Below are 69,143 nucleotides of genomic sequence, written 5' to 3' on the forward strand. Positions count from 1 at the left end.
TTTTTTTAAATTTTGGCGCGCAATTAATGAAAGAACTCTTTTTGTCGGAAAGTAGTGAAAGTAGTGAACAAGAACGGAGTAAACAGAAATAAAAAATGTCCATAGTGGAAATTTAAATAAATAAAGCGATCGGTATTAAGGGTATCAAATTCTAAAGTTTACAGACTGTACAAATTTTTCCGTTAAGTCTACTTCTTTTTGTGGAAAATCTTTTATCTCTAATACCATATTTTTGTGTTAACAAAAAAATTACCTGTACAATTTTCCAAAGAAAACAATAAGCTCTCGTTTGTTTAAGGGTTAAACACACAATTCTATTCTTCAAAGTATTTTCTCCGCCATTTGCATTTTCTGTTGAGAAATGTCGGTAAACTATAAAGAGTTGATGACGTTTGTTCTAAACTATGATGAGGTGGTTGAACCTGGAATAAAAAGAAGGAGCAGTAAATATTTAAAATACTGAACATTCCTCCGTGTTTCCTTAAATATGCAACAGTTCGTTTACCCTCACTCCCACTCAACCAACCAACAGTTATCAGAGATTTTTAAACAGTCTTACCAGACATTTGACAAGTTTCTAAACAGTTTACCAGACAGTAGACAAGTTTCTAAACAGTTTACCAGATAAAGAGAAGTTTCTTAACAGTTTACCAGATAGAAGAGAAGTTTCTTAACAGTTAACCAGATAGAGGAAGAGTTTCTAAACAGTTTACCATATTATGAAGTACAGTTTCTAATCAGTTTACCAGATCTTGAAGTACAGTTTTTAAACAGTTTACCAGATCTAAAAATAGTTTTTAAATTGTTTTTCCAGATCTTTAAGTAGTTCCTAAAGATATTTCTCTGGGTTAAGTTATAGGTATTTAAATGCTATTCACAAGTTATAACTAGAATTAGATAGATAGATAGATAGATATTTGACTAAATATTTAATTAAAAACAATTTAAGTTTCACAATTTTTACATTTTAATTTAGCCAGGGCCTCTCTAACCATTGTTGGTTGTTTTGAATGAGAGGCCCTTCTGCAGCGATACATCCATGTTCAATTTAAATAAAACCAATTAAAACAAAAATAATTTAGAACAAAAGGAAAAGGAGGAAAATGAAAAGTAGTAGGAAGAAGAATGGATCGTAGGGGGGGGGGGGGGACAACCCAGCACACAAAGTTTATAATGTTTATGTTTTATTTGTTTTGTTATAATAACAGGGGAAAGGGGATAGAATCAAGATTTAGCAAGAAAAGCAATTTCGATTTATACAACGAAAAGTACTATATTCTTCAAGAAAACTTTTTTTAAGACTTGTTTTAAAACTTGCTAGGGTGCCTAATGATTTTATTTCCAATGGAATAGAGTTCCAGGTCATTGGAAGAAAAACCGTAGGAAAACTTTCTAGATATTTATTGTTAACTATTTCTAATTTATAACTTTTTGTCCTGTTTGGTACTGCTAACGCTAAAAACATTCCATTAAAAGATAATGGAAGTTTGCCATTCATATATTTAAACATAAAAACAGCAGAATTAAATTTGATTATGTCTTTTATTTTTAGAATTTCAGGTTTCAGAAAAAGTGGATCTGCGTTTGCAGCATAACCTTTATCTGCTAGAACTCGTAGAGCTTTATTTTGTTCCAAATTGTTCCAAAATAATAATATTTTGTTGAAATAAAAACCAATATTGTTTTGTTGTGAGTTTAAAAGATTAATCTTTATTCAATTTTATTTGCATTCTAGTAACTGAAATTATTTCCTAACAAACATATGGCTTGGTTAATAATTCAATGAAAACTCATCTCTCATCTTATCTCTGAGCAAAGCTAAAAATATTCTACCAAACTGAGATAAAATCATTGAAAAAATATTCACTTTAAGAAGATTCTTCTCCACATATTTTTTAAATTTTAAAATGTTAAATTACATTGGTCCTATTATATACCGTTTACCTTCCTTTAAGTAACTGCTTTCAGACAATAATATCCCTTTGATTTTTGCTTAGACAAAGGGTTCCGTTGTGCATCGAGCAGGTAACAAAATTTCTCTTTAAGAGTCAACTCTTAAAAAATAATTTTAAAGAGAATTTTATTAATATCAAGCCCGGCGCATGGGAACACAATTATAGATTTAAAGAAACGTTTAGTATGAATTCCATCATGTACTGTCTGATAAGTAACTATTTTAAGGTAACCCTGTCAATTTGCTTCGTCTCTGAAATACTTTATTTATGATTGAAATAAAGAAACTGAACTATGGATGTCAATGCCAAGTCATTGTATATAAAATGCATTTATTTTATACATATATATATATATTTATTAATACTTAAATATATCAGTTTTGGATACAACAATGCACTCCTAGAATGCATCTTCAATTAAAATATTGGCAAAATGCAGTTTAGGCTGAAGTGCCTTGTTTAGCTTTGATTGCTTCTATATCAGGCAGGATAAAGGTTCTCAGGGCTGAGTATGCATTTTCTAAGGAGTCGTTCACGATTATTGTGTCGAAGTTTCCTTTTGTTTCTCCATACTCCATCTCAGCAGCTGCTGCCCCCAACCTCTGTACATGAAATACATAAATATATGCTGATTTATGTACATTATACTAGATTGTGCTATTTACAGGGAATGTATGCGTAATTTCAAATGTTTGTAATTTTAAAAGCTGTTAATTTTAATTGTGGTTCATATACAAAAGTGAATTGCGCATTTCTACTGCAGGAAAACAATTAGAAATTTTCACATTTTCTATTCTGAACAAAAAACCCTTTAATCTTGAAAAGGCGACATCTTGTGTTCTATCTGTATTGCTATTAATCTATGGTTCTTATTTTTAGGGGTTTCTACGAAAAAATATCTGGAAAAAGAAGCACGTTAATCTAAAAACTTCAGTAAACAAATATTTTCCAAGAAGTCTCTTGATGATATGAAATATATTCACTAAAGACTGCAGTAAGATAAAAATGCAAAATAATTTCTTTTGGTGATTTGTTTTAATGGGCATTCTTAAGAATTTGCTAGAGCAAAAACTTACAGTTTCAATTAGCAGAATAGCCATGTCAGTAGAAAATAAATGGTTCTATTAAAATGATGAATATGAACAATGATTGAGATAAAAAAGTGGACATTCAGTTAGGAATGATTAAAATGTCAGAATGTAATTTTCTTTATTCAAAACTTTCATAAGATATTTCATCTTTTAGATGTATCGTTGAAATTTTATTATTTTTCAAATCAACTTATTTTTTTTCTACTATTTACCTTTGCTAAGACAATAACTTGTGTTCTTTATCTTTATTATTCTTTTTTCTTCTTTATAAATCCCTGGGGAGCCATTCCTTTTAATAAATTTGGGGAACACCCCCTTTATATATTATTCTGTTTAACCTTCGAAACTCCCGCCTTGTTATATCTTTCAGGAACTTTCTCTTGATATAAGTTTGTGAAACTCTCGCTTTAAACATCATCTGGAATACTTTCCCTTTTATTTAACTCAGGGGATCAGCCCCTTTAAACATCCTTGGGGAACTCTCCCTTTATAAAATCTATAACCTTAGATAATGATTCTTCTGTTTCTGTTCCTCTCGCCCTCAATCTCTCTTCAAGTACTTCAAGTGATGGAGGTTTTATAAAAACATACCTTGAAAATAAGATTATATAAAATACTAGCTGAAGGGCCCGGCGTTGCCCGTGGAATTAAAAAAATTGAAAAATTGAGATTTTTGAAAAAAATTCGCTTTTTGAAAATGCAAATTTTTGAATTTTTTAGCCTATGTTACCCATCCGTGGGTTTGGCTGGCTTTAGGGAACATCTATATATAAATTTGGCTTGTCTTGGTGTTTGTTTGTTTGTTTGTTTGTGTCCAATAAACGTCAAAACGGCTGAACCGATCGGGCCCAATTTTTTTGTGGGACATCACGTAAAAATAAAAAATAAATGTGTTTTAAAAGGTTGTTAATTTTGTAAAAAATTTGAATTCTTGAAAATCCGCGAATTTTTTTTAAAAAATCCGCAAAATTTTTTTCTTCTTTGTTTTAAAATGTAAACAAAAAGAACATGTTCACAATTTAAATAGAAGATGGGCGCGAAGCGCCCTTAAAGCCTAGAAAGAAGGGCGCGAAGCGCCTTGAATTTCTATTATATTTACAAATGTCTTGTTTTATTATATATATATAATTTTAGTGCAAGAACTTTTAAAACAAGTTATACAAATTAATTTCTAATTTTTAATCATATCATTTGTCTAATTTATGATTGATGTCAATTTGTAGACTTTTTGAATGAAGAAAAATAAAAAAATATTTACTTTGCATTTAAATTCGTTTTCTTGACAGCTTTCACACCTTGCACATCAATATCCAGGATACAAATCTTTCCTGAAAATCAGTTCAAAGTGTTTATGGAATGTTTATGAATCATTCGTGGAGTTCTTGGAGTTCATGGAGTTCATTGAGCTGCTACTTTGACTTCATGGAGTTCTTGAGATATAAGAGGAGTTTATGGAGCCACAGGGAATTCATGGAGTTCATGGAGTTCATGGAGCTTGGGGAATTCATGGAGTAAATGGAGTTCATGGAGTTCATCGAGCTACAGAAAATTCATGGAGTTTATGGAGCTTATGGATCTACAGGGAATTCGTGGAGTTTATGGAGTTCATGGATCTAGAGAGAATTCGTGGAGTTTATGGAGTTCATGGAGCTACAGGGAATTCATGGAGTTTATTAAGCTCATGAGCTATACTTGGAGTTCATGGAACCTTTTTAGTTTCTCTGAGTACATAAAGTACAGTATCTTTGCTATTTCCTAACCTCTACTAAGTACATGGAGTACAGTATCCTAACTGGTTCCTAACCTGTACTGAGTACATGGAGTACAGTATCCTAACTAGTTTCTCACCTGTACTGAGTACATGGAGTACAGTATAATAGTTAGTTCCTAACCTGTACTGAGTGCATGGAGTACAGTATCCTAACTGGTTCCTAAATTGTACTGAGTACATGGAGTACAGTATCCTAACTGGTTCCTAATCTGTACTGAGTACATGGAGTACAGTATACTAGCTAGTTTCTAACCTGTACTGAGTACATGGAGTACAGTATACTAGTTAGTTCCTAACCTGTACTGAGTACATGGAGTACAGTATCCTAACTGGTTCCTAACCTGTACTGAGTACAGCATACTAGTTAGTTCCTAACCTGTACTGAGTACATGGAGTACAGTATACTAGCTAGTTCCTAACCTGTACTGAGTACATGGAGTACAGTATCCTTACTGGTTCCTAAATTGTACTGCGTACATGGAGTACAGTATCCTAACTGGTTCCTAACCTGTACTGAGTAAATGTAGTACAGTATACTACTATAGTTCCTAACCTGTACTGAGTACATGGAGTATAGTATAACAGCTAGTTCCTAACCTGTACTGAGTACATGGAGTACAGAGTCTTTGCTAGTTCCATAATGGTTTCCTGAGAAACTAGCGTGCTCTAAAAAACCTCCTCCAGCAATCATCTCCTCCATTTTCTCCCTAAAAGTTACATGCAATTGATACCATGTGAATCATTAAAATCTGTGTTTAATTTATTTGTGTTTTGTATTCTCTGTTTTGATGAGTGTTTTCTGTTCTGTGTTCTGTTCTGTATTCTGTTCTGTGTTCTGTTCTGTATTCTGTTCTGTGTTCTGCTCTGTGTTCTGTTCTGTGTTCTGTTCTGTGTTCTGTTCTGTATTCTGTTCTGTGTTCTGTTCTGTGTTCTGTTCTGTGTTCTGTTCTGTGTTCTGTTCTGTATTCTGTTCTGTGTTCTGTTCTGTATTCTGTTCAGTGTTCTGCTCTGTGTTCTACTCTGTGTTCTGTTCTGTGTTCTGTTCTGTATTCTGTTCTGTGTTCTGTTCTGTATTCTATTCTGTGTTCTGTTCTATGTTCTGTTCTTTGTTCTGTTCTGTGTTCTGTTCTGTATTCAATTCTGTGTTCTGTTCTATGTTCTGTTCTGTGCTCTGTTCTGTGTGCTACATAATGTCTAGGTATATATTCTGCATATTGTTGATTTGTACCAAGAACAGGTTTTAAAAATGAATTAATGAGATGACTGATATTAAGAACTAGGAGAAGTATTCAGAATACAAATTAAATTATTCTCGGCTTCTTGTTCAGATTAGAAAATATCAACGCACGATAACAGTGTCAGGTCTGCGTAACCTACTAATTAATAGATTGATATCTTGATTTAATATTTCGTTTATTTGTTATTTAATTAATTTATTCAATGATTGATTGATTATAGTACCTGGAGATGAAATGATAATCCTTCCCGTCCTCTTCTCCAGGTCTTGGTTGACGAGTTGTGTGAGATACAGAGAAACCAAACATATCTCTAAACTCTTCCATCAACTGCAATTAAACTAATCATATTACCAAACTCTTCCATTAACTGCAATTAAACCAAACATATCTCTGATCTCTTCCATTAGCTGCAAATAAACTAAAAATATCTCCAAATTCTTCCATTAAGAGCAATTAATCCAAACATATCTTCAAACTCTTGCATTAACTGCAATTAAACCAAACATATCTTCAAACGCTTCCATTTAGAGCAATTAAACCAAGTATATCTCCAAACTCTTCCATTTAGAGCAATTAAACCAAACATATCTCCAAACGCTTCCATTTACTGTAATTAAGCCAGCGGAGTTGCTTGTTAGCTCAGAAGTAGCTGTTTAGCTGATTAGCTCCAGAAATAGCTATGTAGCTGATTAGCTCCGGGAGTAGCTGTGTAGCTGATTAGCTCCAGAAGTAGCTGTGTAGCTGGTTAGCTCCGGGAGTAGCTGTGTGGGTGATTAGCTTCAGAAGTAGCTGTGAAGCTGATTAGCTCCGGGAGTAGCTGTGTAGCAGATTAGCTCCAGAAGTAGCTGTGTAGCTGATTAGCTCCGGGAGTAGCTGTGTAACTGATTAGCTCCTGAAGTAGCTGTATAGTTGATTAGTTCTTGAAGTGGCTTTGTAGCTGATTAGCTGCGGGAGTAACTGTGTAACTGATAAGCTCTTGAAGTAGCTGAGGTTTAGTTTATTAGCTCCAAAAGTAGTTGAGGTTCAGCTTATTAGCTTCAAGAGTAGCTAAGGTTAAGCTTATTAGATCCAGGAGTAGCTCAGGTTCAGCTTATTAGCTCCAGGAGTAGCTGAGGTTTAGTTTATTAGCTCCAAAAGTAGTTGAGGTTCAGCTTATTAGCTTCAAGAGTAGCTAAGGTTAAGGTTATTAGCTCCAGGAGTAGCTGAGGTTTAGCTTATTAGTTGCAGGAGTAGCTGAGATTTAGCTTATTAGCTCCAAGTGTAGCTGAGGTTTAGCTTATTAGCTGCAAAAGTAGCTGAGGTTTAGCTTATTAGCTCCAGGTTTAGCTTATTAGCTTCAGGAGTAGCTGAGATTTAGCTTATTAGCTCCAGGAGTAGCTGAGGTTTAGCTTATTAGCTGCAAAAGTAGCTGAGGTTTAGCTTATTAGCTCCAGGTTTAGCTTATTAGCTTCAGGAGTAGCTGAGATTTAGCTTATTAGCTCCAGGAGTAGCTGAGATTTAGCTTATTAGCTCCAGGAGTAGCTGAGGTTTAGCTTATTAGCTGCAGGAGTAGCTGAGATGCTAATTATTAGCTCCAGGAGTAGCTGAGATTTAGCTTATTAGCTCCAGGAGTAGCTGAGGTTTAGCTTATTAGCTGCAGGTTTAGCTGAGATTTAGCTTATTAGCTCCAGGAGTAGCTGAGATTTAGCTTATTAGCTGCAGGAGTAGCTGAGATTTAGCTTATTAGCTCCAGGAGTAGCTGAGATTTAGCCTATTAGCTCCGGGAGTAGTTAAGGTTTACCTTAGTAGCTGCAGGAGTAGCTGAGATTTAGCTTATTAGCTCCAGGAGTAGCTGAGAATTAGCTTATTAGCTCCAGGAGTAGCTGAGGTTTAATTTATTATCTCCAGGAGTAGCTGAGATTTAGCTTATTAGCTCCAGGAGTAGCTGAGATTTAGCTTATAAGCTCCAAGTGTAACTGAGGTTTAGCTTATTAGAAGCAGGAGTAGCTGAGGTTTAGCTTATTAGCTCCAGAAGTAGCTGAAAATTAGCTTATTAGCTCCAGAGGCCACGATTTAAATTTGCGAAATTTATAATCCTCTTTCGGGGATTTCATCCTAGATACAGTATGGATAAATAATATGATAAATAAATGAAGAAAAAGATTGAAAAAAAGATTACATAAATGAATGAATGAATGAATAAATAAGATATTAATAAAGAGAATGAATTAAATGACAATTAACCTTCTTCATGACTGTAGATTTCCCTGATCCACTAGGACCACACAGGACAAGAGGGAAGGAACCTTAAACATATACAGTGCAGGGGGGGGGGGTAATCCGTCCCTCTTTTCTTGAAAATGGTTTAAAATTCAAAAATTAAAATTTAAAGATTAAAAGTTCAATACATTCAGTATAAATGCAAATAAAATACTGAAAGAGTTGTATGGACACAAGACACTTTGTGACAGATATCGAAGAAAAGGAGTCATGTAGGAGGGGGAGGCAGGGTGTAATTCAATATTTTTTTAGAAATACATGAAAAGGGGGGGGGAAATGTTGCCATATTTTGTACAATATTAGGGGGGGGGGGGGGGAGAGTTCCAAGAGTAGTTCTTCTGGATTTTATCAAAAATGTTTTATCTTTAAAAAAAAGTAAGCATAGTGACCCTCCGTGCAAAGATGGCAATACCCAATTTGCAACGGTACCCTCCTGTCTGTTTATTTTCATTTGCGGTTTCTCTGCAAAAGTGATTTGCGCATTTCTATATTTTTAAAAAGAAATTAGGAAATGATCAGAATTCAGCACTTTTCGAGTCAGAAAAACTACATTAACTTCTACAGTTTTGATAAGATGAAGGTTTCAAAGGTACGAAAATAAATCGAACATTGCAATCTTTGTATAGAGGCTCACTTGTAATTACGCTTACAGTCCCTTTCAGTTATCCTTAAGCTTTCAAAAAATATGACTAACCTGAATCTTCTTTAAATACACTTCCTTTCCCCAGATATGAATACATAGTTCGTCTTAAACTGAGCAGTTTCATCACAAAACCTTTAGATTTAACAGTCAGGAAATATATTTCAAGTGACAATATTTAGACCTAGCAGTCAGGAAATATATTTCTAGTGACAATATTTAGATCTAGCAGTCAGGAAATATATTTCTTCTGACAATAGTTAGATCTAGGAGTAAGGAAATATCTTTCTTGTAATTATATTTAGATCTAGCAGTCAGGAAATATATTTCTTCTGACAATAGTTAGATCTAGGAGTAAGGAAATATCTTTCTTGTAATTATATCAAGATCTAGCAGTCCCTAAGTATCTATTATACAAATATTTAGATCTGGCAGTCCCTAAATATCAATTTTGTCAATATTCAGATCTAGCAGTCACAAAATATTTAGATTTGGCAGAAAATATCTGTTATTGAATGAATGGTTATTTTTAACAGATATGCATAACCAATTTATTAAATTATGACAAAACCACTGAAAACCCGGTCAAACGAAAGAACCAAAGAATCAATTGAAGAAAATTACCAAACCAAAGAAAAATAACCAAACCAAAATCAAAAATGTCTGCTTGAATAAAAGTACATATCTATATCCTAGACAAGAGAAATCTAACAAACTGAATCTCTGAAAATCAATATTAGACTCTAACCTTCCATCAGTGTAATATATGTATAATGTAGATAGATAGAAGAAAGCCGGAAGGAAAGGGGTCAAAATTATGGCTTGTTTAATTCAAAATATTGCTTTAAATAATTAAAAAATAAATTTAAAAAAATATTATTTTAATATTCAATTGTTGTATTTCCTACAATTCCCTTTCTTCCAGAAGTTTGCTAAATAAACAATTTATGTTGCAGGGTTCTGCTCTGCAGAGGGTAACTTACTCCCAAGACTCAATTTAATAAATAAAAAGTAGCTGAACCGTGTAGACAAAGTTAAGCTACTTATCTCGTGCTCTGGTTCAAATTGAAGAGAAGGGGTTGAACTTCGTCTGTTCTACGGTAAATTAGAGGTCCTACTTAAAATTCACTTTTGAACCCGTTAAATGAAAATTGTTCGTATTTACTATATCATAATTTTTTGTTCGACTAACTATGTATTTATTTAAAATATCAAAGTATATATGTTACGCTGTTTTCAACGGAATTTGAATAAGAAATCAAAATGTGACAAAAATTAAGTTGATAGACACAGGATGTTTTTCGTTGTAGTTAGTTTTAAGTTGACTCAGATAAACTTTTTCTTGCCTTAATCTGGTTCAAGAGAGCTACTAAGTTTCTTACTTAATTTGATACTTTTTACATCTGCCGATAGAGGTAAAACTATGAGAACGTTTGAAGCAGAATAGGTTCATAAAATTAGAAGGTTAGAAAAATAAAGATTAAAGAACGAAAACAAAAAAACTAACTTGATTTGTACATATATCGTGAACCCGTATCGTACACCAAGATATAAACTTTACATAATATATAGTACCCGGTTTTATAGTGTACACCTAGATATAAAACTTGTCATTTTGATCTCTAAAATTAACGAAGAATCACGAAAATATTGGAAATCAACTCCGCCAAATATAAATCCTCTCTACCCTCCTCTCTTATGTAAACCCCTTTCCTCTCCCCTACTCCATCTCCACTACTACATTCCCCTACTCCTTAAAAAATAAATTTAAAAAAATATTATTTTAATATTCAATTGTTGTATTTCCTACAATTCCCTTTCTTCCAGAAGTTTGCTAAATAAACAATTTATGTTGCAGGGTTCTGCTCTGCAGAGGGTAACTTACTCCCAAGACTCAATTTAATAAATAAAAAGTAGCTGAACCGTGTAGACAAAGTTAAGCTACTTATCTCGTGCTCTGGTTCAAATTGAAGAGAAGGGGTTGAACTTCGTCTGTTCTACGGTAAATTAGAGGTCCTACTTAAAATTCACTTTTGAACCCGTTAAATGAAAATTGTTCGTATTTACTATATCATAATTTTTTGTTCGACTAACTATGTATTTATTTAAAATATCAAAGTATATATGTTACGCTGTTTTCAACGGAATTTGAATAAGAAATCAAAATGTGACAAAAATTAAGTTGATAGACACAGGATGTTTTTCGTTGTAGTTAGTTTTAAGTTGACTCAGATAAACTTTTTCTTGCCTTAATCTGGTTCAAGAGAGCTACTAAGTTTCTTACTTAATTTGATACTTTTTACATCTGCCGATAGAGGTAAAACTATGAGAACGTTTGAAGCAGAATAGGTTCATAAAATTAGAAGGTTAGAAAAATAAAGATTAAAGAACGAAAACAAAAAAACTAACTTGATTTGTACATATATCGTGAACCCGTATCGTACACCAAGATATAAACTTTACATAATATATAGTACCCGGTTTTATAGTGTACACCTAGATATAAAACTTGTCATTTTGATCTCTAAAATTAACGAAGAATCACGAAAATATTGGAAATCAACTCCGCCAAATATAAATCCTCTCTACCCTCCTCTCTTATAACGAAACCCCTTTCCTCTCCCCTACTCCATCTCCACTACTACATTCCCCTACTCCATCTCCACTACTACATTCCCCTACTCCATCTCCACTACTACATTCCCCTACTCCATTTCCGCTACTACATTCCCCTACTCCATCTCCACTACGACATTCCCCTACTCCATCTCCTCCACTACTACATTCCCCTACTCCATGTCCACTACTACATTCCCCTACTCCATCCCCACTACTACATTCCCCTACTCCCTCTCCACTACTACATTCCCCTTTTCCATCTCCACTACTACATTCCCCTACTCCATCTCCTCCACTACTGCATTCCCCTACTCCATCTCCACCACTACATTCCCCTACTCCATCTCCTCCACTACTACATTCCCCTACTCCATCTCCACTACTACATTCCCCTACTCCCTCTCCACTACTACATTCCCCTACTCCATCTCCTCCACTACTACATTTCCATACTTCATCTCCTCCACTACTACATTCCCTTACTCCATTTCCGCTACTACATTCCCCTACTCCATCTCCACTACTACATTCACCTACTCCATCTCCTCCACTACTACATTCCCCTACTCCATCTCCTCTACTACTTCCTACTCCATCTCCACTACTACATTTAATGATTGATGAATTTTAGTTATGCTTAATGCATTTGTTTCCTAAAAAATTCAGCCAATTTGGTTCATCCCTTTTTTCAGCCATTATAGCTAACATATATAACTAGCTGAAGGGCCCGGCGTTGCCCGTGGAAAAAATAAAAATAAATAAATAAATAAATAAAATGTTAGGCAAAAATAATTTGATTTTTTAGCCTATGAGACCCCCAGGCTACCCCTGAGTGCACAACAAATTTCGGTCCAGCTGTTTGGCCGGCCAGAGGGAACATATATATGAACGTCTTGCTTGATATATTATATAGATATATATAAGCTTTATTATAAAGATGATAGGTCAGCAAACTATGGAGAAACACTGAAAAATAACTTATTTCATGATTTTCTTTAAAACCGGCTTTACAATAAATTTCCAAATTAATGATCTAACTTTTTAATCAAAGTCCTTAAATCTTTTAGATTTTTAATGATATAACACATTCAAAATAAGATTTTTTTCAGGAAGAAATTTTTGAATAACCCGATTAAATATTGAATATTTTATCATTGGCCATGGAATGATGAGTTGCTTTTAATACATTTTCCAAATTCTTTAGATGTCTCCGCAGTATTGGGTTTCACGGTAGTTGATGTAACATGAGTTTAAGGTTTAAAATAAAAAAGGTCTACGACATCAAGTAGCAAAGATTTAGGGATTAGAAAATTATGGAGTTTGCAAAGACTTAATTTCTTTGGATATTTTTGAGAAGTACATTTTTAAAAGTTTTTTAAACAGTTTTAAAGATAGTTTGAATAGTAAATGAGGTTTATGCAGACAATAGTTAGGTTGTGGAGGGTTTTACCATTTTGTTTTGAATATATGATAGTAGTTGTTACGTTTAGTACAAAGTCAACAGAAAAGGCTTTGTGCTAAATTTATCATAATTTTGTTTATGTGTATTCTTTATACACGAATAGAGGGCATATAAAACATGTATTTATATTTTATGAATTGAACTACACAGACCCAAATTCAGTTTTAGAACTTAGTTCGTTATTTATTAATGTAATAAAAGCTTGGAGGAATAGGATGTTGGAAGGGGGGGGGGGGGGGGGGGGGAAAGGGTTTTGAAATAGGAAAGTGAATATAGCTCCAAGTTTTGAAAGATATGAAGAAAGAGATGAAAGTGATAAGCACTCAGAACTGGATATTAAGCGATGTAGAATTGCAAATTGGAAAATTGAGATGAAATAATTTATCTCTATGTAACCAATGGAGAGAAAGTGGTGAAAAGGGAAGGAAAGGGGAAAATTTAAAAGGAATAGGTGTGATAAAATGGTAAAAATGTGAAAGGGGGGAGAATAAAATGAAAGGGGCTAGGTGTGAGAAAGTGATTAAGATGTGAAAGGGAGGAGAATAAGATGAAAGGGGCTAGGTGTGAGAAAGTGATTAAGATGTGAAAGGGAGGAGAATAAGATGGAAATGAGCTAAGTGTGAGAAAGTGGTAAAGATGTAAAGGGAGGAGAATGAGATGAAAGGGGCTAGGTGTGAGAAAGTGATTAAGATGTGAAAGGGAGGAGAATAAGATGGAAATGAGCTAAGTGTGAGAAAGTGGTAAAGATGTGAAAGGGAGGAGAATAAGATGAAAGGGGATAGGTGTGAGAAAGTGATTCATATTTGAAAGGGAGGAGAATAAGATGAAAGGGGCTAGGTTTGTGAAAGTGATTAAGATGTGAAAGGGAGGAGAATAAGATGAAAAGGGCTAGGTGTGTGAAAGTGATTAAGATGTGAAAGGGAGGAGAAAAAGAAGAAAGGGGCTAGGTGTGAGAAAGTGATTAAGATGTGAAAGGGAGGACAATAAGATGAAAGGGGCTAGGTGTGAGAAAGTGATTAAGATATGAAAGGGAGTAGAATAAGATGATAGGGGCTAGGTGTTAGAAAGTGATTAAGATGTGAAAGGGAGTAGAATAAGATGATAGGGGCTAGGTGTTAGAAAGTGATTAAGATGTGAAAGGGAGTAGAATAAGATGAAAAGGGCTAGGTGTGAGAAAGTGGTAAAGATGTAAAAGGGAGGAGAATAAGATGAAAGGGGCTAAGTGTGAGAAAGTGATTAAGATGTGAAAGGGAGGAGAATAAGATGAAAGGGTCTAGGTGTGAGAAAGTGATTAAGATGTGAAAGGGAGTAGAATAAAATGAAAGGGGGTAGGTGTAAGAAAGTGATTAAGTTGTGAAAGGGAGTAGAATAAGATGAAAATGGCTAGGTGTGAGTAAGTGATTAAGATGTGAAAGGGAATAGAATAAGATGAAAGGGGCTAGGTGTGAGAAAGTGATTAAAATGTGAAAGGAAGTAGAATAAGATGAAAGGATGAAAGGGGCTAAGTGTGATAAAGTGATTAAGATATGAAAGGGAGTAGAATAAGATGAAAGGGGCTAGGTGTGAGAAAGTGATCAAGATATGAAAGGGAGTAGAATAAGATGAAAGGGGCTAGGTGTGAGAAAGGATAATAGAAAGAAGATGAACGAAGTAAAAGGACTAATGCAAGATTTTAGATGGTTTATGTGGGGAAGTCAAAAGAATGAGAGATCGAGGAACTAGAAAAGGTATTTAGTGAGGAAAATGAAAAGGTAAAGGTTACAAAAAATTGATGAAAGAGGATGGGGTAGGGAGAGGATGGGGGGGGGGGTAAAAAAAGTATGAAGTAGAAGAGGAGGGGGGTCAGTGAGTTTGCAGGCACACTGCACAGTGCACAGTGCTCACCGTATGTTTACATTTTCTTAATGGTCTGTAAATCATAGATTATTCTTGAAGCTGACATTTATGTGTTTTGTGTACAATATAGTGTCCACTAGACATAGCTTTTATTATTCATACCCTCCATACTAGGCTAGATAATAGTTATTCATATGATAGATAATGGATATTCATGTAGTAGGGATAGTGGATATTCATGCAGTAGGGATAATGTTTATTCATGCAGTAGGGACTGTGGATATTCATGTAGTAGGGATAATGGATTTTCATGCAGTAGGGATAATGGATATTCATGTAGTAGGGATAATGGATATTCATGTAGTAGGGATAACGGATATTTATGCAGTAGGGATAACGGATATTCATGCAGTAGGGATAATGGATATTCATGTAGTAGGGATAATGGATATTGATGCAGTAGGGATAATGTATATTCATGCAGTAGGGATAATGGATATTCATGTAGTAGGGATAATGGATATTCATGTAGAATTGATAATGGATATTCATATAGTAGGGATAATAGATATTCATGTAGTAGGGATATGGATTTTTGATCATGCTGTAGAGATAATGGATATTCATGTAGTAGGGATAATGGATATTCATGTAGTAAGGATAATGGATATTCATGTAGTAGGGATAATGGATATTCATGCAGTAGGGATAACGGATATTCATGCAGTAGGGATAATGGATATTCATATAGTAGGGATAATGGATATTCATGTAGTAGGGATAATGGATATTGATGCAGTAGGGATAATGGATATTCATTCAGTAGGGATAATGGATATTCATGTAGTAGGGATAATGGATATTCATATATGGTAGGGCTAATGAATATTTATGTAGTTGGGATAGTGGACATTCATGTAGTAGAAAGAATGAATATTCATGCAGTAGGGATAATGGATATTCCTGTAGAATTGATCATGGATATTCATTTAGTAGGGATAATAGATATTCATGTAGTAGGGATAGGGTTTTTTGATCATGCTGTAGGGATAATGGATATTCATGTAGTAGGGATAATGGATATTCATGTAGTAAGGATAATGGATATTCATGTAGTAAGGATAATGGATATTCATGCAGTAGGGATAATGGATATTCATGTAGTAAGAATAATGGATATTCATGCAGTTGGGATAATGAATATTCATGCAATAGGGATATTAAATATTCATGCAGTATATAATTGATATTTATGTAGTAATTAATAATAGATATTCAATAGTTAATTATGAATATTCATATATCTATATATTGATATTATGGATATCATTAGAGCATGTTATATCTACATATTTATATATTGAAAATCACGAAAATGTAAAAAAAATTAAACCCATCGTGACATTAATACAAATATTATTAAGACATTAAAAATAAGGAATTATGTAGAATTCGAATTTTAATATCTATTGAATTTAAAAGTACCTTGTAGTTCAACTCTATTTCACCAATCACTAAATCCAAAATGTCTCGCAGATGTTTTGTAGACTAAACTAATGAACAAATGGAAATTCGCCAAAAAACGTATAGCTTTCTATCTAACTGTCTAACAGTCTTAAGCTATCATTCACGCATATAGTAAGATTTACTAAGCATGAAGTGTTGTTAATTTTGAAGAAAGCTGACAGCATGTGTTTGAATATTTATATTCTCAAATTCCCAGTTCCTTCAGATCTTCCTGAGTCGTAGCTTCATACATTTAAAATTGCGAAGTTTCTCCATTTAAACTTTGAATATTTCCTTAAAAAGCGTTGACTTCTGATCTGTGTTTAGCTGAAGAACTTAAAAACGTGAAAACATTTGGAGAGAACTGAATAAACCTATTAGTTTTTTGTTCTGAACAGAAGAATACAAAAATGTCTAATATTTTTTAAACCTCTTAATTTAGATCCTGCTAAATGGAAAATTTGCGAACTCTGAATTAAATGAAAAAAAGTACAAAAAAGAAACCTGAAGTTTCAAGTATTCCGAGACTTAAGATTTTAACTCTGGAGTGTTAATATTTCTCTGCATAAATAATCTTGAATCATGATTTTATTCAACTCTGAGTTCTATATCTACACGACTCTTCGATCAGGGAACTAAAGAAAAAGGGAAAATAGATCCAGAGTACTGGAGAACAAGATAACCGGAGAACTAGAGAACTAGAGAACCGGAGAACCAGGGAATCGGAGAACCAGGGAACCAGGGAACCGGAGAACCGGAGAACTAGAGAACTAGAGCACGTGGACTTAACGGTTCTGTCAATTTTCCAGAAAGCTGTGACTTTCGATCACAATTTGACCTGCTATACTAGAGAACTAGAAAAATAAAGAAATAGAGAACTAGAGAACTAGAGAATTTAAGAACTAGAGAACTAAAGAACTAGAGAACTAAAGAACTAGAGAACTAAAGAACTAGAGAACTAAAGAACTAAAGAACTAGAGAACTATAAAAATAAAGAAACAGCGAACTAAAGAACAAAAGAACTAGAAAACTAGAGAAATAGAGAAATAGAAAACTAGAGAAATAGAGAATTAGAGAACTAGAGAACTGGAGAACAAAAGAACTAGAGAAATAGAGAATTAGAGAACTAGAGAACTGGAGAACGAAAGAACTAGAGAAATAGAGAAATAGAAAACTAAAGAAATAGGGAATTAGAGAACGGTTCTGTCAATATTCCAGAAAGCTGTGACTTTCGATCACAATTTGACCCGCTATACTAGAGAACTAGAAAAATAAAGAAATAGAGAACTAGAGAACTAAAGAACTAGAGAACTAGAAAAATAAAGAAACAGCGAACTAAAGAACAAAAGAACTAGAGAACTAGAAAAATAGAGAAATAGAAAACTAGAGAAATAAAGAAATAGAGAACTAGAGAACTGGAGAACAAAGAACTAGAGAACTAAAGAACTAGAGAACTAAAGAACTACAGAACTAGATAACTAGAGAACTAAAGAACTAGAGAACTAAAGACCTAGAGAACTAGAGAACTAAAGAACTAGAGAACTAGAGAACTAGAAAACTTGAAAACTAAAGAACTAGAGAATTAGAGAACTTAAAAAACTAAAGAACTAGAGAACTAAAGAACCGGAGTACTAGAGGCAGAGAAATAACTTGTAATATTATGATTTTATTTTCATAATATAGATTAAATATATATATAAAGAATAATATAGATAGCTAGATAGTAAATATATACATTATGTAGAATAATCTGTACATAGTATAGAATGAGGTTAGGATAGGTTAGGTTGGGTTAGGTAGCGAATATAAATGAATTTTGAAGACCATCTATTATCCTGTCTCTCAACACAATTCATAAACAAATATTTTATTTCGAGCTTAACAATCAACACAGTGTATACTTAACTCAAAATATAAAGAAATATTCCAAATTGAAATAATTAAACACCAAAAATGCTGTTGATAGAAAAAATAAAGGTAAAATTAATAATTGCAGTTATGAAAACGATAATCTATATATAAATTTGGCTTGTCTGTCTGTTTGTCTGTCTGTCTGTTTGTATCCAATAAACGTCAAAACGGCTAAACCGATCGGGCCCAAATTTTTTGTGGGACATCTAGGGACTCCAGGGAAGGTTTATGAATGATCAAAATTTCAAATATTTGTCTCCATAAAAATTCTATCTCCATATGGGTAGGGGTGTGGTATGTGTGTGAGGGTGAGTGTGTGTGTGTGGTTTTCCAATGCTAATACTTGGGAAAAAAAACAAGAAGCAAAATTGCTATAATTTCAATTTAAGCAAAACTAATCATTTTGCTTAAAACAGCAGGTTAATCATGACCTTTTTGTTTGACTTCTCTTATTTAAATTTTTATTTTTTTTTAACCAAAATTAAATGAGCTTTGTATAAGTGTTAACTGTGGTAGCTACCAAGGGGTAATTAACCAAACCAAACCTACTCAGGCAGAAAAATACGCAAAAAGTTGGCAGGACCAGACGGTTGCATAGACAGGCAGGCCGAACCATGATACATTACAGACTTAGATATAGTTTTTTCATCATATATAGTTATGATGTAATTATATTATTATATATAAAAGTGTATCTGTAAAATTTATCCTGTCCATTTTTTATATTTCAAAACTGTTTGATTAGAGGCCAGCACACTTCTGTTAAAAATAATTTTTGGTCCGTAATTATTTCATTTTGGACAAAATTTTACGATAACAAAAGTTTATAACTTCAGTTTTTCAATCCGGATATTTCGATAAATTTTAAAGAACTTTTGGCAAAAATATCAAAATAGCAAATGTCAAATGCCTAATTATGGAGTACAAGCGCAGTGCGTCTCAATTTTCCTAACTGTTTATAGCGTACATTTTTTTAATCATTTAAAGATTTTTGTTCATTTGGCATCATTTGATATTCTGATATTTTTGCAACTTTTTTCGCTTGTTGAAATTAATCAGCATAAAGTAGGAAAATAGGTAATTTTTCTTCAATAGTATTAAACTGGATTTTTACCACTATAATGTTATTTATTTTCTACCTTGAGGTTTCATGAATAAAAAAGGACACTAAATTCTCAATACTTTTCCTAGTTATTGGTCAAACCATGAAGTAGGCTAAATAGAAAATATTTGAAAATTATGGGGAGAAATATTTTACACAATCATCTGATGGATAACTTTTTAAATTTTCATATGTTTTATAATTTGCAATGTGCTGTTTCCAAGACTAATCTTTAAATTTTCTTTGTTTTATCTGGTTTCAGCCTTTGCACCCCCGTGTAGGTGAGTATATTGAAAGCTTCGTGAGCCTGTTTGTCGAATCCATCAAATTTTACAAGTTTACTTTTTAATAGATTTCAGCAGGTCCAACACAATCTAGATAGATAGATAGATAGATAGATAGATAGATAGATAGATAGATAGATAGATAGATGGTTAGATAGATAGATAGATAGATAGATTGGTAGATAGATAGATAGATAGATAGATAGATAGAAAAAAGAGTGTTTCTGATTTTGATTATTTAATAAACGTCTTTTGAGAATTGATCTTTTCTGGACAGCATCTCTCCAAAGAATCAACCACAGACTATACAATTAACTATACTTTCTATATTTACAATTTCTAAAATATAACAAGGGTTTTAATTTTTTAAACCCCTTCATACATTTTTTCAAAATCCAAACATCATTTTACAATTTCTGGTTTGCAAATGACAAAGTTTTATGTTAATATTTGGAAACCAGAAGCAAGATACAGTCCAGTTGCGTGATTCCTAGTGGTACACAACACTAAATTTATATGAAATACTACTGAATATTCATGTAAATATTCATGTAAATATATAAAATTTGATCATTGCTACATAATTTTCTGCAAACAAATGATAGAAAAGTGAGTTTAGTATAATTTTACACACTTTTTGTTTTCTTTACTGTTAGATTGGAAATCTCTAAAACCCCTCTTTTTCAATTTGAAATTAAAATGAAGCATTTGCATAATTCAGTGGACTATATATACCGAATTTCATTCAGCTTTATTCTTCACTGTACTATTTCACGAACTCTCCCTTTAAGTTAATTAATTATTTTGGTGAAACGTTTATTATAAACTTAACGTGCTGCTAGCTATTAGTAAACATCAAACCTAGATCCAACATTAGATTAAAATATAATTAGTCTATCATTTAGGTCTACACACTCTACACTCTACACTCTACACTCTACACTCTACACTCTACACTCTACACTCTACACTCTACACTCTACACTCTACACTCTACACTCTACACTCTACACAGTGTACCCCCTCCCTTATTCCAGTCTGATTTCAAAGAATAGTTTATAAATTAATTAGACAATCTCTAGCAGGTGACAAGGCTAGATATGGGGGTAATTTTTTATTTCAAAATTTCAAACTGTATTTTACAATCACACGCATTTTTTTGATGAAATATAATAATCAAAAAAATTTAGTCCTTCCAACAAAGTCAAATTTTGTCATCGCTACATCATTGCAACCTGATTGTGTATACAATAGATGTTTCAAACTTATTATTTGATCTAACAGAATTCATAGTTCGAAATGTTTGACTTTCACGGAGAAAGTTAGTTTCTAAGCAAAATATCAATTATTTGAATGAATTTATCTCGCAATCAGCTTTTGGACAGAACAACGATTATGAAGCATTCAAATATCTTCTGAATTATACAAAAATAAATTTTTAAAAAAATTTAAAAGCTTGGTCAGTATATCTGTGGCGAGACTAGATGTATCCTATATTTATGTTTATTGTTAGTTAGCACGCTGGAACCAATAAAATTGCAATAATATCATCACAATCTTTACATTGATTCTCTACCCTGTACATCAATCTTCACATTTATCTTACCCTGTACATAAATCTGTCATCTACAATGTACAGGCATCTAAACAAGATCTTAAATATTATCATTTAGAACTATCAGAACAAAAACAAACTGAAGAAGATTTTGAAGAATAAAAACCAAGTGAAGAAGAATCTGAAAAAAACCCAACTGAAGACGTATCTAAAGAATAACAACCAACTGAAGAAGAATCTGAAGATAAAAAACCAACTGAAGCAGATTTTGAAGAATAAAAACCAAGTGAAGAAGAATCTGAAAAAAAAAACTGAAGACGTATCTAAAGAATAAAAACCAACTGAAGACGTATCTAAAGAATAAAAACCAACTGAAGAAGAATCTGAAGAATAAAACCAAAAGAAGAAGAATCTAAAGAATAAAAACCAACTGAAGAAGAATCTGAAGAATAAAAACCAAGTGAAGAAGAATCTGAAGATAAAAACCAACTGAAGACGTATCTAAAGAATAAAAACCAACTAAAGAAGAATCTGAAGAATAAAACCAAGAGAAGAAGAAGAAGAAGAACAAAAAACCAATCGAAAAAAAATCTGAAGAACAAACAACCAATTGAGGAAGAAACTGAAGATGAAAACCAACTGAAGAAGTGCCTAAAGAACAAAAACCAACTAAAAAAGAATCTGTAGAACTAAAACCAACTAAAGAAGAATCTAAAGAACAAAACCCAACTGAAGACGTATCTTAATCCAAATATGGTTCTTTACCAAGTTTAATTTTCACTCTTGATTTAGAAATATGGACACTTCAACAGAAAACATACAATTTCTAAGGTGTAATTAATGGTGAGGGATAAAAGTTATCAAAAAGTGGATTTTTTTGTTCTAACTCGAATAAATAGCTAAATATTCATTTATTTTATCTATTTTTTTTCTAGAAATATTTTGCCATTAATTTCTTGAATTAAAACTATTCGTGGAACTTAAAATAGAAATAGTATCCTCTGATCAATGATTCCTGTTTCATCACCAAAGATCTCTTTGATGAATTCATTTTATGTTCAAATATAAGATTTGTATTACTTAGTAGCTGATTGTGGTAAACGACCTCTGCTAATGGAAATCTTGAGTAGTCCTTAATTACCCTTAGCGGTAACCGTGGATTAAATGGGTTTTAATTGATTTAATGGTCCACGAATGATTATCAGGTTTCGGGCTTGGCTCACCATCAGATTTTGAAGAGGTTCCGTGATTTTTATTAATTTAGATCTTGACAAAATCAAATTTACCATGATAGGTTAAAGTAGAGGTTTAGTGAATAGGCTGATACAAGGGGGTGACCATGGAGAGGCCGCACACCCCTGGAAAATCGCTCATCCCCTAAAGTTCAACTGCTCACCCCTACAGAATGAGCTACGGAAAGTAAAGAGAAAATTTAAAGTTCCAAAATCCAAATAGTTAAATAAATTCTATTTCATTAAAGCAAAAGACTGAAGAGTGTTTAGCCGTTAAATAAAATAATGTGAGTGTAAGTTCTATACAGTTTAAAATACAAATCAGGAGAACAATGGCGATACAGCAAACTAATAAATTTTGAGGATGAACTTAAAATGATATAATTTAAAACTTGCACAATTTGTGGGGAAAAGCTAGGTTTAGAAAATAGGATAGGTTCAGGGAGAAGTTTATTGAATAGGATAGTTTCAAGGAGAGGTTTATTTAATAGGATAGGTTTAGGGATAGGTTTAGTTAATAGGATAGGTTCAAGGAGAGGTTTATTGAATAGGATAGGTTCAGGGAGAGGTTTATTGAATGGGATAGATTCAAGGAGAGGTTTAGTTAGTAGAATAGGGTCAAAAGGGGTGTAGTTAATAGGATAGGTTCAAGAAGAGGTTTAGCGAATAGGATAGGTTCAAGGAGAGGTTTAGTGAATAGGATAGGTTCAGGGAGAGGTTTATTGAATAGGATAGATTTAAGGAGAGGTTTAGTTAGTAGAATAGGGTCAACAGAGGTGTAGTTAATAGGATAGGTTCAAGAAGAGGTTTAGCGAATAGAATAGGTTCAAGGAGAGGTTTAGTGAATTGGATAGGTTCAGGGAGAGGTTTATTAAATATTATAGGTTTACGGAGAGATTTAGTTAATAGGATAGGTTCAAGGAGAGGTTTAGTTAAAAGGATAGGTTCAAGGAGAGGTTTAATTATACAGGATAGGTACAAGGAGAGATTTAATGATAAGATAGGTTCAAGGAGAGGTTTACCTAATAGGATAGGTTCAAGAAGAGGTTTAGCGAATAGGAAAGGTGCAAGGAGAGATTTAGTGAATAGGCTTTGTTGATATGATAGGTTTAAGGAGAGGTTTAGTTTATAGGATAGGTTCAAGGAAAGGTTTATTGAATAAGATATGTTCAGGGAGAGGTTTAAGTTAATAGAAAAGGTTCAAGGAAAGGTTTATTGAATAGGATAGGTTCAAGGAGAGGTTTAGTTAGTAGAATAGGGTGAAAAAGAGGTGTAGTTAATAGGATAGGTTCAAGAAGAGGTTTAGTGAATAGAATAGGTTCAAGGAGAGGTTTATTGGAATACGATAAGCTTAAGAAGAGGTTTTGTGAACAGGATAGGTTTAGGAAGAGGCTTATTGAATAGGATAGGTTCAAGGATAAGTTTAGGGTCTCTAATGTATATTACAATTTAAACAAACAAAAAGGTCGGTCTCAGACCTAAAAAATATCTATTTTCTTTGACGTAGCAACACGCTAAGGGAGAGATATAATAAAACTTTTAACCGACTGAAACAGAGTGTTCGCAAAAAATGAAGGGGGGTACAGGATTACAGCGAAAAATAAGCGCTTTTGATCGCTACTAATTTTACTTCTCTCTATTGCGTCTATAAGGATAAAATTGTTAAAAACGTCTCATGCTGAAGAACGTAGCGTCCATACAAATTCAAAAAGTTGCTATATTTTCAGATGGTTTCTCACCATTATGTATAAACTATGAGCAAGTGGGGGTCAGGATTAATAGCCTAAGGTGATATCTATTTATAAAAATCTTTAATGCACAAAGTTAACCATTGGCGATGTTTAAGGGTTACTCTGTTCTTTACTGCCAGCTACGGGAGTAGATTAAAGCTACAGGAGTAACTAACAAGAGAAATTCTCTTCAAATACTGCTACTGAAGGAGTGATGGAAAAATCAAGACGACCTGGAAAATATAAGAAATATTTAAAAACTTCTTGTAACTTTGATACCTGAACAATTTCTGACTTATATCTAATGTAAACATTTTATGCAGGAATTTTAAAGATGAGATATTTAAAGGAAGGTATATAAATATTGTAACGTCACGGATCTAATGCTTTTATATTTTAGGTTTTTTGACCTTGTTCTGTAGTACAATAATTTCAGACTAGTGTCATGCATTTTCATGATCATAAAATGATCCGGTCTTAAAGTAAACATATTATCAAGATTTGATCTCTACCTACCATCAGAGGTGAGAGCCAAACACGTTCTTCGGTATGAGTCGTTTTAACAATTTTCTCCTTATTTACGCAACAAATAGAAGTAAGATTAGTGTCGACCAAAAGCGCTTATTTTTCGCCGTAAGCCTATACCCCCTTTAAATTGTTCGTAAACACTCCCTTTAATAATTAGAACTTTTCCGCTCTTATACTGGAATGTTTTCCTTTTTCTTTAAAATCTAGTTGCAGGGTGTCCCACGAAACATGACTGTTGGTGAATAATTTAAAATGTATTTTTCCATAATTACTTAAATTGTTTAATACCGAATAGAATTATAAGAATATTTAATGGTCGTCATATTATAGTAAAATTGACTTTAAAGTAAATATATTTTAGTAAAAGATTTGATTGAACGAAAAAAATGCAAAAAGTCTATATTATTTATTACAGTATAGGGAAGAAGACATTCCAAATTATTTACCAGCTGTCATGTTTCGTGGGACACCCTGTATATCATTTATGATTTATATCAATCATTTTCTAATTGCCTTAAAAGTACATTTTTATATTGTCTGGGAAAGGAATTAAATCTTTGCCACAAATTAAAGTTTTCTATTTCTCCGCACATGTTGATGTAAACCTTTGATATTTTAAATATAGACTATTTGATCGAATCAAATTCATCAAAGGTCTACGACATCGCTTTGCAAAGATATGAGGAATAGAAAATCAGAGTTAGTGGCAAAAATTTAGTTCCTTTATTTCATTTATTGTTTAAATGATGTTGCCTATGTAGAATTGATATTTTTTGAACGAAATCTTAGAATATTGAAACTTTTTGAAAGAAATATTGAGTCTTTTTTACTATTTTTGACATGGAAATGTTTTTTTTCTTTCTAACCCCCTTCAGATGAATTCTTAAAGTTCTCATTTTCAATATCATTCTTTATATTTTCATATTCTATTCATATTTCAATTTTATATTTTCATAGTTTACATATTATTGATGTGAAAAATGAACGAAAACTTTTTGTTGAAAACAGTCGATAATATCTTTATCGAACAAAACTAGCAGAACTATCACAACAAAAGTACCAAGCCTAGTAATTAACATTCTGAGAGACGCATTATACAGTTCGGGGAAGAAATACATGAAGTTTGTCACTACAAGCCCTATAGCTAGAAGTATAGTAATTAATGTTCCCGTTTTCATACATTGCTGTTGAATAATGTTCCTCATTATGGTTTTACATTCAAACGAATGAATCCCTGATGAATTGGTATTTATGTGATCCTCTGCATCAATATTGTAGTTTGTAACTCCATTCTTCGGCAAGTGTGGTTCTAGGAAGGTTCTAACAGAAACTTCTTGAGGTTGTTCATTGCATACATTTATTCTGTCAGCTTCAATATCCTGTATTTGCAGCGATGTCTTCAATGCTAAACTTCGAGATTTGACTGTTGAGTTTCTGCTGTAATCTCTTGAACAAGAGTCAATTTGATCTTCGGGAACTTTCCTCTTTGTTGTGATTTTATGTACTTGAACCTTTGCAAACAAAATTGATCTTGATTTTCTTGTCAAATTAATGGTAGAAACTACTGGAGAGGAATGCTTTTGAATCTTGAATCTTGAATCTTTTTGATCCTCATTGTTAGTTTTAACATTATCATGTTCTTGTAATCCTATTGACGACATTGATCGTTGTTTTCCGATCAATTTCATGGAAAAAACTACTGGAGTGGAATTTGTATGATCTTTTTGATCTTCATTGTCTTCATACTTTCCTTGCAATCCTAAAGATAACTTTCTAAAGTTCCTGGAATCTTCTACTGAAGAGGAATTAGTTTGATCTTTTTGATCATTACTGTAAGATTTTACAGTTTGTTCGTTTGATCCAATTGATGACACTGATCTTAGTTTTATCAAGTTCTTGAAAGATCCTACAGGGGGGGGGGGGGGTTTTCATTTTATCTTCATGGTCTGTTCTAACATAATCCTGTTCTTGGAATACTAGTGATGATTTTGATCTTAGCTTTCTTTTTAACTTCCTGCCAGACTGGAAAAGAAAGAAGGCTGTCGAATTTTCATTTTTTGTTTTTTTTAGCCTTGTAAAATCCATACATCCTTGGCAAAGACTTTGATCGTTGCTTACTTGTTAATCTTCTTCCAGGAGCTCTTCTAGGGTCTTGAATTTGTGCCTGAAAATTATAGTTGTTGACCGAACTTGAATGCTTATTTTCTCTAAGTTCTACGGTAGAAATGGCAACGTTTAAATCATGGATTCCTGGCAAAGGAAGTTTTTTCATTGATATAGAAGGAATAGGTCCAACTTTTGCATTTTTCTTTTTATATTCCTTAAGCGTCAAATATACAATTCGCGACACTTCCATCAGTATGGCACACACTAAGAGGAGCTGGATAGTTGGAACTTGATAGCATAAATTCGAACTTTCTTCTTCTTCTATTGTGACGTTTCGTTTTGAGGTTTGGTTATCAACCCTCCTGTTGGTAATACCTGTATCCGTCATAAAGTTTAACCATATTTTTGAATTCCTTAGGTTGTCACCATACACTACAGACATGTAAATAAAGTCGATAAAACCAATGCTAAATGTTATCAAAACTGCCACCATTGCTCCCCTAGTTGGGTTCAGTCGATGAAAAAGTACTGGATTGGTGAAGAGTAGAAGTCTTCCAGCTGACAACCAAACGGCCATCCCTAGCTTCAAAATTATGTAGTACCTGATGGCTAGGAGATAAACCATCCTGGGGTTTGTGTCTATGAATTCTGCAAGCTCCGAAGTCAAGAAGCAGGCAATGAAAGACACCAAGATGTCTCTAGTACATTTCAGTATGATTGCAGCAACCGTCAGAATTAAGATTTTGTTTAGAATATTCTTCTGCGAAGAGGGTCTTGTGTTGAGAAAGTAGATTACGAAAACCGATGCGGCGATTGTGACAGTGTACGCCAAGCAGTCGATGATGAATGTGTAGAGATTTGGGATTGGGGGTACAATAAGTACTACACAGGAGTACATCAGGACACAGATAATCTTGGTTGAAGTTTCACAATTCATTTTACAAATGTAGTTACAGTATATTTTTTCTAACTTCTGGAGTCACTTCTGTGCCGCCCTCTACTAAACTCTGGAGGCAGGGAAGAGAAGTCTATGATCGTCAACAAACATCCAATTATTTAGAGAGAGAGCCATTATTTGCTTTTAATTTTAATTGGATACTTAATTTTTTTCAGGTGAATTTATAATTTGCTTAAATTTTGTTTTTCGAACTTTGCTCCGGTTTTTTTAACCCAGACTAAATATCGAAAAGGGGGATATATCTTAACTTTATGGCACCATATTTGAGTATGTTCTGCCTACCCCCCTTCTACATGAAAACAATGGTGAGCTGGTTCAAGAATACATATATTACATATATTATTTATAAATATTTACCCTTAAATCTATATGTATTTATCCCTGCTCAATCTAAAAAAATAATTGCGTTTTTTTTTCATTTTAATTGTAAATGCACAGAGATTTATTGTGAATGGTTATTCTTTAACTTAAAATGAAAATACAAAAGTATTGATCAAATTGACTTTATCAATATATCTCCTATATATAACACGTTCATTTTTTCTGATTTACAAATTTCGGAAAAAAAACAGAATGTTTATTATAAAAGTTTACCATAATGTAATAAAACCAAACTTTCAAAGAACATTTAAAAAATGGTAAACTCGTGTGGGGTTTAAAAAACGTGACCAGATAACGAGTTAAATTATTAAAATTAGGATTTTTCTTTTAAAAAATCTTATACAAATCTTAAGTATTCAGTAGTAATATTCCGAGTTTACATGTAAATCCGATTTTCATTCAAAAGCCTTTGACGCAAACTTAAATTTACGAATCCATGTCTTTACAACCAGATTTTATAAACCTTTGATATTTCAAACTTAGATTATTAGATAATCAGAGAGATAATCAATTGTAAATTTTCAAGAGACGGTTTTAATGTAGGCACTTAAACCCATGTTTATTTAAACACCTTGTATTAAAATGTCAAACAGTTTTATAAAATTTTATTTGTTTTACAGTATAATACATGGAAATAAGATATTGTTGATAATTGGTAAATTATGTTTTTGCTTTCTTAGGATGAGTCGAGGTCGGGAGGTCCGATAAATCCTCGTAGTCCGGCATATTGACCAACTCCTCCATCTCCTCGTCCGTCAACTCGTCCTCGTCCTCCAGGATAGGACAGTCAGTACACCTAAACCAGGGGGGCATGAAAGGGTCTGTAGACGTGATTTCAAATGACCTTCCATTAAAAAAAGAGGCATGCTCTATTTACAACAGTACTCTTTAAAACATTTATTTGCATCAATAATGTGATCAGACAACGCTTCTAAGGATGCCGTTGTGAATCGGACATGTCACTCTATAGATGGAGACTTACTTGAAGTGACCTTTACAATCAATTTTAAGGGGTTGTTCAGACATTTAAGAATGTTCTCAGATAATTTTTTGGGGAAAAAAATACAACGGTTAAAACAAAATTTTTGGCAAAAGATTCATTTGAATAAAAGTCAATGTGTTTCATTTTTAATAATAACATGTTTTCTAAATTTTAAAGTTTATTTAGTAATATCTTTAAATATACGTCCGTATCACGTGACCAGAACTCCCGCAGTGCAGTATACAGACGGAGACACGTGACAATAATATTGCTCTGCCATTGGTAGGAGTTCTGGTGACATGTTCCGGACCCATAATATTTTCAATTATATCTATTAAAATTAATGTTCAATGTACATTTTTATTATTATTATTATTAAAGGACAACCCGTCATTTAGTACATACATATGACATTTTTATCGGAATTATATTCTATGAAATTAAAGGATTCCTTATACAAATCAACCTTCAAAGCCATGAAGTTCTTTCCTTTAGCTATTAGAAATTATATTTTAATTCATGTCAATAAAAGATTTCTGGGTTTGGCACTATTATTATTATTCATATTAAAAGACAACCCGTCATTCAATGAAATTATGGCCTAGATTTTTAATCTAATATACCTTGATTGATTGATGCCATAGTTAATACAGTCCTGACCAACACATTCACAACATCCGTCATGGAACCATCTAGAATACAATATTATGTAACCTTCTAGAATACAATATAATGGAACCATCTAGGATACAATATAATGGAACCATCTAGGATACAATATAATGGAACCATCTAGGATACAATATAATGGAACCATCTAGAATACATCTAGAATACAATATAATGGAACCATCTAGAATACAATATAATGGAACCATCTAGAATACAATATAATGGAACCATCTATAATACAATATAATGGAACCATCTATAATACAAATATCATTGAACCACTTAGAATACAATATAATGGAACCATCTAGAATACAATATAATGGAACCATCTAGAATACAATATAATGGAACCATCTAGAATAAATACAATATAATGGAACCATCTAGAATACAATATCATGGAACCATCTTGGATACAATATAATGGAACCAACTAGAATACAATATAATGGAACCATCTAGAATACAATATAATGGAACCATCTAGAACACAATATAATGGAACCATCTAGAATACAATATAATGGAACCATCTAGAATACAATATAATGGAACCATCTAGAATACAATATAATGGAACTATCTTCTAGAATAATAATAGTAATAAAATTCAATATCTAAGTAACAATGAGGGAGATATCTATGTTCTTTTAAATTTTTTTTTTGTCAATTTTTGTCCTTCTTTCAACTGTAAAGTCACTATCATACAGAAACCCTGATGGAAAATGGAAGAAATATTAATTTAGATTTCATTCTAATTGGAGGTGAGACATTCCCTTGAAGATACTGTGTAAAAGTTATACCTATACGAGCTCGCCCCCATGGATCTACATGAAGCTTTGCATTTGTTCCAGCTGACACACTGAGCTATGTACGCTACTGTACAGTTTACTGTCACGTGACTGTCATCCGGTAGAGTGGACTGTTGTAGAACCTGAAAATATTTATTTTCATTCTTATCTACATTTTTTTGAAGAAACAATAGAAAATATTAGCAATGTTAATGGACAGGGTAAATATGTTTTTTTTTTATAGCTTTTAGCAATTTATTCACTTGATTTTTGTGCGTTTACAATAATAATGTTCATTTTATGTTCCTAACTTTTTTACTCCTTTTTTCTAAGTGTTTTAATTTTATCTTTAAACTAAAATAATAATAATAATAATGAAAATCTGTTAACGATGATGAATAATATATTGCCCCCCCCTACCAAAAGTCTTAAATGCGCCTCTGATAATAATAATCGATAATACTAAAACTAATGATTAAAAACTAGAATAATAAAATGATAAGTGATAATAATTATAATAATAATGATAATAATGTTAATAATGATAATAATGATAATAATGATAAAAATGATATTAATTTTAATAATGATAACTTTTAATAATACCTTGGCAGCGTCCTTGACGACCACCTTGTTACTGGTAGGCTGGAAGGAGGAAGAGGTGGGCAGGTCGATGGGGAATGTAACTATAGACCATCTGTTTAATTGGTCAATCTCATTCGTCAGGGCCTAGAATAATAAATATCTCTTAAAGCCGGGACTAGAATAATAAATATCTCATATATCTCATAAAGCCGAGCCTAGAACAATAAATATATCTTTAGTCGGGGCCTAGAAAAATATATATCTCATTAGTCAGGGCATAGAATAATAAATATCTCATTAGTCAGGGCATAGAATAATAAATATCTCATTAATCAGGGCATAGAATAATAAATATCTCATTAGTCGGGGCACAGAATAATAAATATCTCATTAGTCAGGACCTAGAATAATAAATATCTCATTAGTCAGGGCATAGAATAATAAATATCTCATTAGTCAGGGCATATAGAACAGTAAATATCTCATAAGTCAGGGCATAGAATAATAAATATCTCATTAGTGGGGGCCTAGAATAAATAATATCTCATTAGTCAGGATAAAAACATCTTTAGTCAGGGCCTAGAACAACCAATATATCTTAAATCGGGGCCTAGAATTATAAATATCTCATTATTCAGGGCCTAGAATAATAAATATATCTTAAATCGGGACCTAGAATAATAAATATCTCATTAGTAGGGGCCTAGAATAAATAATATCTCATTAGTCAGGGCATAGAATAATAAATATCTCATTAGTCTGGGCCTAGAATAATAAATATCTCATTAGTAGGGGCCTAGAATAAATAATATTTCATTAGTCAGGATAAAAACATCTTTAGTCCGGGCCTAGAACAATCAATATATCTTAAATCGGGGCCTAGAATTATAAATATCTCATTAGTCAGGGCATAGAATAATATATATCTCATTAGTCGGGGCCTAGAACAGTAAATATCTCATTAGTCAGGGCATAGAATAATAAATATCAGGGTTTAGAAAATCATATTTCTATAAGAAACATCAATCAAACTTTTAAATTTTAATAAATAAAATTCAAGTTTTGGAATTTTGTACTTACTAAATTGAGTGTTAAGCTACAAGTAAAACTTTATGCTTTTTTAACAACATCAAATACCGATTGCTTAAAAATCGTCTTCCAATTCCAGAGTTGTATGGGTCTCACTGTATAAATCTTCTACCTGGAATAGCTGTGGGCTGTTTCCCACTAAATCCTCCACGTGGGATTTCTTCGAGAGCTCGTGAATAGTTATATTTGGTTTGGGGCACATATCCACACAGGAACAACACTCACTGTACAGGTAGTCTACAGGGGATATTATACAAACACTCTTTAAATTGCAATATTTATTAATGGTTTTATTCGCTGAATTGGAGAAAAAAATAAATTCTTTTTTTTTGGAAAATAAAATTATTTTGGGGTAAAAAGTATCAAAAAGAATATAAACCTTTGAGAATTTGTCTATTTCAGATTTTACGGGAGCCTCTCAAAATCACAAAATCTTGACTAACTAAAAAAAGGATTCCAGATGGTAATAGTATTATTGGTCCGCAGTAGTACAGTGGTAAGTGATTATATCTATACAATGAAGACAAAGAAATGTTGACTGTTAGCAAGCTTTTTTAATTAAAGAAAAGCTTTTTTAATTGACAGCTTCTCTTGAATTCTATGTTTAAGTGTATCCATGCTGTTTAACAGCTTGATTTAAATTAAAATTGGAAGTAGTCTACATTGTATTGATATAATCGCTTGCCACTGTATTTCAAGAAGTTCTAATGAACAAAACCTTATTTTTTATGATAAATATATACCACTCTAGTGTGATATGAGTAAGCTAGAAATCCTAAAACGAAAGCAGAAATTAAAAAAAAAAATTTAGTTTAAGTGCATGAATAATTTTCCTAAACATTCAAAACATTTTTTGCAGCAGGTGCAGTCTGGTTGTAGTTCACATTTACAGGATTGAAGCAGCATACATTTAGAAACTATACTCGCACATACTGCCTGAAACAATATACAATATTGAAATATTAAGACAAAAAATAAAAAAATGTTGAAATATTTGTCTTGTTAATGTATTTTAGAGAAATAAATAAGCTTAAAGGGGGCTGTAGAGTTAGAAGTAATTTCAGGTGTAGTTCTCCAGTCTACATTGAGACAGCAATTCACAACAGTATTATTATTAACAGCTTTGTCTGTTAAAAAATGTAGGAAAAATCCATTATTTTTTCATTAAAAATTAAATACTTTTAATAGCGGTTTCTATCGTGACTTGCTCATTTCTGCGCCAGAAACAATGGAGGTAACTGTCAAAATTTTATAAACCTGTAAAGTTAAATACGAAAATATTTTCTTCATTAATTATTGATCAGATAAAGGTTTCACATCGGTCATTCATTTTTAAATAACAAGGACAGACTCTTAAAGCTGGTCAACCTATGATTGACATCTTATTGCAGATATATATATATATATATATATTTTGGTTGTCTGTGTATTGCTTGTATCCAATAAAACAGCAGAACCAAGGAAAAATATCAACAACGGAAAAATATCAACAACAAAAAACGATCGTTTTTGATTCGTTTTAGGTTCATTTTAAGTTCGTTTTAGGTTCGTTTTGGGTTCATTTTAAGTTCGTTTTAGGTTCATTTTAGATTCGTTTTAGTTTCGTTTTTCTGATTTATTTTCTCTAAAAGTCGAAGTATGGCATACATAGTGCAAGAAAAGTAATTGTTTAAAAAACAATTTAAAAATTTAAGATTTTTGCGGAGCTTTTGAAGTCTAAAAACCTTAAAAAGTAAAAAAAAAAATAAAGTAACAAAGTTATTGCAAATTACTAATTATACGAAGTATTTAAAAAAAAATACTAAAATTTGACAAAAAAATTATATCTAATATTTAAAAAATATAAAACATATAAAAAAGATATAACTGAAACTTAATATCTTGAAATTATAATATTTCAGTAATGATCTAAAGTTTTCACAATCTTGTTTGCACCAAGGAAGATCTACCAGGTTTAACCCCCCAATATCTTTGTTTACATATAAAGTGTACTACAATTTCTGGGAGAAATGTGATTAGCAGGCAGAGTTTTGTTTATTTCTTGCAGAAACTAAGTTTTACTTTATAGTCAACACAGATATGGCTTTCTGGTTTATTTTTCATATAATTGTTTGCAGTACAGTACATGTACAGTTGTATACATACCTCATTACAGCAGTACGTTTGTCCAATAAGAAAAGAAGAGAATATAAATCCGAACACAAGATGCATTCTACAAATAAACAAACATTTATTTTATTTTATTTTAAAGTTTTTTATGTAAAGACCCTTACAACTGTTGAATAGAACGACGTCATTTTAGCAATTTTTCTATAAAGAAAATAGTTTTGCCGGATGGCTTTAAAATCCACTTATGTCGTGAAATATGTATGTGTCCACTTCAGTTACTGCGTGTCATGATCATCTGACTACGTTATCAAATCATAACTGAGTGTAACATTCGTTTTTTCTATTTCGTAACTTTATGGGTCCACTGTAAGAAATAAAGAAGTTGATGGTTTTAAATATTGAATTGAATCGGGGAAAGTTCTATGTTGGATAAACGTGGCTTAAAAATAAGAAAATTAATATTTGTATTGATTTATGACTTAAGATCTTTTTGAACAGATCGATAAGATAGAGTATTAAGAATGTATGTCAGTTAATGAACATGTACATTTCTTACCTGAGCTTTGTTATTATTGTATACTGTACATAAAGCTTGTCAATATAATTGTACAGAATGCGGGAAAACTAAAACTATGGAGATCTGAATGCCTGGAGTCGACTGATCAGCTGATTCCACAACACAAGGTGTACTGGGTTCTACCTGCCCAAATTATGCACCTGGACTAGACCAATTCTACTTTTTGGTTAGAAAGGTGGTAATTTGGCAACCTCGCGGGACTAACTACTTTAACAAGATTTACTTAATTAGAGCTGGGAACTTTTGTTGATACTTCCAAATGCTTGATCTCAATATCCACTCTGGCACTTATAATTGGAGTATCAATTTCCTTCATTTCAGGGTTTTCCATCTCTCAGCAATGCTCCTTTCAACCCCTGACTTGGTACAATATCCCACGGGATATTGAATAAAGATTACATTAATTTTCAGTTTCACAATAGATCGAGATCAAGCATTGATCTCGATATCCACAATACAAGAGCACCTCTGCTGACCTGGAATATTATAATCCCATTCTGGGAGTATATCATAAAGTATCCCACTGTTTAAAGTTCTGTTATACTCGTTGAAGTTCTGTGCAGTCTTATAAAAACAATAATTTAAGTCCTCCCTCATCTTTATTCTCCCCCTCACCTAATTTAATCTTATGGCGCCCCCCCCCCGGTGCCAAACACTGTTTATGCTGCATAAAGCTATATGAGAGAAATAATAGTGGGGTGGGTGGCATGTGATAGAGAAATAGTAGTGGGGTGGGTGGCATGTGATAGAGAAATAATTAGAAGGTTAAGTATTAAAATAAATGGCGAGAAGCGCCAAAATAATTTTAAAATTTCTTTTTAGGGCAAGCTCATTTTTTACCAACTTCACCTAAGTTTAACCTTTTCCCCAAAATATCCCAGGGGGGGCAAGAGGACTACTGCCCCCCCCCTTTGCGAACAATAAATATTCACTGCTTTTTTGAGGATGCAGGATTATTTACAGGATTACCCTCAAAGAATGAGACTTTAAGGGCAACCTGAAACTTATTAAATTTGACGATTCCGAGGTTAAATTAAGTCGTCTGCCTTGAATATAATCTTTTTATGGCTTCATCAATGAGTAAAAAAAGAAAGTAACAAGTTTACTGTTGCAGGGAATCATAAATACAAGGAAACAGACAATATAAATTCTGTACAGTCGTCTCTGAAGTCTCTTCCTTTGTGGGTAACCCTGTATGATCGAAACTGTAGGGAGTTCTTCAAAGCTTTAAAGCAAAATCGGCCCCGTGCCACCTCTCGAAAAAAAAAGATGTTTAAGAGCAAAATATCAACCAAAGTATGCGAACTTAATATTTTTGCTTTCAATTGTCAACTAATAAGAGATAAATAAAAACTTACTAATCTGTGATGGTTCAATATAAAAAAAGAGAAAAAAGAAGACATTATTTTGAAAATTTTCAATTGTTACAAAAAGTAGTAAATATTGAAGCTTATTACCTGGATCCGAATCCTATTCAAAGATCTCCAGGATACGGAGCCGCATCAAAATGAAATGGGTCCGGATATATTTCTTGGATATCCTAGCTTACAATAAACAGGACAAAATTCATAGAATGTTTGTACGAAATCTTCCGATTTATTTCAAATATTTGACGAAAAATCAGTGATCAACATCCTATCAATTATAATGTTAAAAGTATCCGAACATGCAGAAGCTTAAAATAGATCGGACGAATTAAAATTTAACTGAAAATTGCCAAGAAATGGCCAAAAAACGCAAATGGCTAGGCCATTTAGGAAAATGAAAGTTCTATACTTTCCTTAGGAACATCAATATTCAATGTCAAAATCGGATTTTCAAACATTTATTTTCTAAAATTCAAAATCTTGGAAACATTGAAACAAGTAAAACATTTGTTCAATAATTAGTAATTAATGGCAGAATTATTGTCGTCTTTGAATGAATAGGTCTGAATTCAAAATTGGAACTCAAGTGTGGATATTGTAATTCTTGAACGCTTCCTATCATTTTCCATATTACAAATGAAGCAAAAAAAGACGACAACCATTCCACTATTTTCTGATAATCACTGTATTGAAAATGTACACTGTACACTAATATGATAATAACGAAGTTTTAAGATTTACAGCATGTTAAAGTGTTGTACAATTAAGGGTATCTACATCGTGTATTAGACATGTGGTGCTGGTACGTAATTCTAATACAAGGATGGGTTGGTTGTCCCATGTTTATTGAAAATATAATTCAGTAAACTAAGATGATAAAGTGTGGTGTCAGTCACTGTCGTTGTAATGTCAAGTGACCCTCCATGGCAATTGTAGATTTTCAAGCTATGAAAGTGTTCAATCCTGACAATTTGCTACATTGTTTCTTTATTAGCAGAAATCCACGAGTTACTTCTATTGAGAAACAACAATGAAAAATAATATTTAAAAAAATAAATAAATTAATTTCTCATTTGTTTGTGATGAGGCAAAGGTTTATAAAGTACCGCTCTGAATCGTTAATATTGACTATTGAGGCAACTTGAAACTACTACTACAATCCCCTAAAGTGTAGAAAAATTATGTCAAAACAGGATTTATCTATAAAAACATTTTTACTCTAACTTTGAAAACTTAGGACTATCTTTTTGTACCTAATGAAAGTACGTATTAGCATTAAAAAAATTGATTCTGGCTTTTTAAATTTTCATTTGAGTTTAGTTGTAAAAATAAAAACCAGAATTTTACAAATGTACTGCGCGAGTTTAAAGTCGTCACTCAAATCAAATATTCACAGTAAACAATCATCATTGAACCAGCAAATACAATATGTACTGCAAACTTATAGTAAGTTAAAGCGTAATTTCAAGTAAATCCAAACATGACAATGCCCAATTCACAAAATTACCCTTAAAGTATGAATTAGATCAATGTTAAGGATAAAGATTACTGATTCATTTTTACTGTGGTTTCTCTCCAAAATGATTGGGGGATGACAAATTTTATCATAATTTTTGATACTTTATATCCAAAAATACATTTTGCCATAAAAATCATCTATTTTCCCCAATTAAAGGAATAAAACACGAACAAAATTCGCGCAAACATACGTAACTGTTTGAAAAAAAAATGATTTTCTAAAGGGGGGAGGGTTGGGGATATTTATAAAGAAAATATACACCCCTGTAAAAATGTGTTTACCCAGAGATCAACACTATTGTATGAAACATAAAAGAAAATGAATTTAATAAAATATAAATTCTAAGCTTCTGATTCTCCTGCGCTAGCATCCTGCTCCAACATTGGTACAATCAGATTATCCTTTGACATTAGATTATATTTCGTCACAAACACGGTGAACCGACGACACAGCTGGGACTCAGCTTCAAACTGGTCGAAGATTTGCCTGCAATTTAGATAGTGTTGTGAATCGTTCCGGGGCAGATTTAATGAATTTGATCTGCCTTCCACCGGCTCATATTTGAATCACCGATTCAAATCCTTCCTTTATCTTTTCACTTTAATTTGATCCGGCGGTAGGTATCTCAAGTTCATTAAATTCGGTCACAGGTTTGTTTTTTATTATTTATTTTCTCTCAACATTTGACGAAGTGTAAGAAAAACAAATATTTTTTTTTCAAATTGTTTTTTTCTTTATGCAATTATTTTCACTTTATCAGAAAATGTAGGCAAACAAATTAACTAAAAACGATACAAAAACTAAAGTGTTAAAATGATCAAGGTTGGTTTGTTCAAAGTTTAATAAAAGCAAACTTTAATTAAATGTTGGAAGTTTTATTAAAACTTTTTAAAAACGCCACAAAACAACAAAATTTCAAGAGTTTATATTTTTCGGAATTCCCCCCCCCCCTGGGCTTAGATTAATGGGGGGATGAAAAAAGGGCAAAAACATTTATTTTTCCTAAAAGAATCTATTTTATCTCCAATTCTGCGGAAAATATAATTTTCTTAAAGGGAGGGGGGGGGAGGGATTTTTTTTTGGAAAATTTACACCCTTGAAATCTTTTAGCTTTCTAATCCCAAATTTAATCCTGCGACAGCTGACATATTTACAATATTATCTTCTCTTTCAGTTTGTTATTAATATCTTAATGCAAAATGTTGTATCTAAAAAAATATAAAAGCCTGAACGAAGCAACCCCAATCTTTCATGAACAAATTATTGGAAAAATCTGATGGTCAGCATAATCCAGGGTGTAAAGAAGCCAAACTTAAAGAGAATACAATTTTGAAAGTCTCAATTTATGTAGAGTGTAGAGCCTATTGGAAACCAACACTTTTGGCCAATGCTTAGGATCCATTTAATTTTGAAGTGGATCCGGATCCAGATCCAGGTCAATTCTTTATGATTTACTGAATTTTTTTAACAAAAAAATAATTTTCAAATTTTTGTTTTTTTTTTTCGCCTGTTTTTTTCCTTAAACTTGATAAACCATTCAGAAATGAGGAAATTTTAATAATCTCTATTTTTTTCAAAAATTCAATATTAGGGACTAGGGTTTAGGAGTAAAAAAGTTTATTTTTGCAGTTTTTGGTTGATATTTTACCCCTTGGATCCGGATCCGTGGATCCGCATATTTTTGCGGATCCGGATCCAGGAAGCCAAAATCTTGCAGATCCAACGGATCCGGATCCTAAGCATTGCTTTTGACTTATACAAAAGAATTAAATAGGATTAAAAAAAGTATAAACTGTACGTATTGTAATGTATTAAGAATGATTTTGGAAAAAACTGAAACATTAGCTAACATCAACTGGAAATGATACTGCTTAGTCTACTATATACTCATTTATTTTCCACTAGTAATCCTTTACTTTCCAAACTTTATAGCTTAAGCGACCGAGCCTTATTCGACTTAAATAAAAGGTTTATGGTGTAAACTCAATATTGCTGACCCCCCCCCCCTTGATATCCCATTGTGTGGGGAGGGGGATTTTTTTTATCTATTTGAATATTACCTATGATGAAAGTAGGCATGTGAAAATATTCTGTAAACTCGTCTACAGACAGAACCAAGTTTAGCAACACTGCTCTCTTTGATGGATATTCTGCTGGGGAAATATTTGTTGCTGTTTAGCAGACAAGCAGCACCATCTAGTGTGTGTCTAGTGTAGTCTATAGCTGGACACTCCTACACAATATATAAATAAATATATATATATATAAATAAATATATATATATATATATATATAAAAACAAGCAAAACTATCTAGTGTGTGTATATATATATATATATAACAGGCAGCACCACCTAGTGTGTCTAGAATCATACTCCAGAACTGTTTTACTGTTTTTTAACATATTTTTAAAGATTTCTCAGGAAGATACAATAATCCCTAAATACTGGAGTATAAGTTAAGTTCAATAATTGACATCATCACTGATCCAAAATAATTTAGGTGCCGATCCTAGAATTAAATATTTCAGTAAACGAAACGATGCAGGGAAGATTAATGTAGATTGTGACAGTCCTATTAATTGTTTTAAATTTAAAATTTTTTTAAATGTGTCTATTTTTTCATGAAAACACACATTTACGCTTTCTGATTTATAAATAATTTTCTCTATGCAAAACCCTGTGTTTTTACTGCCGTTTTAATTTCAGTTGTATCGCTTAGACCCAACAAAGGTTTATGAAATAATAATTAATTGTTTTTATTCTATACTTAGAATTTAATTAGATGTGTCGTGCTACAGTAGACAGGGGGAGGGATGAGGCGTAGAACCGCCATGAGCCCCGCAAAATGACGTAGAATCACCTCCAAGCCCTGCAAAACCGTCCCCGTGCCTCTTGCTACGTCTCCAAGTCTACGCAGTCTGATCTCCGCTTGATGGTATTTATTTTTTATTTACCTTTTATGGGTTAACAAACCAAAAATCAAAATATATCTCTTCATAGTAGAATCCACAATAGTTTAAAGAATCGTTTAATCCGTAAAGTTCAAATATTAATTTATTCACATTGATCTTAACTTGTTTTCTTGGGAAAGGTTTACACAAAGTACACACACAAAAAACCCACAAACTCGAGTTTAACTATTTTGTTTTGTGAATTGGTGCTAATATAATAACAATACAAAAGTCTTTATATCTTTATATAAAACCGCAATAGTATTAACAAGTTAAGGAATTTGTGAATTTAGAAAACAAAAATAGAAGTCTTAATCTCATTTAAAATAGACTATTTAAAACAAATTGTTTATGTACAATTAAAAACTATTTTATCATGTCGAGTTTTTGAAAAAAAAAGTTTTGGAGATCAAAATGCGGGGCATGGAGACAAAATGGCGAAGGCTTAAAGAGATTGCGAGAGGCGCTGAGACAGTTTCGCGTATTCTGCGTATCAGGAGGCTCTGCAGGTCATTTCTGATTTCTATAGGCTTATGACGACCCTGCACCCCCTCCCTTCTAGGGGGTAAACAATTTTACCTTTGGTGTTTTGTGAGCTGCACAAAGGAAAATCCACTGCTCTGTGGCGGTCATCTGGGTACAAACCTCAGGTCGACACTCAGCCTGGATATTTAACAGATTTTAGAGTTTATTTACTTAATTAAAGAAGTTGGGAATATTAATAAGGTTAACTCAAATAAAAAGTTGTTTAATTTTTGTGCTGGTAAAATAAGAGAAAATAGGGTTGTATCCACCCCCCCTCCCCCCAGTTTCCTGTTCAAGGGATTCTGGGTGGGGGGATAGGGTGTGAAAAAATAAACAATTTTCCCAAAATTATAAAATTTAGAATCTTAACAAATATGTGCAATACAATTATTTGTCTTAATAATTGTGGCAGATGATTTGTGTTTAAATGTTGTTAATTGACATTTTATGGTGTAATGGGTGTTAACTGTAGATGGTGTAGAGCGGTCAACCAGAATAATTCTAGATGAACACTGCCCTCATTTACGTTAAGAAACCCTCGTGTACCTGAAGTTTTACTGCCAGACCGTTTAGTTCCATACAAAACTGTCTGAGATGTTCATACTTCCATACACCCTCGTCCTGAGTCTCAGGGGCCTTCAGGATACAATCCACATCTGCAATAATATTCTGCACTTCTACTAAATAACATATTGTATTGGTATTAAGTATATCTAAACAAAAAACCTCTTCCTTATTACATCTAATACTGTATTTTCCTAGGGGAAAGCAGTTAAAAATTTGACTAGAATTATCTTCCCTTCCATATTTACAAAACACAAAAAGGTCAATCCAGCAATCAAAGCCTTCCAAATAATTTGACCATATTGAGAAAAAGCTTTCTATTTGTTTATTTACTGTAAAAGTTTATCCGTGAGAAAATTTAGTATCTTCAATTGTTGTTTCTCAATATAAGTCACTAGCGGATTCCTTGCTTCAGAAAAAAAACACGGAAAGTAAACACTTTTCGGGTCGTCTGTCCTAAAGAACGGTTTATGGCTCCCCCCCCCCCCCTATTAATTAATTAGTAGATTTCAACATTTTTCAACAAGTATTATGTTAGGGTTAGGTTATTGCATGTCCGCATGACCAACATAATCCATGTTTTAAATATGAGATACATGTATAAAATTGATAGGAGGGGGGAGGGGGGTCCAAAAATTTGTTCATTATAAAATTACCCACTTTTCTAGCATAAACGGTAAACTCGTGAATCGGACATGCCGCTTTCCATGTTTTAAGTCACTTAAAATTACGATTATATTCTGTTTGAACCTGTAGGATCCCGCCGAATGGTCTGCTGAATATACTGTTGGACCGCCAGAGTGGAATCCATCTCTTCAAACGTCTCTTCCCGCCAACGGCTGTACTCCGCTGCCTTGGTTCCCGGCAGATTCCGCCGCACTAAGGATCCGGTTCCGGCACCCTCGCCCATTTTAATTATCATCTGAAAATACAAATAATTCAGAATTTAATTTGTCAACGACTGCATGAATTTAACTATAAAAACTGTGAGAATTAACATTAAGAATCTTATTATTGTTTTGTTTTCTCATCTTCGAACCCCAGTCTGTTCCAATCCTCTCGGGCCATTAGGTTTTTATCCATCCTGCATCCGAGATAGTTCTTGGCCTCGTCCCGGCACTTAGAGTTTTGGTTTCCATTCTGTTTTAAGCAGATCATATATGTATAATAATATTGTTTACATTCACCTTCATGATCTAGAGGGAAACTACCCTTGTCTGGAGCTGTAGGTTTAAACTGTTTAGCTCCGAATACATTGGAGGCCATTTTATCTTTTTACGATAAATAAAACAATTCACAGCAATAGCATACAAATTTGTCTCGGCTGAGCTGTTTAGTAGAAATTCTCAGTGAGCGCAGATGAACTCCAGAATGCCGCGATCATCAATAATTGTCGGGCCCTAAAACATCTTTTTTGAAACATTTTTTTCAATAAAATATTTTTTTTAAATCAATTTATTTATGATGAAAAACTTTAAAACGCCATTTAAAGGTACAAGATTTATTTTTTCAAGAAAAGTTTCAGAGCCCATGTTGAAATTTATTTTCACCACACATTTTTAAGAAAAATATTGCACCAGCGGGTTCGAGGGATGCGGGATTGGAGATTCAGACTTCAGAGTCAATCAGTCAGACTCCTGACTCAGACATGTCTGCCAATCTAATAAGTTCTGACGAATTCCTCTTCGGAAGGATATGAATTGGACTGAAGAGAAACTTGAACCCATAACAACTGGGTTCTTTGTTTAAATCGCAATAACAAATAAAATGGAAATCAATAAATTTTGGCGAAACAAAGAATTTTTTTTCTTGAAAGCCAGCAGTCCTTGATTCAACCCTGCTATCAACGGAGCCAACATGAATTCTCCGGGAGCAGCGTCGAATAGATCCAGTTTATCTGGACTACAGGATCTGTATGATGGGAACGGATTGATGAGAAGAGAAAGGAATTTCAGTGGTCAGAGTTTTACAATTCCTCCCTTTCCCCCCATATTTACTCAGGAGGAGTTGGCGACTTACTTTCAATATTTTGGGGCTCACAAAATCAGGTAACAACGGTAACTACAAGAACAATAATGAATTTCTGAGAGAACGTTTTTCGGACTCCCGGCCCCCCCTGCCTTCCCTCCGATCATATTATACTATTAAATGTAGACAATATTTTGGCCGCAGTGACTGGACCCCTAGCTGCAACGCTCGGCCCCCAGTCAGTATGTTCAGGCCGTCGCGTTCGCCCCCCAAACCTGTGCTAGCTGCAGCGCTTGGTCCAAAAATTGTCTTATCCTTTCCTAAATGTTAAGTATATAGAGATTTAGATAATTTCCTAGTATATGATTTTTGGACCCCCGCCCCCCTCCTATAAATTTTGTACATGGATCTCAAATCTAAGGCATGGATATATAATTGACCATGTGGCCCAGCGCCCGGCCCCTTAGCCTGCCCTAGCCGTGGTGCTCGGCCCCCTAGCCTGTCCTAGCCGCAGCGCTCGGTCCAGAAATTGTCTTAACAAACCTAACCCGAGGCCGCAGCGCCCGGCCCCTTAGCCTGCCCTAGCCGTGGTGCTCGGCCCCCTAGCCTGTCCTAGCCGCAGCGCTCGGTCCAGAAATTGTCTTAACCTAACCTAACCCTAAAATGTGATTCGCTAAATCTGGGGGAAATAGTGATTTTAAGGGGGGGGGGAATGGATATTGGGTAAAATGGTAAAAAGTAACAAATGATAAAGGACTTGCTTTTGATGTTCAATTTTCGATTTTCATGAAAATATATACCCCTGAATTTGTTGTCTTAATTTGCCTCCACATAAACATAATTTTGGCCCAGAGGAAATTATTAAAAACAAATTCTAAAAATTCGGCAAAAATCCAAAACTTTTAATTATTTCAGGAAAAGTCGAATATACCAGCATCTGACCGGATACCAGATACACAAGATGGAGGAGATCAGAAACTATCCAGATATTGACGCACAGAGTTCTGATACAGGTTATTGTTGAACACGAACAGATATGGGGGGGGGGGGGGCGGGAGGAGAGAAGGTAATTTCATGATGTATGTAATTGTAGGGGCTAATTTCCCAAAAAATTATCGCCCTTACTCCATGAGGATTTAAAAAAAATTTTAAAACAATTGCCAAAAGTGGAAACAGGGGTGTATATCTTTCAGGGAAACTTTTATTATTTTTGATACTTACCCTAAAATTCATTGATCATCTATTTATCACAATTCCTACAAATAAAACACTAAAAAAAATTTTGCGCCCAGGGCAAGCTTATGGAACTACTGGGAAAAAATATATTTTCAGGGGGGGGAAGAAAAATGATTTTTCGAGAAAATTTACACCCCTCAGCGAAAATAAAGATCTTTCAGTTTTCCTAAACCTCCTCCCCCCTTTTTTCCTCCGGCCCCGTACAAAATGAACGGTTTTCTGGATAAAAAACTAAAAAGGGACTTCATCTTGCAAGCTAATTTTTACCCAATTTTGAAGCGCCCCCGCCCCCTCAAAAAAAACATATATTACTTCTTTGAGAAATGGAATTAATATTTTTAATAAATTTGAACTTTACAGGATGGACTGCGTTGCACTGGGCTTGTAAAACTGGAGACCGAGAAATAGTTGAAATCCTGGTTAATCAATGCAGAGCGAACCCAACCATTAAAACAAAGAACGGATCCTCTCCAATCCATCTAGCCATAGCAGAGGGACATAATAAAATAGTGGATACGCTTCTAATCTCCCAGAAGAACCTGATTTCAAGTATGAATGATAAAACTGGATGGTTTCCTATCCATACAGCTGCCTACTATAAACAGGAGGAGTGTATTAATATCCTGGTAAGGCATGGAGCTGATGTACTCCAGCCTACAGAGGAGATATCAGGATCCACATTCTCTACCTTTCATCTTGCAGCTTACAAACAGCTTAGTCATAATCTAACCACCATCAAGAGAAAAGATACGGTTAATAGACATATCAAGAGATCTATCTCTGACCGGGGGGATTCTAATAATGGAGAAGCTGAGGAGTCCCCTTGTACTAAAACAACAATAGATTCTCTGTTAAAACATTTAAAACCAAAACAAATGATGATAATTGATGAAGGAAACTACGGATCCATTTTGCACGTTCTCTCCGGAATAGATCACCATGAAGGTGTCAAGAAGATATCAAGCTCTCCGTTCAACCATCCTGTAAATATTCTAAACTCTCATGGAATATCCCCGCTGCTAATGGCCCTGGAAGCAAGATCTCTCCAGAGTGCTCTGGAACTGTTAAAGCTTGACGTTGATATCTCTCTGAAACATCCTACCCTGGACCAGACCCCTCTCCAGATACTTTTACAGAAAGCATCAAGCATCCAAGATGTTCATTTGAGTATTGTACAACTTCTGCTCAATAAAGGTAAAGGTTCTTATCATTTTTTGAAATCATTAATTCGATAAGTTAGGGATGAAAGATTTTTGGGGAAAGTTTTTTTAGGGTTCATTTGCTTAATGAGGAAAATAATAAATTTTTAGGGAAAATTTAATTAATTTTCTGGTAAAAAGTATCAAAAATAATAAAAAAAAAAACCTTTCATTTTGATGTCCAATTTTATTTTTCCCCCTAGATCATCTAAAATGTTTTTTTTTAAATATAAACACAATCATTTAGTTTCACAATAAATCCTTTATTTTCCACAATTCAGAAATAAGAAACCTACAAACAATCCTAATAATGGGCAAAATATTATTTTGTTTTGGTGAAAAGAAAAACAACTGAAAGACTTAAATTATGATTTTAAATAGTTCAATAAAAATTAAACATTAAACATACCGTGTACACTGTACACAGACCTATTGTCAAGCTATTTACTTTTTAACGATCTATCAAATACTCAATATTTCTTAAAGGTCGTCTTCCATCTCCTACAATTTTATGAGTTTCACTGTGTTACTTACTTAATGTCAGGTGCTGACCCTACTACTGGGGATAGTGGTGACTCCCCCCTGTACCTAGCTACCAACACCAACCTGGACGTCAGGCTACTTGAGAAGTTCCTGGACTACCTCTCCCACCAGAACATCAACGTCCAAGACAAATACACAGGGGACACCCTTCTCCATCATGCTGTGGTCAACTGTGAAGCACAGATTATAGAGAAGATTCTGGAAAAAGGAGCGGATGTGATGTTGAAGAATAAAAGAAAGGTGTTTGATGAGATTTCAAATACTTTAACGGATCCTATATCAGATCTTGCTCTTCAAGTTGCTATCACACACAGAACAAGTGAGTAATACATTTTTAAACAATACATTTGTTGATGAAAAAATTATTATCTTTTCGTTGAAACAGTTATCACTTTTACCCCACTCTCCCCTCAAAAGAAAACCTCAGGTATTAGAAATACTGTAAATGTAAAAATGTTAGATTGATTAATGAACAATGTTCAGTTTGAAAATTAATTACGGGCGAAAAAATTGGGAAAATACTTTTCTTAGCTTCGTTGACAAAATATGATATTGATCAAGTTTGTCCAGTAAGATATTTTGTAAAGAATCAATAACTATTGACGGGTGGGGGGAAAACATATTATTGTATGTTTTAAGTTCGGTGAAAGAAAGTTCCCAACGGTGATTTGTCCCAGTTTCAGGACTGGGTCAAATGTGTAAAGTTATTTTTTTTTTAACTGAATATTTTTTAATTTAAGTCGAGAATTATACTTTAATTCAGAATAGCCACATTTTTATTACAAAAAATTAAAGTACAAAACCCTTAAAAATAAATAATTTTCAATTTTTGATGAGTTTTGATTTGATTTTAGAACATGTCATATTTTTGAAGCAAATGCAAAGTATGGGCGCAAAACACGTTTTTGAAAATGTCACGATTTTGAGACATTTCATAGATTCGAATCAATACTTTTCCAGCATTTACACAATTTGCGGGAAAATTTATTAAAAATGAAGTAAGCTGAAAAACCATCTGTACTAGCTTTATTTAGAATTATTATGTGGAGACAATTTTAAAACAATTATTTAGAAGATAAAACTATTTTCAGTGATTCATGCTATTCTGTAAATTATGAAAGTACGATTTGTCTTAATTGTTGAATATTCCTAAATTATGGATTGTTAGGGATGTTGGTTATGTCCCAAAACGTGTCCCAAGATTCGATTTCGTGATATGTGCGAAAATGGAAAACCTTGCATTGTTTAGAAAATGGTATGGGGTTTATCGAAAATGAACGATCACTCAGTTTTTTTTGTAGTTTTATTTATCGTTGTGCTTGATAATATATTGGAAATAGTATTTTAATTGATATTTGCTCTTGGCACAGGAAGAGTTACTAAAACTTTGATCGTCATTTGTGTGTCCAATTTTGAACTTAAGCACGGTTTGGAACTTTCTTCCCCTGAAGTTAAATTTAAGTTTTTTCCGTATTAGGAACATTATTTGATGAGGTCAAATTAAAAAAAATGAACGTCAATATTTTATTTGAAAAATTAATTGTAATTTTTTTTAAGGTAAAACATATTTTACAGCTCTGAAGAATTTTGGCATAAGAAAAATCATCCAAGGGTATTCTTCTGCTGGTTATAGAAGAAAAGTGATATCCTTCCTGGAAACCCATCTTGTTGCTTGTTGTAAAGAAATGAATCTGGACTTTTTCCGTGACCTTTATCATTTCTTAAACGAAGGCACTCACACCACACCTCCCCCTGATCTTGCCGAGCTTAGCCACATAGTTCACTACAGGCCTATGCGTAATGACGGAAGCACTTTTAGTAAAACTGCTCTCAACTGGGCAAACGAGAACAATGACAAATCCATTGCGTTGGAATTGTTAAAGCTAGAGAAGCATCTTCATCACGACAGAAACTGTGGTCTTGAGTGTCTCAAGGAAACTTTAAGCAGTGATACTTTACTTCCCTGGATTCTAGAAACCTATAAAAGTTTTTATTCTCCGGGAAATTATCAGATATTCTCCGTTATTCTTGGAGTCTTCTTTGAGTTGGTCATGTTTTCCTATCTACCGTTCCTCTACGACTACTACTCCGATGTAACCCTCGCTTTTGACTACTACGCAATAGCGCATGCCAATGATTCCATGAATCAAGAACTACTCTGGACTTGTAGTTCAACAGTTGAATCTACATATCTGAACTCAACATGCTTCGAGAAGTATTCATCTATGGATGTTAAATCATCGTTTGACTTTGCCTACTGGGTAACCATTGTAACCATCGCACTGACCAGCCTTTTCTATTTAATTATCATATTTAAACATTCTAATCCAGTATGTTTGACCATTCTTGAAAACAAGATAAAAGACGCCGGTTCCAAATGGAACTTAAACAGTTTGTTGATCAAGATCATCTCTAAGCTGATCATATGGTCCTTGGCCTTCCTGATAAAACTGGTTTGGCCGATCTTGCATATGGTTCGCAAGGTAAAATACAACACTGCTGAGAAGCGAAGTGAGCACAAGGGACCAATAACTGAGAGTGATTCTACCTGGAATTTTATCAAGTCAGTTGAGAACGGACTTGAGAGTAGTGTACAGCTGTGTTTACAGACTTGGCTTCTCAAACCATTTGTTGCTGATTTAACAAGATGGAGCACCTCCGAGCTGATGGGACGAAGTGTGACCGGCATTGTAAATTTTATAACGTTTGACCTGTTGCATGCCTGCTACATAGAACGTGCCTTGGGCAAAATGCTGCTAACAATTCTATTTCTTGCGTTGAGTGTTGCTTTGATGAAATCTACTAAGCCTGGGGTTGGACCATGTGAGAAACCTCTTCGTGCCGTTCCAATCTTTATTAGTATTCTTGCTCAAACAGTTGCACGAATATTTGCCATTCGAAGCCTCATTCTTTTAGAATCTCCGTTAAGACTGAATAAATATGTGGTTTTCCTAGCAGTTCATTTTATTTTCCTGTTCACCATCAAGTTCATGTTTGAAACTAGAGCTAAGGAAAAGATAGGACGGGATGGATTTCTAGCGTGTTTAAGACCTTCTAAATTCCAGATGAAACTTTTTCTGAGTAAAGTTATGAACTGGGTCAGGTTCGCAGTCAGCGGTCTGTCGTCTTCAATTATTATGATTCACCTGAAAGAAGACGACTTGTTAAACCAAAAAAGAAGATTTTCTTTCCTCTCCCACACCAGTTTCTACTTTCTCATTCTCTGTGAGAACCTTGGGTTGACATTGCTCCCCCTGCTCATTCCCTCCTTCTACCCGGAGTACAGTTGCTTCCCTTGGGAGAGTCACAGAAATGGAGTCCTTTGGGTTCTCGGTCTTTGGGTAATAGGAGTACTGTCCCAGGTCAGTTTACAACATACGTTATAACATGGGTGTATATTTTAATAATNGGGGGGGTGATTTTGGAGATCTGGGGGAAAAGGATTCAGTTAATTTTGATATGGATCCTGGGTCCGCCCTGAAAAAAACATTCAAAATTCAATAACTTTTAAACAAATAAAAAATATTCAAAATGTTTTTTATTTTTTTTGCTTTCTTATGCTGAAACTTAATGAACCATTCAGATTTTATGAAGTTATAAATCTCTTAATATTAAGATTTGGGAGCAAAAATGTTTTAGCTTATTTTGATTGATATTTTTCTTCTTGGATCCGGGGATCCATGGATACAGGAGGCGTAAATATTGCGAATCCAGCGGATCCGGATCCCAAGGATCCCAAGCACTTTATATGATATCGTCGTTTTCCTTTTTCAAAAAGTGTCGAAATCTGACAACTTTCTTCTTTGTCTCTTCTGCATAAATCCCCTTAGTCATCTAAAGAAAGAAATCAAAATTGAAAATGAAATTTTTTTTACTCAAACCAAATGTTTATACAAACAATACATTTTTATTGAAGATACATTTCTACAGTAGAAATAATAAAACAATAAAAATGAAATAATCTTCAACATATTAATAAAAATGAATATGTTGAAATTTCTTTATCCTTACTTAAAATACACAGTAATTAACCTTACTAAAAAAAACTATGTAAATTAATATCCAGAACTCGATTTTGTCTTAAATGAAATAAAAAATAATTATTTCTTGATGATACTTTTATTTTTACTTAAATTACACAGTACTTTATCTTAGTAGGAAATTGTAAGTTAATTACCATAACACATTTAACATGTTATACATGTAAAATCAATTATGTAAACACTTCAACTGTAAACACAGAAAATATAAATATTTAAATTTGTATATTAGGGGTGTGAAATTCTAAGGCATGTTATAAAATACATTTTTCACCAAATTTAAAAATGTGCCCCTCAAATGGGGTTTAATGATAAAAAATCACTAGTGTTAGCGAAAATGAAAAATTGGACAATCTTTATATCCATTGAACCAGCTTGAAAACCGTAGTTCAAACAGAATTGAACAATATTGAACAATTGGCCAGATTATGGTCAAAATATAATTTTTCTTTAAATAAATTTCATTATGGTTCAAAATTTTCATTTTCACTTATACTAGTGACTTTTTAAATATTAACCCCCATATGAGAGGCACATTTTTGACTTTTGTGAAAAATATATTTTATAAACATGTCTTAATTTTCCTAGTAGAATACTTTTCTGCTTCTGTAAAATTGTTTCAGAAAAATTTCACACCCTTAATAAGTTTATCTTCTTAAAATAATTCTAGAAAATTTTCTATTGTTTATCAAGATTGGTTATTGCTGGTTATTCATATGGTTTTTTATATATAAAATAAGCCATATATATATATATATGTTAGCTATAGCTATATATATAAATGTTAGCTATAGCTGAACGAAAGGCTGTACCAAATTGGCTTAACATTTTTTAAGAAATCCTTGAGTACCCCAGGGGTAACACAGGCCAAAAATTTATTCAATTTTTTTTAATTCGACATTTTTTCCAAAGGCCACCCCGGGAAGTTTAGCTAGTTACTTAATATATATAAAGTTTTAAGGTGAAATATAGACCCCATTGCAGAGTCAGAAATGTATAAAAAAAAACATCGGGAAAATAACTTCAGGATATTTTTTTTAACTACGAATGAAATAGTTAGCGTCCACTAGCATAATTTTCTTCTCTTTCAGATTGCGCACTACAGCTGGTCGCACCCCTGGGCTGACCTGAATGGCGCTAAGCTGGGTCCCCGCCGAGCAGGACGGGATGGAGAAGAAGGAAGACGAAGAATGGAGTTTGTAACTAGACTCTGCTGGAAATATGAACTCCAGCGGATAATGTTTGACTGGAAGAGTGTAGAGAGGGTGAACTATACAAGAACCTGTATTGAAATGGAATCTCTGAAGGTCGAATATGAATCTAGAAAGAATTCAAGAAGCTCCACAATTCAAGAATTTGTCTCCAATGGGAATGGAGGAGAAATGAGTCACCTACTACCAACCAGAGAAGAGGTTTTCTATTGAAGGGACCCAAAACGTAATTTTAACTAACTCCAGATTGGCATGTCCGATTCAAAACGGTACGCAGGGGCGTACTGGGGGGGCGACTCTGTGCACAGGGGGTACATGCCCCCTAGATTTGTGCATTTTATAATAATTTCTCAAATTCTTTATTACATCTTATTTTTAACCTTATTAACAATTTTTTCTCTGGGTTTTATTTTCCATATCTGAGTTTAAGATGTTTGGCCCAGAGTTAGAGAGAGTATTATTTCATATGTAAAATTCACAGGGTTAGAAAAAGGGGGAACAATGTTGGATATTTGGGGGAGCAGTGGCCCAGTGGGTACAGATAATTTATAGGGGGTGCAATGTTAAGGAAAAGGGGGTGCACTGCAAGGTTGGGAACACTTTCTCATAGAAATTTTTGACTTTTAACCATATCCCGGTTGGGCTTTTTTGTCTCCCCATNACATCTTTATTCAGATAATTTTGCAAAACGGTCAACATCTTTATTCAGATAATTTTGCAAAACGGTCAACATCTTTATTCAGATAATTTTGCAAAACGGTCAACATCTTTATTCAGATAATTTTGCAAAACGGTCAACATCTTTATTCAGATAATTTTGCAAAACGGTCAACATCTTTATTCAGATAATTTTGCAAAACGGTCAACATCTTTATTCAGATAATTTTGCAAAACGGTCAACATCTTTATTCAGATAATTTTGATATTATAATGTTGTGTTGTGATATTGCGTTTGGTTGTGAAGTTATGAATGAACAGTCTTGGCTAGTTCAACTTCTCCAGTGCTGTTTAAAAATTTGGACCTCCGGGCATTAATCCTTTTATTAAAATATTTTGTTTCTATAACCATAATTTAACCATAAAAGCGGCAGATTTAGAAAAAAATTCCAATTTGAAATAGTAATACAACAATAGCTTTCTAGTTAATTTTCCCTTAAACTATACTAACAGTTAACCAGTTATTTTAAGTTACCAGAGACCAAATTTAATGATTTGGAGAGGTTGCTGAACTACCTAGTACCTACCTACGGAAGGTTTCAATCCTGAATCACCGATTCAAATGTTCATGAATCTTCAGTGATTCAGGATTTGAACCGGCTACAGATAGTTCAACCACCTCTCCAATTCGTTCAATTCGGTTCTAGATGTTATTAGTGTACAACGTTACCAAGGAAAACACCCGGTTTAGGAACTATTTATTTTTTAAAAAAACTTGCTTAATTTTTTGAAGTAAATGTAAACAAGTTTTGTTTACAATCCTCTCGGAATGTGCAGTACACCTTTACAAAAAGTAGGATGTTTTTGGTGTATTTTCCTTTCAAATTTAAATTGTTTTTCATTAAAAAGTCATATGTATGTTGGTTGTAGTATTAGTGACAAAAAACAGCAGTCCTACTCGTTATACTAAAGAAATCTCCTAAAGTATTTTTTTTGCAGCAAACATACAACCATGTAACTGCGGTTTTTCCACATTGCAGTAAAAAAATAATTCATTCTCAATTTATATACAATTTTTATACATTTTTTTTTACAATTTTTAAAGAATTATAAGGTCAAAGCAAATTTTATTTTCTATCAATTTTAAACATAAGTCTCTTAGACAACGAAATATAAATTTATAAACCATCCTTTATAGAGAGTTGATTTTTGTAATTTGTACATATTTTTGTAGAAATATTTTTTATATATATTAACATAACCTATTAAGTATAAGTGTTCCGTTTACAATGTCTGATAAATTATATGATCTATGTAAAATGTATTCTTAAATCCGGTGATACAAATAAAATTTGATCACACCATTCTGGAAATTATTTTTTTAAATGACGCGTATTATGTAGATATTTTAAACATACAAAAGCTTTATGACACGTCAAGAATGACCCCTATCTGATCTCTGTCTGTAAGTCGTAAATAAAATAAATCTTTTTTCTTGCTAAAAAAAAGCGGTTGATTTAATTTGTATTCTAACCAATGAGGTTTACAATGGAATTCATGTAGAATTTTCTTTGGATGGCTTGAGATTAATTGAACAGTTTTTAGCATTAGTCTCCTTCATTAACACTGAATAGATGAGTACTTTACTGACAATACAACCGAGAACATGAAGTCTGAGATGTAGATATAAACAAGAATGTAATGCAAGGGAAGTTAATTGCAGTTGCGTATACTCTGCGTACATATTGATACCAGTTCTCTCTGGGCGGAATTTGTAAACAAGAAAAGATGCCTCAGTGTTCGTTTAGTATCCGAGGAGGTTAAAAGCATTGAATTTTGATAATTTTGATAATTCACATAATAGTTTCTTTCTTATGACCAGAATATCTCATTGATTATTTATGTGAAAAATGGATCCCATGTCATGGCTTCGACATCCGTCTTGTGTTTACATCACCGCCCAGTGACAGTACACTGCAGTACAAAAGATGCGTATACCTCTGAAATAACTTTCCTTGCATTAAATCCTTGGATATAAATGAGAAATATTCCTGAACATAGAGATAGGTAACGTTTTAGTTAACGAACGAAATTTTTTGTGAACGATAGTGCCGTTAAAAAAATACGTAAAGGAAGTGTTCGCGAAAAATGAAAGGGGGTATAGGCTTAATGCGATAAAAAGGCGCGTTTGATCGCCACTAATCTTACTTCTATCTGTTGCGTCTACAAGGAGAAAATTGTTAAAGACGTCTCATACCGAATTACATGGGGTCCATGCAAATTGAGAAAATTTCAAACAAATCATTCAGATATTACAACCTATAGTCATCGATTATCTTTCGCCACATTTATATATAGTTGATTTTTCATAATATGTTTTAATTGTTATGATCTGAGAGTTACTTATAAAAACGTTTATTCCTGTTTCGAGGCTTTTTGGTAATGAAGACGACAGTTTCATATTTTCCAGGAAGGTTCGAAAACAAGTTGTAAGCTAAATATTATTTTAAAAACAAAATCAAAACTAGTATGAAATATTAAATATATACAAATGTGGCGAAAGATAATCGATGACTATAGGTTGTAATATCTGAATGATTTGTTTGATATTAATTTGATTTTGTTACGGTCTAAGTCGTATGTTCCAACTTCCTCAATTTGTATGGGCGCTACGCTCTTCGGTATGAGACGTCTTTATCAATTTTCTCCTTATAGACGCAACAGATAGAAGTAAGATTAGTAGCGATGAAAAGCGCTTTTTTATCGCATTAAGCCTATACCCCCTTTCATTTTTCGCGAACACTCCCTTTAAGAACTATGAATGAACATATTGTATCGTTCATAAAATTAATCGTTTTAGTTAACGAACAAAATTGTTTGTGAACGATGGTGTCGTTAAAAAATAATTATGAACAATGAATGAACATATTGTATCGTTATGAAATTAAAAACGATATTTTTTCAAAATTGAAGAAAAAGAACAAAAACGAACGATTTATTGATAAGTCGAACGGTTAAAGAATACACGTTCAGTCAGAAACTCAAAAAAAGAGCTGGAAAATGAACCGTAATTTCGAGAACAAGCTAATTAGTTTTTTACTGATCGACTGAAAAAAAAACACAAACAAACGTGAACAAGGGATGAACGAATGTATTGAAAAAAAGCCGAACGTACCTATCTATACCTGAAAATAGATTGAACGCCCATCTTTACCTGAAAATAGAATTAACGCGTCCATCTCTCCCTGAAAATAGAATGAACACGCCCATCTCTACCTGAAAATAAAATAAACGTCCTCATCTCTACCTTAAAATAGAATGAACACGTCCATCTCTACCTGAAAATAGAATGAACGCGCCAATCTCTACCTGAAAATAGAATAAACGCGCCCATCTCTACCTGAAAATAGAATGAACATCCACATCTCTACCTGAAAATAGAATGAACGTCCACATCTCTACCTGAAAATAGAATGAACGTCCACATCTCTACCTGAAAATAGAATTAACGCGCCCATCTCTACCTGAAAATAGAATTAGTGCGCCCATCTCTACCTGAAAATAAAATGAACGCCCTCATCTCTACCTGAAAATAGAATAAACACTGCTTGATCCATTAGATGCCTTGAGATAGTCTACACTTGATTACAACATAGTATGATCAGGTGCAGGATAAACAGATAATATTCGGACTATATTATCTTTGTTTGAATCCTGGAAGAGCATGTTTGCACTGAAAACCTCCTATAAACCATACAATGAAATAAATATTATCTACAGGGTGTCTCAATAAACACGAAAATTGAGAGACGACTTGAAGACGGTCTCTGACATTGTAACTGATACAATTTTTTCATTATAATATAGTTACGTTTGCTACAGTACAGTAAACGGTAAAATGTTTTTATTTTATTCTAAAAGATCACTTGTGAAATTGATTTTGATTGTATACATACAGATATTTTCTCATTTTATTGAATACAAAAATACATAGCTTTTCATATATTTTTGTTCACTATACTAAATGAAAATCATTTACAGAGTCGAATTGTCTCTCAATTTCCATGTTTATTGGACACCCTGTATATTATCAAAGTGATTATTACACCCCTAATCCAGACATTTCCAAAACATTGTTTTTTGGTTTTTTCAATACAACACTACAAAACTACAAAACTACAAAACTACAAAACTACAAAACTACAACACTACAACACTACAACACTACAACACTACAACACTACAACACTACAACACTACAAAACTACAAAACTACAAAACTACAACACTACAAAACTACAACACTACAACACTACAACACTACAACACTACAACACTACAAAACTACAACACTACAAAACTATAACACTACAAAACTACAAAACTAAAAAACTACAAAACTACAGAACTACAACACTACAACACTACAAAAGACAGATGAGATTTTGTTATTCCGCTACTTTGACTAAAGAGATTTCCGAAACACATAAATTCGAAAACATCTCGAAAAAATGTGAAGATTTAAAAAAACCATGAATAGAAAACAGAAGGAATTGATTGTGCAAAACGGATTTAAAATGAAAGGTTCCGGCATATCTTCCATTGTCTCGAACACAGATTAATAACAACACAGATAGAACACTAGATGTCGTCTTTTCAAGCTTTAGGGGTTTTTCGTTTAAAATAACCATGAGGCAGAAACGCCAAAAAGGAGTCACGTGCATTCTGCGTAGAATTACACGACAGAGAGAGAGCCTGTTCTACGCCGCATGCGCATTACTTCTTTGGGCGTTTGCCTCAGGGTTATTGTGAACTCTATGAACCAAAAACACCTACATTATAGTTTCATTAGAAGTAAATATTTCCATTTACTGATAGCGCCGATTGTAGGAGTCATAGCTCTAATTGGATAAAGAGATAGATAGAAAGATAATGTTACCGCCATACTATTTCTATTGGTTCAGAATAGACAGCAAACAAATATCCCTGATTGGATCAGGCACATAATGGACTCGGCATGCCTAAATCTTGAAAAGATGCCATCTAGTGTTCTATCTGTATTGTTATTAACCAATGGTCCCAAGAAAGACTGCATCAATCTCGGAAAAATTCTCATGGATTCTAATTTTTCTGAGAGTAAATGACATTCTTGTGTTAAGGTGCAGGTTTTAAATTAACATGAAACTGCATAAATCACGCTGAGGTAAAGTTTTGGTCCTTATCCCATGGAACTGTGACTTTCAATTACAATTTGACCTAAAAAACATAATTTTTTCCTTTTTTCTCTTTTATTCTTATTTTTTGTCGGCATATGATTTTTAAATGAAAAATTATGAATATGCAAGTCTGTAACATTGCTATTTGCTAAATTATAGATGAACTCCTAGGACTCCTAGGATTTAATTCAAATCGAAGAAACCGATTCATTTCACATTGTTTAGAGTCGGGTGAAATAAGTTTTTAGATGATTGGGATTTAATAAAAATAATTGCATACAATAAACCAGCTTTTTATAAAGGAATGCATATTTGGGAAGCCAATGTAAGGACGAACTGTGTTTAATAATCCTCTTAAAAATATAAATAGATCTCTCATTACAGTTTATTTAAACTCATTTTTTTAAAAAAGATGTTAAAAAATCCTAATATGTTGTACAGAGTATTGGTAGAGTTCATTTAATTCTTCTCATTTTGTATTCTTTACATCTCTATTTAAAATTAGGGTGTACAATTTGAAGAGTTACTAGATGTCAAATTATCGTACCAGTAAGACTGCATTCAGTTTCCCTTCCCTTATGTTTACATAGATTGGAGCGATATCTAGCCTAGCCTCCTATAAATAATTTTGAAACACTTATCACCATTATTGACTTTTTTTATGCGGTTTTAAATCAAAAACTCTATTTCCCGAAATCTCCCTGTCAGAGATCACATTCACAAGGCGCACTAGTAAAACAATTTGATCTTTTAGTTAATTCTGGCCTAAAATTTTGATCTGTTTTTTTTTATAGTTCATATAAATGTTGTTTTTTTTTCATGCGGATTAAAAATTAAAGATCAGAAGGGAAAAGAACATTTTTTATTGAATTATTTTTAAAAAGTAAGAAGTGTGTATTGAGCAACGTGTAAGGTGTCTGTATTATAACGGATTCACCGGAAGTGATCAATTTTCTGCCGTTTCCGGTGAAAATCGGGTTTAACAGTGATTTTATCAGTGTAAAAACAATTTGAGTGAACACGACTGATGTATTTCGTAGGAATTAATCTGAGGGTGCCACGGAATAAATCTAATTTATCAAATATGATTGATGAAACAATAATCCCGAAACAGCCCTAGTCCTGACATATTTGCCTTTTTTGAGCATTCAAAATTACCAGAGATATATATGTAAAGTCGTCTAATTAACTGTCAATTAATTCCGGGTCTTTCTGATAAAGACTGCAACTTAAACCTAGTTTCTCTCTTTGTCAAATCATTAAATAAGCCAGTAAAAAAAACTATATTTAAAGCAACAGATTTAATTAACTCATGGGAAAGTCATGTTTTAAAGTTTAGGTCGTCTTTACAGTCTTGTCCTTTGTGGGTAATCCTGTACAGATAAAACAAATTGAAAATATTATTTGTCCTGAAATTGATTTGTCCTGAAATTGATTTGTCCTGAAATTGATTTGTAGAAACCCACCTGATCCATTAATTCTCAGCTCTACTTTTCACCGAACTCTACAAATTGTCATGCAGAGATAATTTCAAATAGTTTGCAGAAATTTAGCGGAACTTTTAAAGAAAATCATTGCAATTATTTCATCATCATACTAAATTTCACTTTATAAATTATAGAAATTGTGCCTATACTTTTCTTTACCTTGGCTTGCAAGTTGCAATAACTCACTCTAATGTATAGACATGTGTAAAAATTTAAATGGTTTTGTGACCTAGTAGCTCCACGCACGCACCCCTGACCCATTAGTAAAAGTAAATTCAATCTAAAGTCTGACCACGTCAACCTTGTTGCACCGGCTAATGCTTTATCTACCCAAAGGCCGGGCGATACAGTACAAACTGGGACCGGAAAGGTTGACCCGGCTCGGAAATTAAAATGTACTACGGATGTCCGTGGTTCCTCTAGTACTTTGATTTTATGTCCAAGAAAGGGAAGAGAACAATTATTTGGGGGCATGAATTTGTTAATTTCTTTGTCTTCTTCATAGCTCTTCGGAAAAAGGAGCAAAGCATAGATTAATAACAACACAGATAGAACACGCATGTGGCGTAGAACAGGCTCTCTCTTTGTCTTGTAATTTAAAGCAGCATGCACGTAACTCATTTGGGCTTCTGCCTCCGGGTTATTGTTAACGAAAAACCCATAAACCTTCAAAAGACGACATCTGTGTTGTTCTTAATCTATGGAGCTACGATTAAAAATATGTAAACTTTCAATATTTAATTTGAAGTGAATCTTGCTGTGTTTTTGTTTATTTTTTTTATTAAAAATTCCAACAGGAAAAGTTAAAAACTTTAAAGGAATTGAGTCTGATCAAAGGTTTACACCATAAGGATTAGAAAATCCGAGTTTGTGGCAAAGACTCAATTGATTTAAAAACGGAAAAATAAAAACTCGCTTTGGATTTTCAAACAATTTGTTAATAGTTTTTGGTTTTGTTCTCAAGAATTTCAAAATAATATCAAATTTATTTTCGCTTCGTTTTCAAAATCTTTTCAAAAAACAATGGCTACCCCGTACTTGTTAGGGTAAATATAAAGAGATATCCTGGATAATTATTTTTCTTCCGATTTTCTTGCATTTATTAATTTGTCATTGTTCTGTATCTCCCAAATAAAGCCAAGTTTGGTGATGATATTAAGGAAAGGGTATCAGAAACTCTCTCTGAAGAAGTTTTGAAAAGTGCAGATGAGCTGTCCAGATCAAGAGTTTGGAAAGATTGCAGTTGATGACATTATTGAAAAATGGGAGGAGTTTGATAATTTCAAGAAACAAGACAATCAAACTGTAGAGGATTTTATTTCAGATTTTGAATCTAAATATAACAGAATTAAAGCACACGGTCAGCCGTAATACATTTGAATTTACGAGCCGGGTGAACCTTTCCGGTTCTAGTTTGTACTGTACCTAGCTCTATGGACAGGACGGTACAACAAGGTTGACGCGGTCAGACTTTTTGCTTCATATAGGTTAACTTTACTCTTACTAAAAGTGTAGATTTTTGTGAGCATCAGGATCAAAGCTACCGGAGGAATTACTTCCATACATGATCATGAAGAGAGGTCATGATCATAGCACGAATTGATATGGAAGACAAGGCTAACTCGTTTAAGAATACAAAGATCAACATGATTAGGGAAAAGGTTGCAGAATAAAGATAAAGGTATAGATAAACTAAAGTTTGAACCAGCATATCTGGCTGAACTGATAAAACTGTAGTCATTACCATTAAAAGTTTATTCATATGGCTTTCCAAATAGTAATTCTTAAGGAATTGAGTCTTTGCCTATATCTCTGCAACCTAATGGTGTAAACCTTTGACATTTCGAACTGAAATTATTTGATTATTAAAGAATTAATACTAAGAATATAAAAAGTCTTTGACATTGGGTTGCAAAGACTCAATTTCTTTGCAGAGATAAGAGTTGTAAAAATTAAAAGTAAACAACGGTTTGGGATGCTAGATTATTAATTTCATAATTTTCGATAAAATACGAGTTTTTAAAATAATAATAATAATAAAAACAAAGTCTGAAAAATGGATTTCTTAAAAAAATGAGATGGTCTTTAAAGTATTAAACAATGATTCACCTGTATTTCCCAGCAAGAATACCAATTTCCCGAATTTTTCGATCCGTTCAATAATTTTCAAATATCAGCTGTTCAATTAAGTTCTACTTTTCTCGCACTGTTGAATTTATTGTAGTTTTCTTTTATTTCCAAATGCTTAACCTAGCGAAACTTTTAATTTTCAAGTAAAATCGTTTATGTTAACATGGAATAATAAAGGGGGTTAATAAAATGGAAATAATTGTTTAAATAATGATTTTTCAAACTTGGATCAAATTTTATCTAAGAGAATTCATAGTTTGAAACAAGACATTCGTATATGTATATGTTGTCTATAGCCGGCTGGACCGATTGGGCTGAATTTTTTTGTGGACACTCATGGGTGGCCGGTGGGTGTTTAAGGCTAAATAAATTCAAAATTTTTGCTCAAAATATTTTTTTCAAATATTTAAAAAAAAATTTTTTAATTTTTTCACGGGCAACGTCTGGCCCTTCAGCTAGTATGAAATAAAAGTAGATAATAATTTAATTAACAATTAAATCTAAAAAAGGTTAATTATCTCTTTAGCAGCGCGCATGTAACGGCTAGTGCTTTGAATGGTTCAGTAAGTCCAGAGCAAATTTGAATATATTTCTTTCGTTAAACATAGGTGATGGGGGGGGGGGAAGGTTGTGATAAACGTGGAGTTTTTAGCCTTATTTCTTGACTGGCTATATAGTTCAGTTTTTAAAATTTCTGAAATTTTTGAAATATATTTGCATAGTGGAAGTCTGAAACGGTCCCTGACAAAGTAAAGGAATTGAGTTTTTACCACAAACTCTGGTTTTCTAATCCCTATTTCTTTGCAACCCAATATTTAAAATATCAAAGGTCTATCAGATTGCAAAGATATATGAATTAGAAAACTATAATATTGGCAAATGCATTGGCCTCTATAACTCTGACATGGTCAGTGCTCATGTCAAGTTAAAGTAAATTGATTAGATGATTAGCTGAAGTGCTTGGCCCAAGAAATTTTTTTAAAATAAAAAGGAATTGAGTCTTTGCCACAAAATTAGATTTTCTAATCCTTATATCTTTACAACCCGATTGTGTAAACTTTTGATATTTCAAAATTTATTATTTTGGTTTCACTGAATTCATAGCTTGAAATATTTAAGGTCTACCACTTTGCTTTGCGAAGATATAAAGATTTGAAAATAAGAGTTTCTGGCAAAGACTTTGAAGAAAAAATTTAGATTTTAGAAAAAAAATAATTTCGAGTTTAGAAAAAAATTCGATTTCATGATATTGCATTTGTTGTCAAACATAACTTCTCTTTTAAGAGAGCAGTTTAAAAACCAGAAAAAGTTTGATTGTCTAGAAAAGTTTGATTGTCTAGAAAAGTTTGATTGTCTAGAAAAAGTTTGATTGTCTAGAAAAGTTTGATTGTCTAGAAAAAAATTTTTGAATTTGAAATTATATAATTTGCATATTTGAATCTGAAAGTTATATATTTATAAAAGAATTGAATAACATAATATTATAGTATTGTGTCATAAGGAGCGGAAGTTGCATTTATAAACCAAGGCCAATAGATTCTAGCAATAAGCCCCTCTAGGTATTAAATATTTTAGCGAATTTCATGAAAAATGTAAATAAACAAAATTAGACACCTGCAATATTTTTTAACGAATTCATTTTAAAGTTCCAATTTAATTTTTTTAAATAGTGAATTTTTATATTTGGTTGAGAATTTAGAACATTATTTCTTTGCAATCTGATGGTGTAAAGCTTTGATATTTTAAACTTAGCTTGTTTGATCTAACTTAATTCATGGTCTGGAATATCTGAGGGATATATGGTGATTGGAAAATCAGAGTCTATTGCAAAAACTTAATTCTTTTTGGACTTAGAATTGATAACAATCAGATTTTTTGAATTTTTTCCTGACCAATTACTTTCTGAATAGGGATAGATAGATAGATTCTAGATAAACTGAAACAGACCACTAATGCAAGCTGTATTTACCCTCTGTACAAGTATACGCTACTTGCCGCAACTCATTAAATCCAATGTACTGTAGCTAGTAGCTAATACCACAGCTAAATTGCTATTTTCAAATTCAGCTATAAAAACCTCCGGTATGGTGAAGACGACATGGGCTATCTATTCTATTTTACCTGGGGTATAGATTCACTGCGTATACTGTTCATTTAAATAATATTTGTTTTAAAACAATACAAGAAAACGGAAATTCAGAAAAATGAAATGCTTTAAATGATATTTGAAAGAAGCAATTATCTATTTCTTGTTTAGAACTTGATAAAATGGCAAAAGCAAGATAAAAAACTAAAAAACAATGTTATATGTCATGCAACAATATTTCATATAATAATTAATCTAGTTTGATTGCAATTGAAAAAATCAATCCCTTCCCTGTCCCACCTTTTTCATTCCTTTCCTAGTTCCCGTCTNTATAATAATTAATCTAGTTTGATTGCATTTGAAAAAATAATAAGAGCATCCTCTCCCTTCCTCTCCCCAGTCCCCTCCTTTTCAATCCCTTCCCTGTCCCACCTTTTTCATTCCTTTCCTAGTTCCCGTCTTTCGCAATCTTCCCTTCCTACCAACCCTCTTCTACTTCCTTCCGGTTTCTGACTTTCTCTCTTTAACCATCTTCTTTACTTGCATGGTCCCTTCTCTCCGTTGTCACATTCCCCCTTTTTCCCCTTCTCCCTTGCCACCTCCCCTCCTCTGAACTCCGGCTGTAGTTGAAATCTCCGGAACCTGTTCTACAGTAACTGTATGAACGCAGGCGCGGGTGGCGCCTCCTCTGCTCGACTCACAATTTAGAATTTAGAACAAAACAGTCGAGATCTAACCCTCAAACAGTGAACATAAACCCACTCTATGCTTCAAATTTAGAAAACTTGTATTTTAAATGATTAAAAGTAGGGAAAAAAGTCTAACTATAACAGTGATATGATATCTCAATAATATTAAAAACTAAAGGTTTGATAAACGAAAGTGAAAGTTGAATAATACACAAAGCTCAGAGAGAACGAGAGAGAGAGAGAGTGGAACAACTTTCTCTGAAACTGTTTGGTATGTATGAGCTGGGGGAATGGAGGGAAAACGGGTTATATTTTATTGGGGAAGGGAGGTAGGGGGGATTTATTTTTATCATTGCCCTACCCTCGTTTCATTATGAAACCATTTACAAGAAAAATATGATTTCATCTCCCATCATATCTCACAATGATATGTTATAAAAGGGTGCAGTTATAATTGCAAAAATCCATATAGTAAGACGGACCCAAACTAACTTCAACATCCTTCCTGTATTGGAATATTTTCAGTCTATCTTAGCTCTTAATTCAAAATCCGTTTAAGCTACCTAATATATCTAAAATTATAGAATACAAGGCCCGACTATAAAGTGTGGAATAGCAAATATAAATATCTACATTAAATGAGTGAAAATGGGTTCTAAAGTTAAGACTCCCTGAACCTACCGTACGCCGTGGTATTGGGCTCCAAATTCTAAAGGGCTTACTGTCGTCTCAAATTGAATCAATTGAGATTATGGACGACACTTTTCGTAGTCTTTTTAGTCTGTGACTAGTGGTAACACCCCTCAACCAGTATATACCTATATAATCCTGATTACCTTTAGTTCGTGACAACTCTATTTACTTTTAAAGTTCAAGTTAATTTTGTTACAAAACCTCAAATTTTCATCATTAGAGATTTTGTGATCCCAATCAAAATAATGCCATACATCATTACATTGAATTGACAATTCATCTCCCTATATCCTTCGATGCAAAGTACACAATTTATATAAACTAGGCTTTTAGGGCTCTTCGCGGCTATCTTTTATTTCAATTGTGGACATATTCTCTCTGAACATTTTGTAAAACAAAAACAAACAAAAATTTCACGGATTTTATAAAAAATTTAAAAATTTGAAAATTTTTAAAAATTGAATTTTGTTATAGGCATATGTTTCTTAAAATTCGATCATCCATTAACCTTCCCTGCAGGTCACGTGAGGTCCGTCAAAAAAATTAGGCCCGATCAGCTCAGCTGTTTTGAATTTATTGTTTGGGAACCGATCGGGCCCAAATTTTTTGTGGGAACTCACGTGACCCTAGGGAATTTTTATCGATGATCGAATTTTTCAGTACACAGTACACCAACTTCCTTTATCGTCCAATATTTAGTAAACCATCTCCATTTATCTTCCTGTATCTAGTACAACATCTCCATATATCTTCCAGTACAAATTACACCAACATCGTTTGTCGTCCAGTACACAGTATACCATCTCCCTATATTGTTTATGTATATAGTTCACCTTCCCCATATATTGTCCAGTACATAGTATACCAACTCCGGGTATAGTCCAGTACATAGTACAACATCTCCATACATCGTCCAGTATATACTACACCAACTACATATATAGTCCAGTGCACAGTACAAATTACACCATCTCCAAAAATCCAGAAGGACAAATTAAACGTCTCCCATTTTCTTCAGTACACAGTAAATCATGTAACTTTTCTTTTTGTTAAAAGAAACAAGTTTTTCAAATGATTCAAAATTTCTTTTTTTTCCAGCCATTTTTCTCACACTTTTGTTAAAGTTTAATTTTACATAATTGAGTCTGTAAATCAGTCCTGGTGTGTTTTTCATCTGCTTATTTGTTTAATTAGCTCTGAAGCAGCTATTGTGTTGCAGTAATTGTCAATTGTTAGCGAGATTACAGTTATGTTAGCTGTTAATTATATTATTAAAACTGGGGTACTGTACTAATGTGTTTAAACCTAAATATATCCATTTCATTCGTACTTTTCATAAAAAGTTTAAAACTAGTTTTCATTAATTTGATTTTAACTGCAATAAATGTTTGTTTTAGTTGCATTACACTGCGTTCACACGAGAAATAAAAAACAATGGTCTCCACAGCTAATACAATTCTTTACACACATTTCCTTGTGGTTAGAAGCTAAACAATAACAAACCAATCAAACCAAGTAAACCAGGCCAATATATTAGAAACTTTTACTTAAAGAGACAGTTCACCATATTGTCCGTGACATCCTTAAAGTAAAAAAGTTTTTTTTAAGTTGAAATAAGTTTGGAAAAGAAAACAATATCACTCTTTCCTTAGAAGAAATTTGAAAATTTAAAAATTATAATACTTTTTTGACTGTTAATAGGTCGATCTGAAAACTAGAACTCAATCTCAATGCTTTAGATTCCTTACAGCTAGCTTTGGAAAAAGGTAGCTTTAAAAAGTTCAACGCTCTAGAAAAAGGTAGTGTTAAAAAATTCAACGCTCAAGAAAAAGGTATTGTTAAAGAATTCAACGCTCTAGAAAAAGGTAGCGTAAGTAAGTTTACCACTCTGTAATAAGGTAGCTTAAGTAAGTTCAACGCTCTGGAAAAAGGTAGCGTAAGTAAGTTAAATGCTCTGGAAAAAGGTAGCGTAAGTAAGTTCAACGCTCTGGAAAAAGGTAGCGTAAGTAAGTTCAACGCTCTGGAAAAAAGGTAGCGTAAGTAAGTTCAACGCTCTGGAAAAAAGTAGCGTAAGTAAGTTCAACGCTCTGGAAAAAGGTAGCTTAAGTAAGTTCAACGCTCTGTAAAAAGATAGCGTAAATCGTTTTATAATAATTGTTTCTGCTCTACTGAGTATTCAGGAGATACAGCGCACTGAGTCATATTAAATGATTAATGATTTTGTTGGTTCCGTGAAACATGAACTTTCATTTTCATTTTGTATTTATTTTCAAAACGAAAATCATTATTTTAATATTTGCATTGTTATAAAAGAACTTCCTGATCTCATGTCCCATAGCTACGTTGCTATAACATAACTGGTATAACATAGATTACAACCCTGGAATAAAAAGACGACATTAAGGACATTTTTTGAGTATTTGATGTTGTTTGAAAGCAAATAGATTTACTAGAGTATCTGAAAATCAATTTATTATGCGAAATATTGTTTTTGTCTTAGTCGTTTGCCTCTTCCAGAGTTTTATGGGAGAATCAATAATTAGTTTTGAAAATAACTAAATTTTATTAGATTTTTCCTTTACATTCAAGATAGATTAACTAAGTAAGTAACTATTTAACATAAAACAAATATCGTTTTCTATTTATATCTAATTATGTCATTGTTATAGCCTTATAGGCATTATTGAGTGCAACAAAGTTTTTGCCGGTATTTTTATTTTTTGTTTAAGATCAAAATCAAAGTATTTTCAAACCGAACTTAGAAAGTTGTGAAAATACTTATATTTTGATCTAAAACAAACTATAAAAAGTAAAAATCGCGGCAAAAACTTTTTCGGACACATGATACCCATTACAATAAAATGTATAGTTTAATTCAATTTTACTCAACTGATTTAATAGAAGGTCGATAAAGTTACTTTAACACCCTGTTGTAGGTTGATAAAACAACTTTTTCACCCTAGAATGGGTAACATTAGGTATAAAATTGGAAATTTTGATAGCAGGGTGAAAAAGTTACTTTTTTGCCTTGTTGAAGGGCGATAAAGTCACTTAATCACCCTACAACGGCAAATAAATATCTATCTTTTATCTATAAATATCTATATAATTTACTATTTATTGTCTTGTCCTAAATCTGGTGTTGATATATGTATGTTGAATTTCTAGTTTAAACTAGTATTAAACCCTAATAACTATCTATCAATATATGTCCTCCTAACTATTAATGTACTTGTACACAATAAATACTTATCTAACTATCTATTAATATATGTCCTCCTAACTATTAATGTAACTGTACATAATAAATACTTCTTTAACTATCTATTAATATATGTCCTCCTTACTATTAATGTAACTGTACATAATAAATACTTATCTAACTATCTATTAATATATGCCCTCCTAACTATTAATGTAACTGTACACAATAAATACTTCTTTAACTATCTATTAGTATATGTCCTCCTTACTATTAATGGAACTGCATGCACATGATAAATACTTATCTAACTATCTATTAATATATGTCCTCCTTACTATTAATGGAACTGCATGCACATGATAAATACTTATCTAACTATCTATTAATATATGTCCTCCTTACTATTAATGTAACTGTACACAATAAATACTTATCTAACTATCTATTAATATATATGACCTCCTAGCTATTAATGTAACTGTACACAATAAATGCTTATCTAACTATCTATTAATAGACGTCCTCCTAACTAGCTAAACAAAAAAACATATCTATTCCTTTCAAACTATGAGTTTAACTATCTGACAATAAATACCTAGCATTTGGCCACTTAACTAGACTTTGTAATATTTGGACAATAAATGCCTATCTAACTATGAACCAATATTTATCCTCTTAACTACATATATAACTATCGTACAATAAATGCCTAAAATCCTAGCATATTTAACTGTACTGACAATAAGTATCTATCTATCTATCATATAAATATTTGCTTATGCAACTAAACTATGTCTAGCATAGTTGAAGTGCCCACTTGCCCACATACCTTGGTATCTAAGTATGCAGATATACTTGACCCTAAGGACAGAGTGTTGCCATT

The 69,143-nt window shown here is 32.9% G+C and overlaps 6 protein-coding genes and 1 long non-coding RNA gene across 11 annotated transcripts in view; 2 read left to right on the top strand and 5 right to left on the bottom strand.

The window, feature by feature from the left end:
* Positions 1-2,268: 2,268 nt before the first annotated feature.
* LOC111703095 (guanylate kinase) lies at positions 2,269-17,143 on the bottom strand. Its single transcript, XM_023474954.1, has 8 exons — positions 16,357-17,143; positions 9,009-9,089; positions 8,279-8,340; positions 6,279-6,382; positions 5,415-5,524; positions 4,305-4,374; positions 3,550-3,637; positions 2,269-2,557 (listed from the first exon to the last, which is right to left on the bottom strand). Exons 2-8 carry the CDS (start codon positions 9,079-9,081, stop codon positions 2,396-2,398), a joined length of 669 nt encoding a protein of 222 aa, XP_023330722.1. The 5' UTR covers positions 9,082-9,089; positions 16,357-17,143; the 3' UTR covers positions 2,269-2,395.
* On the bottom strand, positions 11,553-14,977 carry LOC111703087 (loricrin-like). Its single transcript, XM_023474948.1, has 2 exons — positions 14,931-14,977; positions 11,553-12,177 (listed from the first exon to the last, which is right to left on the bottom strand). Exons 1-2 carry the CDS (start codon positions 14,975-14,977, stop codon positions 11,553-11,555), a joined length of 672 nt encoding a protein of 223 aa, XP_023330716.1.
* An 11,608-nt stretch (positions 17,144-28,751) lies between the features above and the next one.
* On the bottom strand, positions 28,752-35,112 carry LOC111703097 (twisted gastrulation protein homolog 1-A). Its single transcript, XM_023474955.1, has 8 exons — positions 34,952-35,112; positions 34,432-34,498; positions 33,120-33,222; positions 32,399-32,523; positions 31,219-31,341; positions 30,625-30,755; positions 29,770-29,838; positions 28,752-28,960 (listed from the first exon to the last, which is right to left on the bottom strand). The coding sequence occupies exons 2-8, from the start codon at positions 34,495-34,497 to the stop codon at positions 28,825-28,827; spliced, it is 753 nt and encodes a 250-aa protein (XP_023330723.1). The 5' UTR covers position 34,498; positions 34,952-35,112; the 3' UTR covers positions 28,752-28,824.
* A 1,669-nt stretch (positions 35,113-36,781) lies between these two features.
* Positions 36,782-37,917, bottom strand: LOC111703099 (uncharacterized). Its single transcript, XR_002765554.1, has 2 exons — positions 36,999-37,917; positions 36,782-36,886 (listed from the first exon to the last, which is right to left on the bottom strand). It is a non-coding gene; the product is annotated as an uncharacterized LOC111703099 (long non-coding RNA).
* A 2-nt stretch (positions 37,918-37,919) lies between these two features.
* Positions 37,920-42,846, bottom strand: LOC111703098 (MOB kinase activator-like 4). The gene is made up of 5 exons (XM_023474956.1): positions 42,651-42,846; positions 41,883-41,992; positions 41,391-41,474; positions 39,919-40,091; positions 37,920-38,344 (listed from the first exon to the last, which is right to left on the bottom strand). The coding sequence occupies exons 1-5, from the start codon at positions 42,820-42,822 to the stop codon at positions 38,200-38,202; spliced, it is 684 nt and encodes a 227-aa protein (XP_023330724.1). The 5' UTR covers positions 42,823-42,846; the 3' UTR covers positions 37,920-38,199.
* Positions 42,847-43,463: 617 nt separating this feature from the next.
* Positions 43,464-53,622, top strand: LOC111703100 (uncharacterized). Of its 5 annotated transcripts, none has more exons than XM_023474960.1 (8): positions 43,464-43,948; positions 44,784-44,881; positions 45,465-46,298; positions 46,848-47,165; positions 48,404-50,208; positions 51,978-52,366; positions 52,773-53,317; positions 53,421-53,622. In XM_023474960.1, exons 1-6 carry the CDS (start codon positions 43,758-43,760, stop codon positions 52,308-52,310), a joined length of 3,579 nt encoding a protein of 1,192 aa, XP_023330728.1. In that variant the 5' UTR covers positions 43,464-43,757; the 3' UTR covers positions 52,311-52,366; positions 52,773-53,317; positions 53,421-53,622. The 5 variants fall into 5 exon arrangements, with proteins under 5 accessions (XP_023330728.1, XP_023330729.1, XP_023330725.1 ...); XM_023474961.1 differs by having other exon boundaries at positions 53,462-53,622; XM_023474957.1 differs by having other exon boundaries at positions 52,773-53,622.
* A 10,730-nt stretch (positions 53,623-64,352) lies between these two features.
* Positions 64,353-69,143, top strand: part of LOC111703089 (serine/arginine repetitive matrix protein 2) — a 22,632-nt gene continuing 17,841 nt past the window's right edge. Inside the window, exon 1 of the mRNA XM_023474949.1 lies at positions 64,353-64,633. The gene's annotated coding sequence lies outside the window, so the exon portion shown is untranslated. The remainder of the gene's footprint in view (positions 64,634-69,143) is intronic.

This window comes from Eurytemora carolleeae, unplaced genomic scaffold (genome assembly GCF_000591075.1).
Source record: "Eurytemora carolleeae unplaced genomic scaffold, Eaff_2.0 scaffold523, whole genome shotgun sequence".
Lineage (NCBI taxonomy): Eukaryota > Metazoa > Arthropoda > Copepoda > Calanoida > Temoridae > Eurytemora > Eurytemora carolleeae.

Excerpts from the sequence above, each read along its gene's own strand:
- LOC111703095 (XM_023474954.1), bottom strand. The coding sequence starts at position 9,081 with ATGAAACTGCTCAGTTTAAGACGAACTATGTATTCATATCTGGGGAAA. Across the intron at positions 6,383-8,278 it reads AATCTACAGTCATGAAGAAG|TTGATGGAAGAGTTTAGAGA; the intron begins GTTAATTGTCAT and ends GTTTAATTGCAG. Across the intron at positions 3,638-4,304 it reads AAAACGAATTTAAATGCAAA|GTATGTTTTTATAAAACCTC; the intron begins GTAAATATTTTT and ends CTTATTTTCAAG.
- LOC111703087 (XM_023474948.1), bottom strand. The coding sequence starts at position 14,977 with ATGTCAGCTTCAAGAATAATCTATGATTTACAGACCATTAAGAAAAT. Across the intron at positions 12,178-14,930 it reads TTACAGACCATTAAGAAAAT|TAGTGGAGATGGAGTAGGAA; the intron begins GTAAACATACGG and ends CATTAAATGTAG.
- LOC111703097 (XM_023474955.1), bottom strand. The coding sequence starts at position 34,497 with ATGCATCTTGTGTTCGGATTTATATTCTCTTCTTTTCTTATTGGACAA. Across the intron at positions 32,524-33,119 it reads AAAATGTTTTGAATGTTTAG|ACTACCTGTACAGTGAGTGT; the intron begins GAAAATTATTCA and ends TATCCCCTGTAG. Across the intron at positions 31,342-32,398 it reads ACAGCCCACAGCTATTCCAG|GCCCTGACGAATGAGATTGA; the intron begins GTAGAAGATTTA and ends TTATTATTCTAG.
- LOC111703098 (XM_023474956.1), bottom strand. The coding sequence starts at position 42,822 with ATGATAATTAAAATGGGCGAGGGTGCCGGAACCGGATCCTTAGTGCGG. Across the intron at positions 40,092-41,390 it reads CAGCTCACAAAACACCAAAG|GAGTGTCCAGCTATAGACTA; the intron begins GTAAAATTGTTT and ends TATATTGTGTAG. Across the intron at positions 38,345-39,918 it reads CATGCCTACTTTCATCATAG|GCAAATCTTCGACCAGTTTG; the intron begins GTAATATTCAAA and ends TCTAAATTGCAG.
- LOC111703100 (XM_023474957.1), top strand. The coding sequence starts at position 43,758 with ATGAATTCTCCGGGAGCAGCGTCGAATAGATCCAGTTTATCTGGACTA. Across the intron at positions 43,949-44,783 it reads TTTGGGGCTCACAAAATCAG|GAAAAGTCGAATATACCAGC; the intron begins GTAACAACGGTA and ends TAATTATTTCAG. Across the intron at positions 50,209-51,977 it reads TAATAGGAGTACTGTCCCAG|ATTGCGCACTACAGCTGGTC; the intron begins GTCAGTTTACAA and ends CTTCTCTTTCAG.